Source organism: Oncorhynchus mykiss, chromosome 18 (genome assembly GCF_013265735.2).
Source record: "Oncorhynchus mykiss isolate Arlee chromosome 18, USDA_OmykA_1.1, whole genome shotgun sequence".
NCBI classification, from domain to species: Eukaryota; Metazoa; Chordata; class Actinopteri; order Salmoniformes; family Salmonidae; genus Oncorhynchus; species Oncorhynchus mykiss.
Window position 1 is genome coordinate 22677642 of NC_048582.1, and position 70347 is coordinate 22747988.

Sequence of the window (70347 nt, forward strand, 5' to 3'; positions counted from 1 at the left end):
TAGCCCATAGAAACACATTGAATAACACAAATGGCATTAATGGCAAAAAAGATAGTCAGAAAAAACATCATAAGGAATAAGGTTTTGAAGTGTTTGTCCTACAAATGGAGCTGGCTGAGGCTTAAACTGGTGATCGTCGATGGGTATAGGGATATTGTTATCCATGTCGGTTCCAGCGATGTTAGGACGAAACAGTCAGAGGTCACCAAGCGCAACATAACTCCCGCGTGTAACTTAGCTAGAAAGATGTGCTGGCGACGATAATTGTCTCTGGCCCCCTCCCAGTTAAGGGGGAGTGATGAGCTCTACAGCAGACTCGTACATCTCAATTGCTGGTCGAAAACTGTTTTCTGTCCTCCCAAAAGATAGAATTTGTAAATAACTGGCCCTCTTTCTGGGACTCACCCACAAACAGGGCCAAGCTTGGCCTGCTGAGGAGTGACGGACTCCATCCTAGCTGGAGGGGTGCTCTCATCTTATCTACGAACATAGACAGGGCTCTAACTCCACAATGAAATAGGGTGCAGGCCAGGCAGCAGCCAGTTAGCCAGCCTGCCAGCATAGTGGAGTCTGCCGCTAGCACAGTCAGTGTAGTCAGCTCAGCTATCCCGATTGAGACCGTGTCTGTGACTCGATCTAGGTCGGGAAAAACGAAACATGGCGGTGTTCGCTTTGGCAGTCTCACTGGAATAAAGACCTCCTCCATTCCTGTCATTATTGAAAGAGATTGTGATAATATCTCACATCTCAAAACAGGACTACTTCATGTTAGATCCCTCACTTCCAAGGCAGTCATTATTCAATGAACTAATCACTGATCATAATTCATAACCTTAATGTGATTGCCCTGATTGAAACACGGCTCAAGCCTGACGAATTTACTGTGTTAAATGAGGCCTCTCCTCCAGGTTACACTAGTGACAATATCCCCCGTGCATCCCACAAAGGCGGAGGTGTTGCTAACATTTACAAAAGCACATTTCAATTTACAAAGGGGAAAAAAAACGACTGCGCTTTCATTATTGAGCTTCTAGTCATGAAATCTCTGCAGCCTACTGAATCCCTTTATAAACCTACTGTTTTACAGACCTCCTGGGCTGTATACGGCGTTCCTCACTGAGTTCCCTGAATTCTTATCGGACCTCGTAGTCATGGCAGATAATATTCACATTTTTGGTGACTTTAATATTCACGTGGATAAGTCCACAGAGCCAGTCCAGAAGGCTGTCAAAGCCATCTTCAACTCAGCGGGTTTGGTCCATCATGTCTCCAGACCTACTCATTGCCACAGTCATACCCTGGATCTAGTTTTGTCCTGTGGAATAAATATTGTGGATCTAAATGTTTTTCCTCCTAATCGGACAACCATTTTAGTATGTTTGAAATTGCAACAAATAATCTGCTCAGACTCCAACCAAGGATTATCAAAAGCTGCACTGCAAATTCTCGGACAACCCAAAGATTCCTAGATGCCCTTCCAGACTTCCTCCACCTACCAAAGGACATCGGGGTACAAAAATCAGTTAACTACCTAAACGAGGATCTACATTTTTTTTGCGTAATACCCTAGATGCAGTCGCACCTCTAAAAACATTTGTCTCAAGAAAGTAGCTCCCTGGTATACAGAAAATACCAGAGCCCTGAAGCAAGCTTCCAGAAAATTGGAATGGAAATGGCGCTTCACCAAACTGGAAGTCTTCCAACTAGCTTGGAAAGACCGTACCATGCAATATCAAAGAGCCCTCACTGCTGCTCGATCAGCCTACTTTTCCAACCTGATTGAGGAGAATAAAAATAATCCGACATTTATTTTTTTATGCTGTCGAAAAGCAGCATTCCCCAAGTGAGGATGAACGAATACATGAACTTCTTCACCAAAAAGATCATGTTCATTAGAAAGCAAATTACGGTCTCCTCTTGAATCTGCATATTTTTCCAAAACTCAGTTTTCCTGAGTCTGCACAGAACTGCCAGGATCTTGGGTCAATGGAGACACTAGTGTTTGTTTATCCTGAATCTCTTGACACATTCACGAAAATGGTCATCATGGCCTCTAAACCTTCCATCTGCCTACCGGACCTTATTCCAACTAAACCACTAAAAGAGCTACTTCCTGTGTTTGGCCCTCTTATGTTGAACATAATAAACGACTGACTATCCTCTGGATGTGTTCCAAACTCACTAAAAGTGGCGGTAATAAAGCCTCTCCTGAAAAAGCCAAACCTTGACCCGGCAAATGTAAGAAAAAAACTATTGGCCTAGATCGAATCTCCCATTCCTCTCAATAAAATGTTTTAAAAAGCTTGTGAAGGTGGTACCTTTTAATGATACCTTTTAATGGTGTCAGCCCAAGGTTCTGCATCTGTCCTCGTGCTCCTAAACCTTAGTACCGCTTTTTACACCATCGATCACTATATTCTTTTGGAGAGATTGGAAACCCTATTGGTGTATGCAGACAGGTTCTTGCCTGGTTTAGATCTTATCTGTCGGAAAGATATCAGTTTGTCTATTGATCACTACATTCTTTTGGAGAGATTGGGAACCCTAATTGGTCTACACAGAAAAGTTCTTGCCTGGTTCGATCTCGTCTGTGGATGGTTTTTCCTCTGACAAATTAATGGTAAGTTTCGGTGTTCCTCAAGGTTCCGTTTTAGGACCACTAAATGTTCCTAAAATATGCATGTGTGCATGTGTGTTTTGTGTGTGTGAGTGTATATATGTAGTATGTGAGTGTTTGTGTGTGTGTGTGTGTTTGTGTGTTGGAGTGTCGGTGTGGTATGTGTGAGTGTGTGGGTAGAGTACATTGAGTGTGCATAGAGCCTGAGCAATAATGTCAGTGCAAAAACAAGGGGGGCAAATGCAAATACTCCGGTGCTCAGCCCTCCGTTTCCTGTAGTCCATGCTCAGCTCCTTTGTCTTGCTGACGTTGAGGGAGAGGTTGTCCTGGCACCACACTGCCAGGTCTCTGACCTCCTCCCTGTAAGCTGTCTCATCATCGTCAGTGATCAGGCCTACCACGGTCCGCCGTGTCATCGGCTAACTTAATGATGGTGTTTGAGTCGAACGTGGGCACGCAGACATGGGTGAACAGGGAGTAGAGGAGACTAAGCTGGCGCCCCTGTGTTGAGGTTCAGCACGGCGGATGTGTCAGAATGTCCAGGGTCCAGTTGCAGAGGGAGGTGTTTAGTCCCAGGGTCCTCATCTTAGTGATGAGCTTGGAGGACACTATGGTGTTGAACACTGAGCTGTAGTCAATGAACAGCATTCTCACGTAGGTGTTCCTTTTGTCCAGGTGTGAAAGAGCAGTGTGGAGTGCAATAGAGATTGCTTTAACTGTGGATCTGTGACATACAGGTGTAAATTTGGAATCATTCCTTTATCTATTTTTTTATTTGCCAGAAAGGCCTGTCATTAATTATATAAAACAAGAAGCCGAACTTTAAAGTACATAAAGACTGTTTTAAATGAAAATGTCCTTGGCTGAATTGGCCAGCGTAAATGCAAGACAATGGGCACAGCATCAGTGGTGTGGCAACTGTACAATAGCACATAGCAGCTACAGTAATGATGTATTTTACAGTAAAATATATTATAGGAAATATATCAGTCAATGTATGTTGGTACTGTAATCTGATATTTCCTGCATCAACCTTAGTGCCTCGTAACAAATATAGCACTATTTATTATCTGGTGTAGAGGGTGAATTAGCCTTGCCCACAATATTCAGGTGGTTGAGTCGCGCCGTCACCTTGGCACCAAGTCTATTGGTCTGAGACTTCAGAAACATCTCCAGCTGCTGCTCTCTTGACTCCCTGTGGAAGTTATGAGTCAAAGTTAAAGACATATTAATAATCATACCTGTTGTTCTTGGTTTTGAAATCTTCCATTAAATAAAAAAGAGATCTGTTTTAGATTAGAAAGAATCACAAAGTGTGTGTGTGTGTGTGTGTGTGTGTGTGTGTGTGAGAGAGATAGTAGTTGATGCTAACACCAGATGCTGAGTGGGAGGGAAAGGAACAGTGTTGTGTTCACCTGGAGGTGTTTACTGTACTGACAGGCATCATCTGGGGAGTTTTACAGGGACTCGGGGAACTAGTGGAGGAGAAGCAAAATGAGCTGTTGTTATCTCCACTTTAATCTAACCTTTATCTAACATCCTCTTTTACAATCCCAACCTGGCCACAAGGGGGCAGTAGTACAGCAGCATCATTATAATTCTGTATCTCTTGACTAATTTTGCATCATGCTGATATAACGTCATTATTTTAGCCAAATTAGAAGAGATCATTTGATTATAATATGATTTTTGACAAATCCAATTACTAACAATTAGCATGCCACACCATCAATAGAAGTACAGAGATAACGACAAACCAAACATGAAGGAATAAACAGAAAATGGTGTGCGTGACATAAATGCTAATTTAAGTTATTGATTGATGACAATTGGCAAGGACTCAAGGGAAGACACACTGATTGAGTTGTAGGCTAAATTAAATGCCAGTATTCCTCATAGGGATTAGAGGTTAATTTAGTGGAAACACAGATGCATGATGCTCCTAGTCCTGCAGTGTATGTGTGTGTGTGTATGTGTGTGTGTGTGTGTGTGTGTGTGTGTGTGTGTGTGTGTGTGTGTGAACAGTATACCTGCTGTCATCTTTAAAGCTGTCGTCTTTCAGCTGTCTGGGAGTGGAAGGTACATTCTCTGGCAGGGGAAACTCTGCTCGGATCATCTCGGGTGTGAGAGATACTCCCGTGCTTTCAGACCTGGTAAAACACATCAGTCACACAAACCTCTGAAATGGATTCCTGTTACTTTCAGTCCCCCTGCCTGTCAGTGTGTGTTAGTGCTTACGGTCCATCCAGTAGCTCCTCTGTCATATCTTCTGGAAGGCCATTCAGAGCTGTGGGCGCCATGGTGGGCAGAATGTCACTGTTGAAGGGGTCAGACCTGGTGGAACACACGGTTAGGTGATAGACTCGGAGGTCATTAAAGGACTGGTACATTAACTGACTCAATGACTCAACTCTATTATATCAACTGTATTTATAAAAGGTAACACAATTTCAGCCCATGTTGTACAGCTGAGTATAAACATACAGGCTAACATCCTGTTGATGTTTGCAATATCTTCACGTCAGATGACTAGGCAGCCCTATGGTTTGTTGTAGAGGCCTACTTTAACTGATAGGCAACATTTCACTTGGACTTGTTTGGACACTACTTCAACAAAGCAGAGGATACAGCGCTGGCTCTTAGTAACCCTGGTGCTGGAATGGATTCCAGAAAGGAGTCTGCACCATGGCCATAGATCTTAGACAAGGGAACAGAGTGCCGGTCCCCCCTCACCCTGTAAATATGAAGTAAATCACTGTGTTTCCATTCATAAGTCTGTCTGTGAGACTTGCACTGGTCTGGGCCTGTAGCTAACGTGCTACAGCTTAGCCTTAGCCATTCTGGAGGCAGATCTGGAGGCAGAGAAGAAGCACGCAAGAACATCCTTGGAAGAAGTGGACACGCACAAACACACTGAGCCAGCTGGTGGAAGTTTGTGGATGACAGCGTACTTCCTAAGGAGCAAAAGGGTTTTCCACGTTCGTCAAGTCAAAATGCTCTGAGGAAGGGTAGGAGGTTTTTTAAGTGCAACTTACTGGTTGCGTGCAGGGCCTTCATTGAAGCTCTATGCAATCAATGGAAAATCTGCATATAATAGCAAAACAATCCTAACTAACTATCTCCCACAGGAGACGGCTGAGGGGAGAACGGCTCATTATAATGGCTGGAATGGAGTAAATGGAATGGCATCAAATGCCTGGAAACCATGTGTTTGATGTATTTGATACCATTCCACTCATTCTATTCCTGTAATTCCCACGAGCCCGTCCTCCCCAATTAAGGTGTCACCAACCTCCTGTGCTATCTACCTACCCATAGCATCCCAGTACCATGAAACCTCGGCTGTGGGCTGGTCAAACAAGATGATCAAACAAGATAAGCTCATTAATAAAAAAAGTGTTCAGTTGTGTGTGAAGAACAACAGTCTATACGTTGCACTGTTTGCTCAAGAATACATAGTATAGATGAGTTAGTACATCATGATCCATTAAGACACTGTCACTTTAGCGGTCGCTTTACGCAGCTGTATGTGTGGTGTGAGCCCTGTAAAGCTGTGCTACTGGATCCTTACATGCGCGGGGCCCAGCTACTGGTGAGTGTGGGACTGTTGGACAGAGAGGCCAGGGCAGCCGATGGGAACTTCTTCCAGGTCATCACGCCTCGGATCACATCCTGCAATTTGATCAGGATAAAGAATTGTGTAATTGTTGTAAAAACGACTTTGGCTTTAGTCTCAATTACCACAAATGTCCACATTGTGTGAAAAATCAAGGTATTATATTCTATTCTATTATTTTTTATTCTATTTTAATTCTATAGAAATGCAATGCTAGTACACAAAAATGTGAGAGTTTTTGCTTAATAACTCCTTTTGATATGAGAGACCTACTGTTCGGTCTAAAAATGTATTCTGAGTGCTGGGGGTGTGCATTCCAAACACAGAGGGCTTTGGGATGGTGTACCGGGGCAGTGTACACAGGTGGTACTCCAGATCACACTCTAGGTAGAGGGGGTCTGCTTTGAAGGCATGGAGACCGGGGGGCTGGGTTCTACAGAGCAGAACAAAGTCCAACAAGGAACACGAACAGTATAAATTATCAATGCAAAATTATTCACAATTATCGATATTCTCAGGCCCGGTGAAGGATTCCACTATTGACAAGAGGAACAGCTGTTGTGGGAATCATCAGGACAGAGATTCCAACAAAACATTTCCAACACTATGCATGATAGTAACACCAATCATTACGACTACATATGATATGCATGATGAACACATTTATTTATACAGCAGTGGAGGCTGGTGGGAGGAGCTATAGGAGGACGGGGTTGTTGTGATGGCTGGAATGAAATAGAATAATTGGAACAGAGTCAAATGTGGTTTCCATATGTTTGATGTGTTTCATACCGTTCCATTTATTCAATTTCAGCCATTACAATGGGCCCGTCCTCCTATAGCGCCTCCCACCAGCCTCCAGTGATATACTGTAAATAAATAAATAGATGTGTTCTATCCTATTCTGTGTTATTCCCTTACAAAGATTCTGAGGGGGTGAGCGTAGGGAGGCTTCAGCAGGGCGCTGGGGGCCGTGAAGCTCAGACTGGGACACTCATCCTCCTCGCCCTCTGGCTCGGCCACTGCACACCCCGAGGGAGAACGGATCACCCTGGGCAACAGTTCATCCTGAAAGACAGGGACACAACCACGTAAGCAACCAGTGCATTAGGAGACTGAAACAGGAGAGACGACCTGAACTTGTTCAATACCAAACACACATTTTTGTTTTCCGTTACAAAATGTTTTTCTACAGTGTTCCCTAATGAATATGACCCAGCAGAGAAAAAAATAAAAAAAGATTTATCAGTCTTGTATAACAGCCATGCTGGCAAGATTAGAGATACACCATAAAAATCATATCAATGAGATGGGGCCAATCTATTAGAAACTCTAGTTCTGCAATTGCAAAAATCCTACTTGACGTTGTCCTAAAGTAAGATCAGATCTGACAGTTGTAGGATGTTCCTGTAATAAGTATTGTTGTGGTAAAGAGTTTGCTATGGAGAGCTGCCCGCAAATGAGTAAGTGTTTGTATGATGGGAGCTAAGTGGGGACCATGAGCTCTGGAGAAGGGTGATTAATGGTTGTCTTGTCATGGTCTTGTCAAACATGGGAAACTATAGGAACATTAAAAAAAATAATGGTTTGATTACATAAACAACGAGGTTATTGCTGTATCAGTTTGAGCAAATACACACACGCTATTGGATGTCAGAGGAGCAGAGCAGATCCTAGTCTCTGACAGTGACACCATTAAGTAATCAATCAAACCATTCAGAGTTCTCAGGGTTATTGCTGCTTCACATCATTGTTTATGTTATATCACTTGTACATCGTCTCGTAAAAGGCTTAAAGGATTGACTGTGATTTATTTCCTTTGTATAAATGGATCTGTGTATTACACACCACCTACGTAAGCGTCCCACAGTGTTGGTGGTGAGTCTCTTGGCTCACCTGTGCCCCAGTGCATAGCGTCCTGGGCTGGGATGGGGGGGAATGTAGCTAGCGGCAGCCTCAAAGGCCGAAACAGGCTGGTACCCCATTAACTTGTAGTGCTGGGGAACCTTGAGAAACAACACACGTAATGGGACACAAGTGAGCACGTTACTGTACAATTTCTAAGCAAAATCCCTGTCATCATCAGCAGGTACGTTTACATGAGTGACTGATAGGCAAACATAGCTCGTTGTTAGTGCTACAATGTACAAGCAACATCAACAATTCTTTATTTAGGCAAAGACCTCTTATGTAACCGTACCTTCAGGTTGAAGAATGGTGTGTGTCATTTGACCAGGACCTCAGTAGGCCTAACAGGGACGGCACCCCATGCATTGGGAGCCTGGGCATACAGTACAAGGCCAACACTACGTTATGGTCATTTTCACTAAATCATTTCAATGAATACAAGCTACTGGGCAAATCAAATCAGTGTCCCTTCTTTTCAAGTAGTCCACGCAAGAACAAGATGGCTTTTTATCAAAGTGCACTGCATTTACCAGTTGATCAGACTGGTTAGGAAGAGAGAAGATGTGAAGATGTGAATGATGTGATGTGGATGTGAATGTGAAAGGAATCACGTTGTCTGGTGAGATCTTCGGGGGATGAAGGGGCTCCTCCTCAACTGAAAACAGAAAAATGCATGCATCTTGCTTGCTTCCAACATCAAAATGACTTGGGGGTTCACATCATTTGAAAATAGATTTTTATTTTATTTTGGCACAACAAATGCGTGTGCTGCATCGTTCAGGTATGTATTTTGATCATATGCCTGTGTCAAATAGAGAACACGTTTGCCCTGTGGGGTCTCAACAGTGCAATACCTCTTACTCCTGTGGACAGGCGCTTCAAGCTTTGAGTCAGCTGCCTCAACGAGACCAGTCTGTTGTTCACACGACATTGAATCACCACCTGAAACACATGGTGCACTCACTTAGAGGTCGTGTTGTTTCAAAAGGTTATGCATGTTTGTGAGTAAACCCGCTTCCTGCTGTATGACATCTGTTACGGTACATGTTTCTTGCTCAAATAGAGAATGATATAAATACAAAACCCAAAAATGTTTTCAAGTATGCATTGGGCTAAATTTGATATTAAAGAGAACCAGGACTTGGACATTGTCAGCTTTCCAACTGCCTATGAGATATTGTATAACATACTGGTTTTACAGTTTGTCATTTGGTTGAATGTAGGCTACATCATTAACTATAGCTTACCTTAGGAATTTGCATCCCAGACATATGACAGGGACTACTACATGGCTTAAGATCGTTATCATAGAGAGTATACACACCGCCTCACAGGGCTTGTGGTTTGTGAGTGAAACCGTTGTGTTGAGTGGGCTGGGATGAGGCACTCGATGCCTATAGGGCCTAATCTAAGGCCAATGGAGTGAAAGAGAGAGGGCTAAGTACTGTACCTTGCTTGCTGCTGGAAGAGCCTCAGAGCTCTCTGCCTGATCTCCAGATGACTGCTGGTTTTGATTGTGAAAAAGAAAATGGATGAAAGCAGCTCTCATGCTCAAGGGGGAAAAAGCAATATGCATTCCATTTGAAGCCATTTTAGAGGCAAACAGGTCAGTTTTGACTTCAACATGGTACCTGGCCTGTGTTCCTATGCTTCCTGGCTGATGTTTTGGTAGAGAGCTTAGGTTGGCCTCTAGCAAAGTCCTTCTCCTTCCTCACCTCTCCTTTTCTAACCTGGAATTAAGACGGGCGTTCGTCATGTTCAGAATATGAGCAAGTGTGACTAACAGGGATCAATCCCGGGAGAATGCATTAGCCCACTAAGCCAAAGCCTAGGCGTTTGCTAGGGGAGCCATTGCAACTCTTCAAGTCTCAGGTAAGGTTACTGATCATCACACTAGCATGGTCAGTAAACTACCCCTGTTACACAAACGTATGAAACAGATGAGGACAAGGCATAGGGAAGAGGTGTAAAGGAAGTTTTGGTTCCTGGCATGAGCTCCAGATTCCAGAGAAGACACATGAAAGGAGTTTATCCAATCACCAAGTGGAGTGATTGTTCTCTCTAAAAACAATGGTGGCCTGTAAAGAACAGAGTAAATACAGACAATAAACAGAGAGAGGGGAGAGGAAGTGCTGTTAAGTGTCCTGGGAGAGATCTGTCACCTGTTCCCCTTTAGAAGAAACAGCAATAGCAGTAGCTCTCCCTGACATTACAGCGTCATGTTGCGTATCTAATTTAAAGTCACTATGGTTGGCTTCATACATTTACTGGCCGTTCTCAATCAAACTCAAATACAGTTGCACAGCCTGACTTCAAACCAAATCAAATCAAATTGTATTTGCCACATGATCCGAATACAGCAGTGAAATGCTTACTTACAATCCCTTAACCAGCAATGCAGTTCTAAGAAAAATAACTTAATACACTACACATACAAAAGTATGTGGACACCCCTTCAAATGAGTGGATTTGTCTATTTCAGCCCCACCCGTTGCTGACAGTTGTACAAAATTGAGCACACAGCCATGCAATCTCCATAGCGAAACATTGTCAGTAGAATGGCTTTCCTGAAGACCTGAGTGACTTTCGACGTGGCACCATCATAGGAGGCCACCTTTCCAACAAGTCAGTTCGTCAAATTTCTGGCCTGCTAGAGCTGCCCCAGTCAACTGTAAGTTCTGTTTTTGTGAAGTGGAAACGTCAAGGAGCAACAACAACTCAGCCATGAAGTGGTAGACCACACAGAACGGGACTGCAGGGTGCTGAAGCGCGTAGCGTGGTAAACACTCACTACCGAGTTCCAAACTGCCTGGAAGCAACGTCATCACAATAACTGTTCATTGGGAGCTTCATGAACTGGGTTTCCATGGTCGAGCAGCCGCACACAAGCCGAAGATCAACATGCGCAATGCAAAGAGCCAGCTGGAGTGGTGTAAAGCTTGCCGCCATTGGAGGAGGAGTAATGGTCTGGGGCTGTTTTTCATGGTTCGGGCTAGGCCCCTTAGTTCCAGTGAAAGGAAATGTTAACGCTACAACATACAATGACATTCTAGATGATTCTGTGCTTCAAACTTTGTGGGAACAGTTTGGGGAAGGCCCTTTCCTGATTCAGCATGACAATGCCCCCGCACATAAAGTGAGGTCCATACAGAAATGGTTTGTTGAGATCGGTGTGGAAGAACTTGACTGGTCTGCACAGAGCCCTAACCTCAACGCCATCCAACACCTTTGACTTGAATTGGAATGCCGACTGCAAGCCAGGCCTAATCGCACAACATCAGTGCCCGACCTCACTAATGCTCTTGCGGCTGAATGGAAGCAGGTCCCTGCAGCAATGGAGTGGAGGCTGTTATAGCAGCACAGGGGGGACCAACTCCACATCAATGCCATGATTTTGGAATGAGATGTTCGACGAGCAGGTGTCCACATACTTTTGGTCATGTTGTGTATATGTAACAGTATAACTTTAAACCGTCCCCTCGCCCTGTCTCCATTCATCATCCTTGATTGGAGTCCACCTGTGGTTAATTCAATTGATTGGACATGATTTGGAAAGGCACACACCTGTCTATATAAGGTCTCACAGTTGACAGTGCATGTCAGAGCAAAAACCAAGCCATGAGGTCGAAGGAATTGTCCGTAAAGCTCAGAGACAGGATCGTTGCGAGCCACAGATCTGGGGAAGAGTACCACAAAATGTCTGCACCATTGAAGGTCCCCAAGAACACAGTTGTGTCCATCATTCTTAAATGGAAGAAGTTTGGAACCACCAAGACTCTTCCTAGAGCTGGCCTCCAGGCAATACTGAACAATCATTGAAGAGGGGCCTTGGTCAGGGAGGTGATTGAGGGAATGGAGCAAAGTACAGCGAGACCCTTGATGAAAACCTCAGACATTGGCGAAGGTTCACCTTCCAAGAGGACAACGAGCCTAAGCACACAGCCAAGAAAACGCAGGAGTGGCTTCGGGACAAGTCTCTGAATGTCGATGCGTGGCCCAGCCAGAACCCGGACTTGAACCTGATTGACCATCTCTGGAGAGACCTGAAAATAGCTGTGCAGCAACGTTCCTTATCCAACCTGACATAGCTTGAGAGGATCGGCAGAGAATAATGGGAGAAACTGCCCAAATACAGGTGTGCCACGCTTGTAACGTCATACCCAAGAAAAATCGAGACTGTAATCGCTGCCAAAGATGCTTCAACAAAGTACTGAGTAAAGGGTCTGAATACTTACATAAATGTGATGTTTTTTTATTTTTCTACAATTGCAAAAAAAAATCTCAACCTGTTTTTGCTTTGTCATTATGGGGTATTGTGTGTAGATTGAAGAAGAAAACAAATCTATACATTTTAGAATAAGGCTGTAATGTAACTAAATGTGGAAAAAGTCAAGGGGTCTGAATACCTTACGAATTCACTGTTTATGATTATTAATGTGAGTAAATTATGGTTCCTCACCATCTGAAATAATTGGCTCTCTCCACCTGGATGTCCTGTCGCACCCTGGTCTCAAAGAATGCCTCCTTCATCTGTCTTGTCTGGATGCCCAGCTTAGGTTGGGCCATCATGACTGAATTGTAAAATATATATATATATATACACTGCTCTAAAAAATAAAGGGAACACTTAAACAACACAATGTAACTCCAAGTCAATCACACTTCTGTGAAATCAAACTGTCCACTTAGGAAGCAACACTGATTGACAATAAATTTCACATGCTGTTGTGCAAATGGAATAGACAACAGGTGGAAATTATAGGCAATTAGCAAGACACCCCCAATAAAGGAGTGGTTCTGCAGGTGGTGACCACAGACCACTTCTCAGTTCCTATGCTTCCTGGCTGATGTTTTGGTCACTTTTGAATGCTGGCGGTGCTTTTACTCTAGTGGTAGCATGAGTGAACAACCCACACAAGTGGCTCAGGTAGTGTAGCTCATCCAGGATGGCACATCAATGCGAGCTGTGGCAAGAAGGTTTGCTGTGTCTGTCAGCGTAGTGTCCAGAGCATGGAGGCGCTACCAGGAGACAGGCCAGTACATCAGGAGACGTAGAGGAGGCCGTAGGAGGGCAACAACCCAGCAGCAGGACCGCTACCTCCGCCTTTGTGCAAGGAGGAGCAGGAGGAGCACTGCCAGAGCCCTGCAAAATTACCTCCAGCAGGCCACAAATGTGCATGTGTCTGCTCAAACGGTCAGAAACCGACTCCATGATGGTGGTATGAGGGCCCGACGTCCATAGGTGGGGGTTGTGCTTACAGCCCAACACAGTGCAGGACGTTTGGCATTTGCCAGAGAACACCAAGATTGGCAGATTCGCCACTGTGCTCTTCACAGATGAAAGCAGGTTCACACTGAGCACATGTGACAGACGTGACAGAGTCTGGAGACGCCGTGAAGAACGTTCTGCTGCCTGCAACATCCTCCAGCATGACCGGTTTGGCGGTGGGTCAGTCATGGTGTGGGGTGGCATTTCTTGGGGGGCCGTGCTCGCCAGAGGTAGCCTGACTGCCATTAGGTACCGAGATGAGATCCTCAGACCCCTTGTGAGACCATATGCTGGTGCGGTTGGCCCTGGGTTCCTCCTAATGCAAGACAATGCTAGACCTCATGTGGCTGGAGTGTGTCAGCAGTTCCTGCAAGAGGAAGGCATTGATGCTATGGACTGGCCCGCCCGTTCCCCAGACCTGAATCCAATTGAGCACATCTGGGACATCATGTCTCGCTCCATCCACCAACGCCACGTTGCACCACAGACTGTCCAGGAGCATGCCAAGGCGTTGTAGGGAGGTCATACAGGCACGTGGAGGCCACACACACTACTGAGCCTCATTTTGACTTGTTTTAAGGACATTACATCAAAGTTGGATCAGCCTGTAGTGTGGTTTTCCACTTTAATTTTGAGTGTGACCCCAAATCCAGACCTCCATGGGTTGATAAATTTGATTTCCATTGATCATTTTTGTGTGATGTTGTTGTCAGCACATTCAACTATGTAAAGAAAAAAGTATTTAATAAGAATATTTCATTCATTCAGATCTAGGATGAATTATTTTAGTGTTCCCTTTATTTTTTTTGAGCAGTGTATATACACACAGTTGAAGTTTACATACACCTTAGCCAAATACATTTAAACTATTTTTTTCACAATTCCTGACATTTAATCCCAGGAAAAATTCCTGTTTTAGGTCAGTTAGGATCACCACTTTATTTTAAGAATGTGAAATGTCGGAATAATAGTAGAGAGAATTATTTATTTAAGCTTTTATTTCTTTCATCATATCCCAAGTGGGTCAGAAGTTTACATACACTCAATTAGTATTTGGTAGCATTGCCTTTAAATTGTTTAACTTGGGTCAAATGTTTCAGGTAGCCTTTCACAAGCGTCCCACAATAAGTTGGGTGAATTTTGGCCCATTCCTCCTGACAGAGCTGGCGTAACTGAGTCAGGTTTGTAGGCCTCCTTGCTTGCACACGCTTTTCAGTTCTGCCCACAAATTTTCTATAGGATTGAGGTCAGGGCTTTGTGATGGCCAGTCCAATACCTTGACTTTGTTGTCCTTAAGCCATTTTGACACAACTTTGGAAGTATGCGGGCCATTGTCCATTTGGAAGACCCATTTGCGACCAAGCATTAACTTCTCGACTGATGTCTTGAGATGTTGCTTCAATATATCCACAATTTTCCTCCCTCATGATGCCATCTATTTTGTGAAGTGCACCAGTCCCTCCTGCAGCAAAGCACCCCCACAACATGATGCTGCCACCCCCATGCTTCACGGTTGGGATGGTGTTCTTCAGCTTAAAAGCATCCCCCTTTTTCCTCCAAACATAACGATGGTCATTATGACCAAACAGTTCTATTTTGTTTCATCAGACCAGAGGACATTTCTCCAAAACATACAATCTTTGTCCCATGTGCAGTTGCAAACCGTAGTCTGGTTCTTTTATGGCGGTTTTGGACTAGTGGCTTTTTCCTTGCTGAGCGGCCTTTCAGGTTATGTCGACATAGGACTCGTTTTACTGTGGATATAGATACTTTTGTTCCTGTTTCCTCCAGCATCTTCACAAGGTCATTTGCTGTTGTTCTGGGATTGGTTTGCACTTTTCGCACCAAAGTACATTAATCTCTAGGAGACAGAAAGCGTCTCCTTCCTGAGCGGTATGACAGCTGCGTGGTCCCGTGGTGTTTATACTTGCGTACTATTGTTTGTACAGATGAATGTGGTACCTTCAGACATTTGGAAATTGCTCCCAAGGATGGACCAGACTTGTGGCGGTCTACAATTTATTTTCTGAGGTCTTGGCTGATTTCTTTTGATTTTCCCATGATGTCAAGCAAAGAGGCACTGAGTTTGAAGGTAGGCCTTGAAATACATCCACAGGTACACCTCCAATTGACTCAAATGATGTCAATTAGCCTATCAGAAGCTTCTAAAGCCATGACATCATTTTCTGAAATTTTCCAAGCTGTTTAAAGGCACAGTCAGCTTAGTGTATGTAAACTTCTGAGCCACTGGAATTGTGATACAGTGAATTATAAGTGAAATAATCTGTCTGCAAACAATTGTTGGAAAAATTACTTGTGTCATGCACAAAGTAAATGTCCTAACAGACTTGCCAAAACTATAGTTTGTTAACAAGAAATGTGTGGTATGGTTGAAAAACGAGTTTTAATGACTCCAACCTAAGTGTATGTAAACTTCCGACTTCAACTGTATATCTGTAACTTAGTAACAGCAAATACAGTCTGCAGCAGACCCAAATGGCAATGAATTAAGCATTCCAGACTTTGAATAATCTGAGTTAGCTTTCAGTCATACTAGCAAACAAGTCATCCGACAAACCCGGTTTCTCCCCTCTTTACATTAAGTGAATAGTGAATGACACTCCTTCATCTCTTAGAGAAAATCTCATGTATGTTGATTACTGGTGTGAAAGTTGATTACTGGTGTAAAACTTGTCCAGGTACCTTCCCTCAGGTCTTTAGAGCTCAGTTTATCAGTCCGTTGTATCAGTATCTTGACCACTCCAGCAGGGGCGGACACATCAACTGCTGTCTTCAGGCTCAGCTTCGCATCACTCTCTCTTCTCTCCCTTACAGTCTATTGAAATCATACAATACCAATCACACACCAGATATGTTCCTATTCGTATGATTACCTCATTATCTACGTCATTGTATAGTCTGCTAAATGAACTGGAGTGAGTTTCTGGAAAGCCCTGTCACTAACATTGTCCTTTATTTCTAGGATGACTCTTCTCTCTGTGCAGCTGGGTTTTCAAGATAAATAAGGTGTGATGTCAGCTAGAAGACTTTCTGGAAACGCACCCCTGGTACAGCAGGGGTTAAATGGTTGCAGTACCTTTGACTTTTCAGGTGTCCGCATTGACCTCTGCTTGGTTTGGGTCAGAGGTGTCTCAAGGAGATAGGTGGAGGCCCTCGACTGTCAACAAACAAAACTTATTTTGCATATCCCACGTCTTTCTCCTGTTGACTGGGTCAGAAACAACACCAATAAATGTATGTAGCACATTTCCTGCAGTCAAATGACCAAATTACCCTGTAGTGGCTTCATCTGTGGAATGTTACTCATATATTTTTTTGTAATTTCATAATTAATAAACGTTTTTTTATTTTTTAAATGCTGAAAAGCCGATGTTTCTATGTCAAACGGTTTTGTGATATTTCAGTAATATTGGGACGCAAACTGAAAATGTAATACATTTTAACGCTATATCTGACATGGTGCAGGTGTCTTCTTTTTTTAAGCCCATAACCATGTATGTGAGGTGTAAACTTATGTTTCACAGTCAATTTGTTTAAGAATACCAAGAAACAGTCTGTGTGACCATGATTTAGCCCACTGCAGTAAAATGTCAATAATAGTTTGTTTCCATCACTCTAGGCCAAGGGCCCAAACCTAATGCTAACGGAGTAAAAGAGAGAGGGCTAAGTACTGTACCTTGGGGACTGCCTGCTGGAAGACCTCCAGAGCTCAACATAGCTATAAGTTGACTAACAACTTACCAGGCTTTATCTGCAATTAATAACTGAATTGTGTACTTAGCTAATAATTTGACTTTGATACTGCCATTGGGGCTGTTGGCATTGTATGAGTAGATATATCCTATCAATATTTGCTAAACAAAATAAACAATAATCTTCAAAATAGTATCAGTGTAGATGAAGGGGAGGAGACAGGTTAAAGAAGGATTTTGAAGCCTTGAGACAATTTAGACATGAATTATATATGTGTGCCATTCGGAGGATGAATGGGCAAGACAAAAGATGTAAGTGCCTTTGTATGGTAGTAGGTGCCAGGCGCACGGGTTTGAGGGTGTCAAGAACTACAACGTTACTGGATTTTCTAGCTTGACAGTTTCCTGTGTGTATCAAGAATAGTCCACCACCCAAAGGACATCCAGTCAGCTTCAAATCAAATCAAATTGACATAACTGTGGGAAGCATTGGACTCAACGTGGGCCAGCATCCCTGTGGAACGCTTTTGACACCTTGTAGTCCATGTCCAGATGAATTGAGGCTGTTCTGAGGGCAAAAGAGGGTGCAACTCAACCCGCCAATTCTTCAATTAACTCATTCATATCTTATCTTCGTATCTTTTATTGCGAGTCCAGGGAGAAGTAAACATGGGAATATTTGATCCGAAGCACACACATTGAATGGATTGGATACCGATGCATTTTGATATGACTGCAGTTCCCTTGCTTGATAAATCATTAACTCCTCTTAGTCATAACACAGGGGAGTAAAACTCGTCCACTGTCAGTGATGGAGTGCACCCATTTTCTCATGGGAACTGAATCAAAAATAATATTTTATATACAGACTAGAAACAAGAATAACCTGTTTATCTTTATAAGTGACCGTGCGTGGTTTTGAGTCTGTAGCCCAGGACTTAAACAAAGAAGTTAGCCATGAACAGAAATCAATTAAACAAAAGGATATCATCATAACTAGAATCGTGCAGAAGAACCATATATGTGCATTTTCAAGAAATGTAGATAAACATGATACATCATTATAAAAAAATTGTAAAAAATTTGGGGGGGGGGGGTTTATTCAAGTATCTATCAACTATAAAATCCCTAATGTGTTATATGCACACTTAGAAACAGAGAAACATTTGATTATATGAAAATGGAACAGTATGCACTTGTATGGTTCTTCTCTGCAAGAGTTCATTTTTTATCTCTCTAAATGTTTGTACAATTTCTATTTTCAAAGTTTGCAGACAGAGAGTGTCAGAACAGTACATGTGCTGCACTTATGTGCATAGCACTCGTTCTAGGAAATGTGCGTAAGCATTGTTTACACAAGGATATTGTAACCACTTAACAATCACATATTTTCCATTCTTATCAGTAAAGAAATATATTTGGCTCAGTGCATCAATTGACGGAACTCACAATGACACAAAATAACAAGCAATAACGTGACACAAAGCAAGAAAACAGGAACTTTGCTGACCATATATCAAATATGTACATAATTGTAACTATGACCTGGTAAAAATGGCATAATTCAATATAGTGTTTGATGAACTAACCTTTAACATTTCAAAATGGTTCTGGCATACCTAAGTGTCAGGTGGGGCGAGGAGGACCCGCTGAGGGTGCAGACATAGGGTTTGGGGTTGAACTGGGAGATGACCACCTGTAGAGTGACCTGGGACGTGTCATACTGGAACGGTCTGAATGTGACGGTCACCTCCACCTTCCCATTGGCTGGAATCACTCCTAGAATCAAACACAAACAAACGATTATACCGGTCTTGACAAACTCAGAATTTTGACCAATAATGCATTTTTGAAAGGAAAATATTGCATAGGCCTACCTAAACTCAACACTTCGAACCCCTCAAACCACGGAAAACCTAGAGATAGGCTTTCAGATCTCTCTACCTAGTACTAGGCTATTTGCGTAACCCAGGAAATCCAGCATCACTCATTGTCTGGAAAGCATCACCATCAATGCCAGGGACAAAACAGCACAGTTCCCCCTGTTCTAGATGCACCGAGTCCCTGACTGCTTTATGTCAATGTGGCTGTTGCAGACCATGAGCATCTTTCCACAGTAATTCAGACACAAGACATGATGGTGGTGTTGAGGAATCACAGGTCAGGGCTAGGTAATGAGCTAACAATATTACATAAGTTCATAGAGGTTAGTCTGGCTGTCAGCAACAACAACAAAAAAAACGATTATGTGGTTCAAAGTTGAAACTAATCACCTCAATTAACTAACACCAAAACATAGCCGGAACCTTTTTGTGAACCAGAAATGATCCTACCGTCAAATACTTCTAAATAAATTGATACACATCTGGCAATGAGACTCGTGGGCTTAATACATTAATCACAGAATATATACCAACTGTAGATAGAATAATACAGGTGTTATCCTCACTGTCTGTCTGACTGAGCTGTTAAGATGTTGTTGCTATCTCGTTCTAACATAATGGTGTTATTACCACTTTATTCAGTGGCCTAATGTAAAGTGCTACCAAGTCTGTTGATTGGAGTTACCTGACAGGGGCTGGACAGAGAAGGCCTTGTGTGGCTGGATGATGTACACCTGGAACTCAAAGTCAATGGGACAGCTGCAGCTCAGAGGGATCACATGGTTGACACTGGAAGGTCAAAGACGAGTCAAAGGTCAAAGATAACAAGCATAGATATCGCACTGCCCCAGAAAGGGCAACAGCCTACATGTTCTTTGTGACCTACAATGTAAAGCTAAATCAAATTCAGTCGGCCACTCAGTTCAAAAGACAATCATTTTTATCAAGAGATAAAAAATATCCTACGAAAAAAATCTGTAAAATGTAAACAATTATTATATCTCTAGGGCTCTACAAATGTTTATATTCTGATATTTGTGAAGTATTCTCTTTCCAAGCGTATTGTTTTAACTGAATATTGTTGAATATGCAAGACAAATACTACTGACCCTAGCATATACCCCAGCATATGGCTTATTTAGAGAACTACGATTAGCTATCTACCTGTGCAAATGGACTCTAATATATTGACTGCTCACCGCATCATTAGTGTCAACAGAGATTATTAAAAACAAACGTTTATGATCCGTTACATGACCATAATAACACACTGAGTTTATTCCACAAACAAGCCTTTGTTGCCACTCATCATGTTTATCTGGCAGGCTAATTCAGAAACTGGTGCACTTAGCAAACACTTAGCAGACTAGGCTGTAGCTGTTGCCTATCCCTTACGGAAGAAACACATGAATTTCACATGTAAACACATGCAAGACGAAACCTTCTAGCAGTACCCTGGTCCCAGATCAGTTTGCAATGGAGTGACAATGACCTTAGTTGGCAAGACAGCACAAACAGATCTGGGACCAAGCTTACCTTGCAGCAACTATGGAGAGAAACGTTGACAACAAACAACATCTAATGCATAAACACAGCAAATTCCTATTTTGATTGACAATTGAATAGATTAGAAGTAGAAGTTGAAGACATCACTGTCAGGCATGACAGCAAGCGAACTTGATTAGAAACTAACATAGCACTGGATCCCAACCTTGCAATGAACCCGAATACAGTCATAGAAGTAGCGCCATTCATCAGGACAGAAGTGTACTTTCACTGTGTAGGACAGTCCGGGGATGCTGTACAGAATATCAAAATGGAGGAATTAAGCATCAACGCTAACACTCATACGAATCGAAGATTATAGACGGAATGCATAACATGACATCAAATAGTAATAAACAAATACCTGTTTTAAATATTTTGTTTTGAAATGCTTTGTTTGGGTTGGGATAATGTGAATGTTGATCACTTCAGATGATATGTTGATAAGCTTCTGAGGAAGATTACAACAAAGATGAATTAGATGATGCCTTGTATAAGAATGTACTGGTAGATGAAGTGCATATAACTGCACAATTGTATATAAAAAGTCAGTGCTTTGTCTTTTGTTCTCTTGGAACAGTCAACACATTGCTGAAGCTCATTGCTTCACTCACCAAGCTCCTCTGATAATCCTTCCCCAGTTTAAACCCACTGAAGTGAAGTGCTGAGGGTTCTGCTTGGATTGCACTGTTGCTCTTGAGTTTGGTATAGGTTTCTGGAAGGTATAAGTATAATATAAATGAGATATATGTATTCACCATCTGCTTAGTCCCATGTGGCTCAATTGGTAGAGCATGGTGCTTGCAATGCCAGGGTTGTGGGTTTTATTCCCATGGGGGACCAGTACAAAAAAAAGTATGAAAACGTATGCACTCACTACTGCAAGTCGCTCCGGATAAGAACATCTGCTAAATGACTAAAATGGAAATATAAGAAACCAAAATGCCTGAGGAGCCACACACTGTATAATGTAGGCTATGGTAACTCAGATAGCAGCATGAGCATACTAGCCCAAGCACTCTACTACAATAAACATATTCTTCTTGACTGAATATAGCCTGTCAAACATATGACTGAGATGTATCAAATCGTTCAAGTGTAAGGGTCCTACGGGTCTCTAGTAGGTGATGAGGGACATCAGAGGGACTTCTTTTTCTGTCCTCCACCAATTGGCACAGGGGCCGAGGGTGTCTTCTTCCTTTGACTGTCTGTGAATGTCTCTGATGCAGTGTGTGCCACTTCCATCACTTCCATCACTTCTCCATTTAAAACAGTGCTGAAGAAGATCGCAAACAATATCACACATCACATCACATCAGATATGTAAATGCTTGCATTTCAAAGATGCAATGTTGTCCATATTATAATGAGAAGAACCAAATGACACAAAGCTAGCAAGCCAACGTTGTGCATGTGCAGCTACAGTGGTTGACACTGGAAAGCAAGCAAACTAGCTAGGGACGGGTTAGCAAGAGAGAGTGGAAGCTAGCACAACATAGAGGAGCAGCTAGCAAAGAGGAACAGCTAGCTACTATAACGTTAGATTGTTATCAAACTACATGACACCCGTGCGTCTTTCTGGATATATTAGTCTGTAAACAGTTTTTGTAGGTTCGATTTGGTAGCTCATAAACAACACAAGTTTTTATTCGTTGCATCATGTCGGTGCTTTTCAAGGTTAAAAACGGCCCGTACCTGTTGTTTCACCTACAAAACATCCACCAAACACTCTCGTCGCCATAGTAATGCTTCCGTGGGACGTGGTTAGTACAAGCAAAGAGTTTCTAAACCCAGAGGCGCAACATCGCCAGACTTCTGGGAACGCTTGCAAAACAGACCCAGCATATAAAACCGGGTTTGGGGGTTTGAGAATTGAATGAGAGAAGCGAAAAATTATTCTTTAGTGGTTAATTTATCTAAAGGCACAACCTAGATTCGAGCCAATGTATTAAGCAGTTGAACATGGTATTACTACAACCTCGTGAAAGTGAAAACAACGTCATATTGAAGGAGTGCCTTTGATATGATGGCACGCACATGCGCAGTACAGCGTGAGATGACCGTTAGACCCGATTACGTATTTCTGCGCATGAATTTAGCCAACATCACCATGACTTCGCCTACAAGCGTTTTCGGGGATTTCTGTTGGAGAAGCAGTTTCTGCATATCTTCATACTGTATTGTCTTTGGTAATAGTATATTATAAAAAGGTCAGGTGTAATAACCGCACAAACAAAACACATGCAGTTGGTTTGGACAAAGACAGTGGATGCTGATTGATTACTTGCTGCTTTGAATAGGACGATTATTTCAGACTTTTAGTACCGAAAGTCAGTTTACAGTTTCTTCAAGTCTATAATTTAGTTAAACATTTTTTGGTAAATGATGATTGTGACTGACAAAATGCACATTGGAATTATTGGAATCCTACTGGGCATGTACTTGAAGGTAAGAATGCACACGCGTGTTTGAAAAAGCTGGGCATGTTTGGCAAAGGTACATACATATACACTCCGTGTAAGAAACATTAGGAACACCTTCATAATACTGAGTTGCAGCACCTTTTGCCCTCAGAACAGCCTCAGTTCGTCTGGACATGGACTATAAGGTGTCAAAAGCGTTCCTTAGGGATGCTGGCCCATGTTGAATCCAATGCTTCCCACAATTGTGTCAAGTTAGCTGGATGTCTGTTGGACCACTCTTAATACACACGGGAAACTGTTGAGCGTGGAAAAACCCAGCAGTGTTGCAGTTCTTGACACACTCCAACTACTACCATACCCTGTTCAAAGGCACTTAAATATTTTGTCTTGCCCATTCACATTTGAATTGACACATATCACAATCCATGTCTCAAGGCTTCACAATCATTCTTTAACCTGTCTCCTCACCTTTATCTATACTGAGTTGAAGTGGATTTATCAGGTGACATCATTAATAGATCATAGCTTATACCTGGGCAGTCTACTATGTCAAGGAAAGGGAATCTAGGTTGAAGGTTTAGATTTCGAGAAAATTAGAAACTAAGGAATACTTATTTTTATGTTTTGTGCACTCAGTGCCTTCAGAAAGTATTCACATTTAACCTTTTCCAAATTGTGTTGTTACAAAGTGGCATCATTTAAAACATGTTTTTGTCAAATCTACACAATACTTTAATATAAAAGCAGGGTGAAAAAACTAAAATATTTTTATTTTTATATATTAGGAAGGTGTTCCTAGTGTTTGGTATACTCAGTGTATATTATTTTCACATTTAGTGGAGACTACAGCAGTGAGTCTTATCTGGGTATGTCTCTCTAAGAGTTTTCCACAGCAGGATTGTGAAACATTTGCACATTATTCTTTTCGGGATTCTTCAAACTCTGTCAAATAGGTTGTTGATCATTCCTAGACAACCATTTTCAGATCTTGCCATAAGTTTTAAAGCAGATTTAAATCAAAAACTGTTACTCGGCAACTCAGGAACACTCCAGTGTAGATGTGACCTTATGTTTTCTGTCATTGTCCTGCTGAAAGGCGAATTAATCTCCCAGTGTCTGGTGGAAAGCAGACATAACCATGTTTTCTTCTAGGATTTTGCCTGTGCCCATTCCAATGATTACAAGCATACCCATAACATGATGCAGCCACCACTATGCTTGAAAATATGGAGTGGTACTCTCCACGTGTTGTGTTGAATTCCCCAAAACATAACACTTTGTATTCAGGACAAAAAGTACATTGTTTGCTAAATTTTTTGCAGTATTACTTTAGTGCCTTGTTGCAAACAGGATGCATGTTTTGGAATATTTTTGTTCTGTACAAGCTTCCCTTTTTTCACTCTGTCAATTAAGTTAGTATTGTGGAGTAACTACAATGTTGATCCATCCTCAGTTTTCTCCTATCACAGCCATCAAACTCTGTAACTGTTTTAAAGTCATCATTGGTCTCATGGTGAAATCCCTGAGTGGTTTCCTTCCTCTCCAGCAACTGAGTTAGGAAGGACGCCTGTATATTTGTAGTCACTGGGTGTATTGATACGCCATCCAAAGTGTAATTAATAACTTCGCCATGCTCAAAAGGATATTCAATATCTGCTTTTTAACATTTTTACCCATCTACCAATAGGTGCCCTTCTTTGCGAGGCATTGGAAAACCTCCATGGTCTTTGTGGTTGAATCTGTTTGAAATTGACTGCTCGACTAGGGGACCGATAATTGTATGTGTGGGGTACAGAGATGAGGTAGTCATAAAAAAATAAACATGCAACTTATTATGCGGCTTGTTAACAGATGTTTACTCCTGAACTCATTTAGGCTAGCCATAACAAAGGGGTTGAATACTTATTGACTCAAGACATTTCAGCTTTTTATTCATTTGTAAACGTAAATTCCTCTTAATTCCAGTGACCAAAAAAACTAAATTGAATCCATTCTAAATACAGTCTAACAACAAAATGTGGAAAAAAGTCAAGGGTTGTGAATACCTTCTGAAGGCACTGTAGGCTATGGGGAGATGACACGTGCACACGTTCTTTTTCTTTTCAACTGTGAAAGGTTCAAGCAGACTGTGAGCCGTACATCATTCTTATTAGAGAGGAGGAGCGGTGCCTTCATGAGTTGCGACTGCATAATGTGTCCAAAACTCCCCAACCAGGTGAGATGAGACCGTTTGTAATTCTTCCCCCTTAGAAATTCATACCCAGCATGGTTTGTCATGTTTTCCTACGCTAAACAAATATAGGTTAACATGTTCCTTCTCTATTCCATAATAGTCAATGTTCTTAGAATTTGTTTATTTAATGGCATTATATGATATGCATACCACATAAGAGTAAAATCATTTCCAGTCCCACAGGTATCAAAATCTGAAACAGCACCACACATCAGCACATCACTGGGAACCAGGCCAGTTTGACTGTGGACTAGGTTTCCCTCTAGTGGCAGTATAGAGTAGGTTACATCTCAACATTCATAATTATCGTTGTAGTTACTTCCCCACTGTGAGTTCAACATTACTGTCATGTTGGTGAGAACAGTTAATCAGATTATCAGAGCTGTTTGTCTTGCTCCTCTTGTTATTACTGGACTATGGGCGGCAGGTAGCCTAAGAGCATTGGGCCAGTAACCTGAAAAGTTTCATGGTTCGAATCCCCGAGCCGACTAGGTGAAAAATCTGTTGATCTGCCCTTGAGCAAGGCACTTAACCCCAATTGCTCTTGTAAATCACTCTGGATAACAGAGTTTAAATTACTAAAATGTAAATTATTCACAACGACCAAACAACGATTGCCGTTGTACTGTTTGCCTTATAATTATAACACAAATATTTACACACTTTGATTATAATTTGAGAGATACAAGAAAACAGTACATGATTTGTTTTTCTTATTCAGACTGCAAGGGTATGTGGGACCACTTGAATTGCTGGTCTCCTGCTTTTGTAGGGGAAACTGCATCACAGAACTGTCCCAATTTCTTCAAATCAGAAGGTGAGAAACCCCCATCCCATTCCTGGCTGTTACGATGTGTGTGGTAGACCCCTACCCCACCCCTGGCTGTTACGATGTGTGTGTTATACCCCCCCCCCCCCCCCCCCCAACCCCTGGCTGTTATTTGTTAGACCCCCACCCTACCCCTGTCTGTTATGTGTTAGACCCCCACCCCACCCCTGTCTGTTATGTGTTAGACCCCCACCCCACCCCTGTCTGTTATGTGTTAGACCCCCATCCCACCCCTGTCTGTTATGTGTTAGACCCCCACCCCACCTCTGTCTGTTATGATGTGTTAGACCCCACCCCACCCCTGTCTGTTACGATGTGTTAGACGCCCACCCCACCCCTGTCTGTTATGATGTGTTAGACCCCTCACCCCACCCCTGGCTGTTATGATGTGTTAGACCCCCACCCCTGTCTGTTATGATGTGTTAGACCCCGACCCCACCCCTGGCTGTTATGATGTGTTAGACCCCCACCCCACCCCTGGCTGTTATGTGTTAGACCCCCACCCCAGCCCTGGCTGTTATGATGTGTTTAGACCCCCACCCCTGTCTGTTATGATGTGTTAGAACCCCACCCCACCCCTGGCTGTTATGATGTGTTAGACCCCCACCCCACCCCCTGGCTGTTATGATGTGTTAGACCCCCACCCCACCCCTGGCTGTTATGATGTGTTAGACCCCCACCCCACCCCCTGGCTGTTATGATGTGTTAGACCCCCACCCCACCCCTGTCTGTTATGATGTGTTAGACCCCCACCCCACCCCTGTCTGTTATGATGTGCTAGACCCCCACCCCAGGCTGTTATGAGTGTGTTAGTTAATGATCCACCACCAAGATAATTTGTTTCCATTCAATACAAAAATGTTTGTCTTTCTACCATAAACTGTCGATTGATGCTCATACAGGCGATCGACTAAAAGGACAGAGGAGTGGTATAGAGTTCATAAAAGGTCTGCTTGTGGAAACAGCGGCATCGTGAAGTGATTTATGACAACCTTACATAACACAAATGACGCCTGCAATAACAATTGCCTGCACTAAAATACCTGAGATACTGAAACTGCATAATACCTGAGATACTGAAACTGCATAATACCTGAGATACTGAAACTGCATAATACCTGAGATACTGAAACTATGTAGGTCTTAGAAAATCTTAGGTCTGTTCTATGGTCAAGGTTTTTTACTCTGATGCTGACTATTTTCACGGCCATAATTTATTTATTTGAACAGTACAGCAAGTAAGTATTGATGAGGCTGTATGATTTTCCAGGTAAAGTGGATCGAAACTGCACAGACACGGGCTGGACGGACCCATTCCCTCCTTACGAGCATGCATGTTTCAACGAAACCTTCCACTTACTTGGAGAGGTGGGTACATGTGTACTTTTCGTATGTGCTACATTACTGGTTGTGTCTTTGATTCAGGACAATTACTTCAAAACAAGGGAAAGCCATATCAGTGTTGAGCATTGATGTAAAAATACATGGACAATTTATGTAAAATAATTCTTACCCCGGGCCTCTTTTTCCTCCCAGTCACATGACTCCCACATGTACTTCCCCTATGTGAAGACCATGTACACTGCAGGCTACGCTCTCTCTCTAATCTCTCTCACCATCGCCATCACCATCCTCTGTCTCTTTAGGTGAGAAACAGAGAATCAAGTCCAAGAACTGTTATGATAAAAAATATGCTAATCCATTTGAGTACTCAATAAAATACACTGTAATCAACATGCGTGTCTTAATATTGGGTCTCAGTGGGGGATTAAACATATTACAAAAACATGTTGGTCGAGGAGGACATTTCAAACTGCTTTTACACTTTTCCTGTTGTCTAGGAAACTGCACTGCACCAGAAACTACATCCACATCCAACTCTTCGTTTCCTTCATCCTGCGTGCTACCTTCATCTTCATCAAAGACTCTGTGCTCTTCACCGATGAAGACTTCTACCACTGTGACGACTACCCAGTACGTATCTACTGTACTTTGTAGTGACTGTCAATGCATGTGAGAATGGATGAACACATTGATAGAGAAATGTGTAATTTAGTGTGTGAATAGCTGTGTTTTGATAAAAGTTGTTCATCTTTCAACATGATATGGACATACTAAAATACCCCTCCTATATACACACAAAAGTATGTGGACAACCCTTCAAATGAGTGGATTTGGCTATTTCAGCCACACCCGATGTGTACAGGTGTATAAAATCGAGCACACAGCCATGCAATCTCCATAGACAAACATTAGCGGTAGAATGGCCTTACTGACGAGGTCTGTGACTTTCAACGAGGCACCGTCATAGGATGCCACCTTTCCAACAAGTCAGTTCGTCAAATTTCTGCCCTGCTAGAGCTGCCCCGGTCAACTGTAAAAATTGTCTGTTGAGTTCCAAACTGCCTCGGGAAGCAGCGTCAGCACAACAACTGTTTGTCGGGAGCTTCATGAAATGGGTTTCAATGGCAGAGCAGGCGACTGCTCGGCCATTGACATTGACATGCGCAATGCCAAGCGTCAACCGGAGTGGTGTAAAGACCCCCGCCATTAGGCTCTGGAGCAGTGGAAACGTGTTCTCTGGAATGATAAATCACACTTCACCATCTGGCAGTCCGACGGATGAATCTGGGTTTGGCGGATGCCAGGAGAACGCTACCAACCCCAAAGCATAGTGCAAACTGTAACATTTGATAGAGGAGGAATAATGGTATGGGGCTGTTTTTCATGGTTCGGGCTACGCCCATTAGTTCCAATGAAGGGAATTTTAACACTACAGCATACAATGAATGACATTATAGACGATTCTGTACTTCCAACTTTGTGGCAACAGTTTGGGGAAGGCCCTTTCCTGTTTCAGCTTGACAATGCCCCCATGCACAAGCGAGAGCCATACAGAAATGGTTTGTCGAGATCGGTGTGGAAGAACTTGACTGCCCTGCACAGATCTCTGACCTCAACCCCATCGAACACCTTTGGGATAAATTGGAACGCTGACTGCGAGCCTGGCCTAATCGCCCAACCTCACTAATGCTCTTGTGGCTGAATGGAAGCAAGTCCCCGTAGCAGTGTTCCAATATTTAGTGGAAAGCCTTCCCAGAAGAGTGGAGGATGTTATAACAGCAATGGGGGGTGGGGCGCAACTCCATATTAATGCCCATGATTTTGGAATGAGATGTTTGACTAGCAGGTGTCCACATATTTTTGTTAATGTAGTGTATATGTCTTTTCTCATCATATCCTGTAGGCGGTGTGTAAGTTAGTGGTGATGTTCTCCAACTACTGCATCATGGCTAACTACAGCTGGCTGCTGGTGGAGGGACACTACCTCCACACCCTGGTCAGCCTCTCCTTCTTCTCCAAGAAGAAACACCTTTGGTGGTACATCATCCTGGGCTGGGGTACGGACACCTGTCCACTCTACATTACAACAACACTACTGATACCATGTCATTGTCATCTGGCAATGTCATGTCATTATGATCAGTTAAGAGACAGACTTGATAGTGAACTACTAACTGAAATGAGAGGGATTGGATTTAACTAAACCATTTTTGTTTTCTTTTCCTACATAGGTTTGCCAATGATTGTCATTGTATCCTGGGGTTTGGCAAAATACTTCTATGAGGATGAAGGGTAAGATACAGATTAATGGGATGTCATAGACTATTTTAAACAGATGACAATTGCATCATCATAGTTCACATACATGCATATGTTTCCCTTTCTCGTCAAGCTGCTGGGAGACAAGGGTACACGACTGGGTTTGGTGGATTCTCAGATTACCAGTCCTACTCTTCATAATCGTAAGTGCATGAATCGCTGTTGATAACTAATGATTAGGCCAATGCCTTGTTCAAGATTGTTCAAGACGGAATACCAGGGCGCGTTCTCAGAGCATGCGCAGGCCAGCTGGCAAGTGTCTTCACAGACATTTCCATCCTCTCCTTGTCCCAGATTATAATCCTAACATGTTTCAAACTGACCACCATTGTACCTGTTCCCAGGAACTCCAAGGTAAACTGCCTAAATGACTATCCCCTTGTAGCACATCACATCTGTAATTATGAAGTGCGTTGGAAGGCTGGTCATGTCACACATCAACACCATCATCCCAAACAACCTGGAACCACTCCAATTAGCATACTGCCCCAACAGATCCACAGATTATGCTCTCAATTGCATTTCACACTGCCCTTTCCCACCTGGACAAGAGAGGAAATAACTAAGTGAGATTGCTGTTCATAAACTACAGCTCGGCGTTCAACACCATATTCCCCTCCAAGCTCAGGACCCTTGGACTGAATCTCTGCAACTGGATCGTGGACTTCCTGACAGGCCGGCCTCAGATGGTGAGGGTAGGCAACAACACTTCCACCATGCTGACCTTCAACACGGGGGCCCTACAGGGGTGTGTGCTTAGTCCCCTTCTGTACTCCCTGTTCACCCACAACACCATCAAGTTTGCTGACGACAACAGTGGTAGGCCTGATCACCGATGGTGATGAGACAGCCTACAAGGAGGAGGTAAGAGACTTAGCAGTGTGGTGCCAGGACAACAGCCTCTCCCACAATGTCAGTAAGACCAAGGAGCTGAGTGTGGACTGCAGGAGAGAGGGGAGAGCATATCCCAATCCACAATGACGGAGCTGGAGTGGAGCAGGTTGAGTGTTTCAAGTTCCTTGGCGTCCACATCATTAAGAATTTAACATGGTGTAAACACACATCCACACAGTCGTGAAGAGGGCACAACAATGTCTCTTACGCCTTGGGCTGAAAAGGTCTGGTATGGGCCCTCGGATCGTCAAAAAGTTCTGGGCTCAACCCCCTTCAGCGCCTGCACCCGGGGGCGCCCTGTGCAGCCCACGGCAAGATGCCGCCCTGGGCATCTGCCCATGTCGTCCGTACCTAAATCCGCTACTGATTTGTATTAGTCTATAAATAAATCTATTTGCCAAAATTCGTCATCTCTCCCATGTCTTATTCGACTAGTGTTTTTGAAAGTGTAAGGATAATTCAGCCATAGTTGTTCTGAAATGTTTATTGCTTGCCAACATTTTATTCCCTCTGTTTAATATAACACACATACATTCATTATTCATTTCGGTTGCCTATCCTGACGTGAAGTTTGTTCTATAGAAAGTATTTGACTCTTATGTGTGCCACAGAAAGTATTTGTCTCTAGCCACAAAATTAAGGAAATTAGGGGGAGATTTGTCACAACACCGGCCCCAGGATCTCCATATCAGGCAGTGTCATGGGAAGGCCCGAAAAATTCCTAAAGACTCTCACCAAAGTTCACTGTTCACTCTACTACAGTCCAGCAAGTGGTACTGGAGCATCATCTCTCCGACAGGCTCCGAGACAGCTTCTACCCCAAGCCATAAGACTGCTAAATAGCCATAGATAGTTAATTAAATGGTTACCCGGACTATGTGCATTGACCCTATCTTGCACTGACTCATTCAGTTTCTTTCTTTTTTACTATTTTCTGTATTGTAGAATAATAGTGAAGACATCAAAACTATGAAAACACATGTACTAACCTTTTTTTTTTTTTTTTTTTACAAATCAAAATATATTTGAGATTCTTTAAAGTAGCTACCATTTGCCTTCATGACAGCTTTGCACACTTTTGGCATTCTCTCAACCAGCTTCACCTGGAATGCTTTTCCAACAGTCTAGAAGGAGTTCCCACATATGCTGAGCACTTGTTGGCTGCTTTTTCTTTACTCTGTCGTCCAACTCATCCCAAACCATCTCAATTGGGTTGAGGTTGGGTGATTGTGGAGGCCAGGTCATCTGATGCAGCACTCCATCACTCTCCTTGGTCAAATAGCCCTTACACAGCTTGGAGGTGTGTTGGGTTATTGTCCCGTTGAAAAACAAATGACAGTCCCACTAAGCGCATACCAGATGAGAGGCATATCGCTGCAGAATGCTGTGGTAGCCATGCTGGTTAAGTGTGACTTGAATTCTAAATAAATCACTGACAGTGTCACCAGCAAAGCACCATCACACCACCTCATCCATGCTTCACGGTGGGATCCACCCATGCAGAGATAATCTGTTCACCTACTCTGCGTCTCACAAAGACACAGCAGTTGGAAACAAAAACCTCAAATTTGGACTCATCAGACCAAAGGACAGATTTCCACCGGTCTGATGTCCATTCCTCGTGTTTCTTGACCCAAGCAAGTTTCTTCTTATTGGTGTCCTTTAGTAATGGTTTCTTTGCAGCAATTCAACCATGAATGCCTGATTCATGCAGTCTCCTCTGAACAGTTGATGTTGACATGTGTCTGTTACTTTAACTCTGTGAAGCATTTATTTGGGCTGCAATCTGAGGTGAAGCTAACTCTAACAAACGTATCCTCTGCAGCAGAGGTAACTCTGGGTCTTCCTTTCCAGTGGTGGTCCTCATGAGAGCCAGTTTCATCATAGAGCTTGATGGTTTTCGTGACTGCACTTGAAGAAACTTTCAAAGTTTTAGAAATTTTCCAATTGACTGACCTTAAAGATGTAATTTCTCTTTTCTTATTTGAGTTGTTCTTGCCATAATATGAACTTGGTCTTTTACCAAATAGGGCTATCTTCTGTATACCACCCATAACTTGTCACAACACAACTGATTGGCTCAAACGCATTAAGAAGTAAAGAAATTCCACAAATGAACTTTCAACAAGGCACACCTGTTAATTGAAACGCATTCCAGGTGACTACCTCATGAAGCTGGTTGAGAGAATGCCAAGAGTGTGCAAAGCTGTAATCAAGACAAAGGGTGGCTACTTCGAAGAACCTCAAACATAAAATAGATTTTGATTTGTTTAACACCATTTTGTTTTCTACAGGACTCTTTCTACAGGACTATGTGTTGATGTCTTCACTATTATTCTACAATGTAGAAAATAGTAAAAATAAAGAAAAACCCTTTAAAGAGTAGGTGTCCAAACTTTTGATTGGTACTTTATACACACACCAAGTGTACAAAATATTAGGAACACTTTCCTAATATTGAGTTGAACCCCCCCCCCCTTTTTTTGCCCTCAGAACAGCCTCAATTCATCGGGGCATGGACTACAAGGTGTCAAAAGCATTCCACAGGGATGCTGGCCCACGTTGACTCCAATGCTTCCCACTGTTGTGTCAAGTTGGCTGTCCTTTGAGTGGTGGAGCGTTCTTGATACACAAAGGAAACTGTTGAGCATGAAAAACCCTACAGCTTGCATTTCTTGACACATTCAAACCGGTGCACCTGGCACCTACTACCACTCCCCATTCAAAGGCACCTACATCTTTTGTCTTGCCTATTCGCCCTCTGAATGGCACACATACTCAATCCATTGTCTCCTCCCCGTCATCTACACTGATTGGAGTGGATTTAACAAGTGACATGAATAGGGGATCATAGCTTTCACCTGGTCGGTCTGTCATGGAAAGAGCAGGAGTTCTTAATGTTTTGTACACAAGAAAACACCCTCATATGCTGCTACTCTGTGCATTATTAGACTTTTATTATTATGTATCCTGATGCCTAATCACTTTACCCTGCCTTCATGTACATTTCTACCTCAAATACTGTGCCTCATACCCCTGCACATTGATCTGGTACTCCCTGTTGCAGTGCATTCGGAAATTATTCAGACACCTTGACCCTTTCCACATTACATCCTTATTCTAAAATAGATTAAATACATTTTTCTCATCAATCTACACACAATGAGGTCGAAGGAATTGTCCGTAGAGCTCAGAGACAGGGTTGTGTCGAGGCACAGATCTGGGGAAAGGTACAAACAAGTTTCTGCGGCATTGAAGGTCCCCAAGAACCCAATGGCCTCCATCAGTCTGAAATGGAAGAAGTTTAGAACCGCCAAGACTTTCTAGAGCTGGCAACCGAGCCAAACTGAGCAATCGGAGGAGAAGGGACTTAGGTAGGTGACCAAAAACCCGACGGTCACTCAGAGCTCCAGAGTTCCTCTGTGGAGATGGGAGAATCTTTCAGAAGGACAACCATCTCTGCAGCACTCCACCAATCAGGCCTCTATGGTAGAGTGGCTAGACGGAAGCCACTCTTTAAGTAAAAAGCGCATGACAGCCGGCTTGGAGTTTGCCGAAAGGCACCTAAAGACCCTCAGACCATGGGAAACAAGATTGAACTCTTTGGCCTGAATGCCAAGTGTCACGTCTGGAGGAAACCTGGTTTCATTCCTACGGTGAAGCATGGTGGCAGCATCATGCTGTGGGGATGTTTTCAGCGTCAGCGACTGGGAGACTAGTCAGGATCGAGGGAAAGATGAATGAAGCAAAGTACAGAGAGATCCTTGATGAAAACCTGCTCCAGAGCACTCATTACTTCAGACATTGGCGAAGGTTCACCTTCCAACAGGACAACAACCTTAATTACACAGCCAAGACAACGCAGGAATATCTGCAGAGAAGAATGGGAGAAACTCCCCAAATATACTGTAGGTGTGCCAAGCTTGTAGCGTCATACCCTAGAAGACTGTAATCACTGCCAAAGGTGCTTCAACAAAGTATTGAGTAAAGGGTCCGAATACTTATGTAAATGTGATCAGTTAATTTTTTTTATACATTTGTAAACATTTTTAAAACCTGTTTTTGCTTTGTCATTATAGGGTGTAGATTGATGAGGGGGGGGAAATCTATTTCATAAATTTTAGTAAGGCTGTATCATTAAAAAAAAGTCAAGGGTTCTGAATACTTTCCAAATGCACTGTAGTTCATTCTTGTATTTATTTTTTACTGCATTGTTGGAAGAGGCTCATAAGCAAGCATTTTCACCGTTAGTCTCCACCCATTGTATGTGACATACAATTAGTTTTTTTTTACATAACTGATAATGTAAATATTAGTTTTACTCCGTACGGTATTCATTTGTTGCCATTTCATTGCAGATTAATTTGGTATTTTTTCTGAGTATCATAAGAATTCTGGTGGGGAAACTGCGGATGCCAGACATGCATGGAAATGAATTCAGCCAATACAAGTGAGTTGTCAACAGGACCATACTGTACTAACGCCAAAGGATTTCAAAGATGTTTATTCTGTAGGCTAAAATAATAAATAACTTAATTGCTTACGAGTGTTATAGTACCTGTGCCAACTTTCTGTAAGCGTTGCCCAGTCAAACCTGAAAGACCAGCACAACGGCAAACTAATGGAATCTCTCAAAACGTGTACAGTATTGATTCGTGTCTTTTGTGTATTGTAGAATTGAATATTTTCCTTGGATATTTTCAGGAGACTTACCAAATCGACTTTTCTTTTGGTGACCCTCTTTGGTTTGTACTACATCCTCTTTGCCTTCTTACCCATCAAAGTCAGTGGTTTAACTTACAAAATATGGACCTTTGTTGAGCTGGCTCTTGCATCAACACAGGTAATTTTGACTTTTCATTTATTTATTTTTTTACTTTGATGGAATACTATTTGATGTCTAAATTCCCCTTTCTTCCTTTCCAGGGCTTTGGAGTTGCTGTTCTTTACTGTTTTCTAAATGGGGAGGTAGGTTTTTGTCCCATTTCTCAAAATTATTATGCAAGTTGAAATAAGTGGTGTAAATGTGCTATTGCTAATATTATGCAGCAGCCCTGATTAACTAGTGTCGATGATACACTATCTCCATCCCCTCCAAACCTCCACACACAGGTACAGTACGAGGTACAGAGGAGATGGCGCAGGTGGAGGCTGAAGCAGCATCTACACAGGGAGCCCAGACAGCATGGTTCCATGAGCCAAAGCGTCTCTCCCCTTACCCAGGTCTCCTTGCTTCCCTGTTCCGGACCGGCCAGCCTGGCATGACCTTTGACCCCCCCCAACCCACCAAATCACTGGTGATCTCCTAGACATACCGGTTAAAAACGCTTACACAGATGACTCTCTCAAGACATCAAATTAACTTAAGTTCTGGAACTTTCTTGAACTTGAGGAATGGTCCACAGAATCACTTGGCCACTGGCATGGGAAACAGCACTGTACTGTGATGTTGTGCCATTCCCTCAAGCAACATTTCTAGGACTATGGACAGTGGACTTGGCCTGAAGATCTAAGACATTTGGGTTCAGTGGAAATCCTAAGAAATGGGAACATGTTCAAAAAGCGGAAGTAGGACTCAGATCTTCAACATCAACATGTGAAAGAGAAATCCTGGAAAGAGGTCTGGTTATGACCAGCCTTTTGTCCAGAGAATTTATCAACATGATTGAAAATTCTCACTTTTTATTATACTTTGAAGACAGATCTTTTAAGAAACATAATTTACTGTTCCTTTGCACCAATGTACTGTATAAAATAAAATACATTTTCTGAAATAAATACCAAGATCAAGGGCTGCACTTTTTCAACAGGATAACAACAAATTGCTGGTGAGTGGTCTAAAACTGTGATCTTGATGGTCTCAACACTTTACCCATGTCAATGTCAGATTTGATCCCTCGTCTTCTTGTTCATTGTAACTTATTATAAATTGGGTGGTTCGAGTCCTGAATGCTGATTGACTGACAGACATGGTATATCAGACCTTATACCACGGGAATGTCAAAACATTTCTTTTTACTGTTCTAATTACATTGGTAACCAGTTTATAATAGCAATACGGGACCTCTGGGATTTGTGGTATATGGCCACTATACCACGGCTATCGGCTTTTCTGAGGCACAACGCAAAGTGGAGGCCATATACCACACCCCCTCGGGCCTTATTGCTTAATTATAAAATGGTTCTTCTACAAAAAATGTGCACTAATGTCCTTAAGATAACCTCTACATTGGGTACTTTGCTTTCATTTCTTCCACAAAGGCAATATATTCTTTTATGGCATCTTCTTTGGACTTTCCTATTGGATTGAAAACAGAAACAGGACATATTGAAGATTTGTTACACATTCAAAACAGAGAGAGTGGAAAAGCAGAATAATACATTGTCCAAAATACTTACCTTCCTGTGCTTTCCAACCATCCCATTTAGATTTTCCTTGGAAGTCAAATATTCCCGGACGCTCTGTGGACACAACGGATACATCTTAAAGTTACTCTTACAACAAAAAAATATTGCTTTAACTGGCAGGTATTGGCAGTCTGAAAGCCCATCGGACAAGTCGGGAATCTTTTTTGGTTACCTGAAGATTATGATCCCTTGATTGTTAATGTAAAAAAATAAGCTGCACTGAATAGAAATGTAAAAAGCAACAATTTCTATGAATTTACTGACTTACAGTTCATGTAAGAAAATCATTAAATTGAAAATAAATTCATTAGGCCCTAATCTATGGATTTCACATGACTGGGAATACAGATATGCATCTGTTGGTTACAGATACCTTTTAAAAAAAAATGTTTAAGTAGGGAGGTGGATCAGAAAACCAGTCAGTATCTGGTGTGACCACCATTTGCCTCATGCAGCCCAACACATCGTCCCATAGAGTTGATCAGGCAGTTAATTGTGGAATGTTGTCCGACTTGCCTTCAATGGCTGTGCGAAGTTGCTGTATTATGGCGGGAACTGGAACACGCTGTCGTACTCGTCCATCCAGAGGATCCCAAACATGCTCAACGGGTGACGTGTCTGGTGAGTATGCAGGACATGGAAGAACTGGGACATTTTCAGCTTCCAGGAATTGTATGCAGATCCTTGCGACATAGGGCCTGTGCATTATTATGATGAAACATGAGGTGGTGACAGCGGACAAACGGCACGACAATGGGGCTCAGGATATCGTCACGGTATATCTGCATTCAAATTGCCATCGATAAAATACAATTGTGTTCGTTGTCCGTAGCTTATGCCTGCCCATATCATAACCCCACCGCTACAATGGGGCACTCTATTCACAATGTTGACATCAGCAAATCGCTTTCCCACATGCTGTCTGCCATCTGCCCAGTACAGTTGAAACCGGGATTCATACATGAAGAGCACACTTCTCCAGTCTCCCTCGAAGATGAGCATTTGCCTACTGAAGTCGGTTACGACATCAAACTACAGTCGGGTCAAGACCCTGGTGAGGATGACTGGCACACAGATGAGCTTCCCTGAGATGGTTTCTAACAGTTTGTGCAGAATTATTTGGTTGTGCAAACCCAGTTTCATCAGCTGTCCGGGTGGCTTGTCTCAGACCATCCTGCTTGTGAAGAAGCAAGATGTGGAGGTCCTGGGCTGGCGTGATTACACGCGGTATGCAGTTGTTAGGCCAGTTGGACGTACTGACAAATTCTCTAAAATGACGTTGGAGACGGCTTATGATAGAGAAATGAAGAACCAATTCTCTGGCAACAACTCTGGTGTACATTCCCGCAGTCATCATGCCAATTGCACATTCAGTAAAGACTTGAGGGACAAAACGGCACATTTTAGAGTGGTCTTCTGTCCCCAGCACAAGGTGAACCTATGTAATGATCATGCTGTTTAATCAGATTCTTGATCTGCCACACCTGTCAGGTGGATGTATTATCTTGGCAAAGGAGAAATGCTCACTAACAGGGATGTAAACAAATTTGTGCCCAACATTTGGGAGAAATACGCTTTTTTTGCATATGGAACATTTCCGGGATCTTTTAATTCAGCTCATAAAACCAACACTTTACATGTTGCATATATTTTTTTTCTTCAGTATATTTACATGCAGAAGTGCCATATATTGCTAACCTTCCACATACACGGGAGGAATCTGAAAAATAAGGTTGTTATCAGTAAATACATTCTCGGAGCAGGCTCAACTTGCCCGACTGCCATACAATGTCCGTCTTTCACAAAGATCAGTTTCAGGCTTACTGGAATCCTTTGCAATTTGGTTGTTTTCACTTCTTAAATCACCTGCCCAATGGGGCAACCTCACCATCCTCAACTGGTGCAACTGTTCAGGTCACTTGCCGCAGGAAATAGGGCAACACTTCATGTCAATCCCTGAATGGTTTACTCACAGTCAGAAAAGGCAGCTAAACAATTGATAAGTCAATACATTTCGTAACTCTTGAGAAATGCACATCCGAGACAAAATGATAAGCCTTGTAATAAGACACTATATAAAAGCACTGCTGCAGGTAGGACATCCCAGAAATATTCTGTAATTGTCAATTAGGGGCAGTTTAAGGGAGAGTTAATGAAACCAACCATGGAAGTACTATATGTTGTAGCAAACTTCGGGGGTAGCCCCAACCGAGATTTGAACCTGTGAATGTCAAGCCAACACATTAACCGTTAAGCCAAGAGCGTACAGTTAAGGTGTTGGCTTGACAGTCGCTGGATCCGGGTTCGAGTCCTGGTCGGGGCTACTCCCCGAATTCACTTCAATATACTTTCATGTCTGGTTTCAATGACTCTCCCCTTTAACTGCCCTTAAATTTACTTTTTTTTTTGCTACAACTTCCGAGTCCGTTGGAGAGGAGTACAAATAGTATTCCCTGCCAAATAATAGACTTTGTGCGATTAAGATTCACAGAGCTACGCCTCCTCTGGCTTAAGCGATCACCACGCCAACCAGACATAGATTGATTAAGTGGGAGACAGCTTGTGTCAATTGCAGAACATTTCCTTCCCACAGCAGCACTAGTGGACAATGCTGGAAATATCAGTAAAAGCATAGTGCCTCAAAGTGCTCCAAAACTCCTGGCCATACTTATAAGACGTTGTAAGTACAGTATATTCGGAAAGTATTCAGACCCCTTGACATTTTGTTACATTACAGACATATTCATACGTGGATTCAATTGTTGCTTCTCCTCAATCTACACACAGTACCCCATAATGACAAAGCAAAATCAGGTTTAGAAATTCTTTCAAATGTATATATATATAAAAAAAAAATTAAATATGACATTTACATAAGTACTCAGACCCTTTACTCAGTACTTTGTTGAAGCACCTTTGGCAGTGATGACAGCTTCAAATCTTCTTTGGGTATGACGCTACAAGATAGCACACCTGTACTTGGGGAGTTTCTGCCATTCTTCTCTGCAGATCCTCTCAAGCTCTGTCAGGTTGGAAGGGGAGCATTGCTGCACAGCTATTTTCAGGTCTCTCCAGAGATGTTAGGTTCAAGTCCGGGCTTGGATGGGCCACTCAAGGACATTCAGACACCTTTCCGAAACGACTCCTGCGTTGTCTTGGCTGTGTGCTTAGAGTCTTTGTCCTGTTGGAAGGTGAACCTTCACCCCAGTCTGAGGTCCTGAGCACTCTGGTGAAAGGATCTCTCTGTACTTTGCTCCATTTATCTTTCCCTCGATCGTGACTAGTCTCCCAGTCCTTAACGCTGAAAAACATCCCCACAATATAATGCTGCCACCACCATACTTCACCGTAGAAATGCTGCCAGGTTTCCTCCAGATGTGACGCTTGGAATTCAGGCCAAGGAGTTCAATCTTGGTTTCATCATAACAGAGAATCTTGTTTCTAACGGTCAGAGTCCTTTAGGTGCCTTTTGGCAAACTCCAATTGGGATGTCATGTGCCTTTTACTGAGAAGTGGCTTCTGTCTGGCCACTCTACCATAAAGGCCTGATTGGTGGAGTACTGCAGAGATGGTTGTCCTTCTCCAATCTCCACAGAGGAACTCTGGAGCTCATCCAGAGTGACCATCGAGTTCTTGGTCACCTCCCTGACTAAGGCCCTTCTCCCCCGATTTCTCAGTTTGGCCGGGCGGTCGAACTCTTGGAAGATTTCTGGTGGTTCCAAACTCCTTCCATTTAAGAATGATATAGGCAACTGTGTTCTGGACCTTCAATGCTGCATAGTTTTTTTGGTACCCTTCTCCAGACCTGGCCTTCGTCACCATCCTGTCTCGGAGCGCTACGGACAATTCCTTCAACCTCATGCCTTGGTTTTTGCTCTGACATGCAAGGTCAGCAGTGGGACATTATATAGACAGGTGTGTGCCTTTCAAAATCATGTCCAATCAATTGAATTTACCACAGGTGGACCCCAATCCGGTTGTAGAAAAATCTCAAGGATGATCAATGGAAATAGGATACACCGGAGCTCAATTTCAAGTCTCATGGCAATCAAATGTATTTATAAAGTCCTTTTTTCATCAGCAGATGTCACAAAGTGCTATACAGAAACCCAGCCTAAAACCCCAAACAGCAAGTAATGCAGAAGCACGGTGGCAAGGAAAAACTAGGAAGAAACCTAGGCTCTGAGGGGGGGCCAGTCCTCTTCTGGCTGTGCCGGGTGGAGATTATAAGAGTACACGGCCATTTAAGGCAAGATGTTCATAGATGACCAGCAGGGTCAAATAATAATCACATTGCTTGTAGGTCAGTACCTCATGAGTAAATGTCAGTTGGCTTTTCATTGTCGAGCATTCAGAGGTTGAGACAGCAGGTGCGGTAGAGCGAGTAAGTCGAAAACAGCAGTTCCGGGACAAGGTAGCACGTCCGGTGAACAGGTCAGAGTTCCATAGCCGCAGGCAGAACAGTTGAAACTTGAGCAGCAGCACGACCAGGTGGACTGGGGACAGCCAGGAGTCCTCAGGCCAGGTAGTCCTGAGGTATGATCCTAGGGCTCAGGTCCTCCGGGAAGGGAGAGAGGGTGAGAGAGAGATTTAGAGGGAGCATATTTAAATTCACACAGGACACCAGATAAGACAGGAGAATTACACCAGATATAACAGACTGACCCTAGCCCCCCGGCACAGACTATTCCAGCATAGATAATGGAGACAGGGGTGGGTCGGTGGACACTGGACCCCCGCCCGGCGATACCCCCGGACAGGGTCAACCAGGCAGGGTATAACCCCACTCTCTTTGCTAAAGCAGAGCCCCCACACCACTAGAGGGATATCAACAGACCACCAACTTACTACCCTGAGACAAGGCTGAGTATAGCCCACGAAGATCTCCTCCACCGCACAAGCCCGAGGGGGTGCAAAACCAGACCAGAAGATCACATCTGTGACTCAACCCACTCAAGTGACGCACCCCTCTTAGGGACAGCAATAGGGTCAGAGGCAGAGAATCCCAGTGGAGAAGTGGGAGCCGGCCAGGCAGAGACAGCAAGGGCAGTTTGTCGATCCAATTCCTTGCCGTTCACCTTCGCACCCCTGAGTCAGACTACACTCAATCATAGGACCTACTGAAGAGATGAGTCTTCAGTAAGGACTTAAAGGTCTAGACCAAGAACGCCTATCTCACATGGATAGGCAGATCATTCCATAAAAATGGAGCTCTATAGGAGAAAGCCCTGCCTCCAGCTGTTTGCTTAGAAATTCTAGGGACAATAAGGAGACCTGTGTCTTGTGACCGTAGCGTACGTATGCATGTATGGCAAAACCAAATCGGAGAGATAGGTAGGAGCAAGCCCATGTAATGCTTTGTAGGTTAGCAGTAAAACCTTGAAATCAGCCCTAGCCTTAACAGGAAGCCAATGTAGAGAGGCTAACACTGGAGTAATAGGATCACATTTTTTGTTTCTAATCAGGATTCTAGCAGCCGTGTTTAGCACTAACTGAAGTTTATTTAGTGCTTTATCCAGGTAGCCGGAGAGTAGAGTAGAGTAGAGTATTGCAGAAGTCTGATCTAGAAGTGACAAAAGCATGGATTAGCTTTTCTGCATCAGTTTGACAAAAAGTTTGATTTTTGCAATGTTACGAAGATAGAAAAAAAGCTGTCCTTGATATGTTCGTCAAAAGAGAGATCCAAAGTAATGCCGAGGTCCTTCACAGTTTTATTTGTGACGACTGTACAACCTTCAAGAATAATTGTCAGATCCAACAGCAGATCTGTTTCTTGGGATCTAGAACTAAATATTTTAAAGTAAAAAATATTCCGCCCTCCACTTCCTTATGTCTGAAACAGGCTTCCAGGGTAGGTCATTTTGGGGATCCACCATGTTTCATCAAAATGGACAGCTGTGTGTCGTCCGCATAGCAGTGAAAGTTGGCATTGTGTTTCTGAAAGACATAACCAAGAGGTAGAATATATAGTGAAAACAATAGTGATCCTAAAATTTTACCTTGAGGAACCCTGAAACTTACAATTGATTTGTCAGAGGACAAACCATCCACAGAGACAAAACGATATCTATCCGACAGATAATATCCAAACCAGGCAAGAACTTGTCCGTGTAGACCAATTAGAGTTTATAATCTCTCCAAAAGAATGTGGTGATCAATGGTGTCAAAAGCAGCACTAAAGTCTTGGAGCACGAGAACAGATGCAGAGCTTTGGTCTGATGCCATTAAAAAAGGTAATTTACCACCTTCACGAGTGCAGTCTCAGTGCTATGATGGGGTCTAAAACCAGACTGAAGCAATTCGTATTTCATCATTTTTTCTTCAGGAAGGCAGTGAGTTGCAGAGCAACAGCTTTTTCCCAAACCATTTTTTTTAGGGGAATGGGAGATTCAATATAGGCAGATCGTGACTTACATTTTCTGGGTCAAGGTTAGGCATTTAAGAAAAGCTTGATTTCCATCACTTTTAGTGAGTGTGGTACATCCAGATAATGGGGAGCCATTAATTATGTTCAACATAGGAGGGCCAAGCACAGGAAGTAGCTCTTTCAGTAGTTTAGTTGGAATAGGGTCCTGTAGGCAGCTGGAAGGTTTGGAGGCCATGACTATTGTCTCCATTGATCCTAGGTCCTGGCAGTTCTGTGCAGACTCAGGACAACTGAGCTTTGGAGGAATACGCAGACTCAAAGTGGAGTCCGTCATTTGCTTTCTAATGATCATGATCTTTTCATCGAAGAAGTTCATGAATTTATCACTGCTGAAGTGAAAGCTATCCTCTCTTGTTGAATGTTGCTTTTTAGTTAGCTTTGCAACAGTATCACATTTTTTGGGGGGGATTGTTCTTATTCTCCTCAATTACGTTGGGAAAATAGGATGATCGAGCAGCAGTGAGGGCTATTTGATATTGCATGGTATGGTCTTTCAAAGCTAGTTGGAAGACTTCCAGTTTGGTGGAGCGCCATCTCCATTCCAATTGTACAAAACTAGATCCAGACTGTGGCAATAAGTAGGTCCGGAGACATGTTGGACAAAACCCACTGAGTCAATGATGGCTCCGAAAGCCTTTTGGACTGGGTCTGTGGACTTTTCCAAGTGAATATTAAAGTCACCACAAATTTGAATATTATCTGCCATGACTACAAGGTCCGATAGGAATTCAGGGACCTCAGTGAGGAATGCTGTATACGGCCCGGGAGGCCTGTAAACAGTAGCTATAAAAAGTGATTGAGTAGGCTGCATAGATTTCATGACTAGAAGCTCAAAAGATGAAAACGGCGTCATTTTTGTTGTTATTATAAATTGAAATTTGCTCATAAATGTTAGCAATGCTTCCACCTTTGCGGGATGCGCGGGGGATATGGTCACTTGTGTAACCAGGAGAGGCCTCATTTAACACAGTAAATTAATCAGGCTTGAGCCATGTTTCAGGCCAATGACATCAAGATCATGATCAGTTCATTGACTGACTGCCTTGGAAGTAGGGATCTAAAATGAAGTTGCCCTATTTTGAGATGTGAGATCTCACAATCTCTTTCGATAATGACAGGAATGGAGGTGGTCTTTATTCCAGTGAGATTGCTAAGGCAAACACCACCATGTTTTGTTTTGCTCAACCTAGGTCGAGGCACAGTCTTAATGGTGATAGCTGAGCTTACTATACTGACTGTGCTAGAGGCAGACTCCACTAAGCTGGCTGCCTGCACCCAACTCATTGTGGAGCTAGAGGAGTTAGAGCCCTCTCTAAATTGAAGAATAAGATGAGAGCACCCCTCCAGCTAGGATGGAGTCCGTCATTCCTCAGCAGGCCAGGCTTGGTCCTGTTTGTGGGCGAGTTATCTACAAATTCTATCTTTTGGGAGGGGCAGAAAACAGTTGTCAAACAGCGATTGAGTAGTGAGAGATTTCTGTAGAGCTCATCACTCCCGCTAAATGGGAGGGGGCCAGAGACAATTACTCGATGCCGACACATCTTTCTAGCTGATTTACAAGCTATGTTGCTCTTGGTGACCTGTGACTGTTTCATCCAAACATCATTGGCCCCGACGTGGATAACAAAATCCCTATAAGCTCTACACTCGCCAGTTTTAGCCTTAGCCAGCACCATCTTCACATTAGCCTTTATTTCGGTAGCCCTGCCCCCTGGTAAACAGTGTATGATCGCTAGATGATTATTTTTGTCTAATATTGCAGGTAATGTGGTTGGCAAATGACTAGGGTTTTCAATTTGTCAGCTAATGGTGGGAGGCATCGGCGGCTCAGACCCCGTAATGGGTGGAGAAACGTGAGAAGGCTCGGCCTCAGACTCTTTGCTTAATGGGGACAAGCGGTTGAAAGTTTGAGCGACACCGGTTGAGCATGCCGACAGCATTTCTTTCCAGAAGCCTTGAGAAAATTGTCTGGATGCGGGGACTATGCAGGGGATTTATACTACTATCTGTAGTTAACTGGAGGCACAGATGCTGTTCAATCTTTCCTACACTTAAATTGCCCTTGACTAACGATTGCATGTGAAGCTGTGCTTGCAAGACTGCTATCCTGACCATAAGGCGATAGTTCTCCTGTATATTAGGAGTACAGAGACTGCAATTAGATGGCAATGTTAATTGAACTACTTTGCTTTTTCGGCTGGTGGAGGTCCTGTAGAACCATGTCCAGATAAAGCGTCCGTCCGGGGTGAAAAAGTTGAGCGAGGATAAAAACAAAGAAATTGGTAAATGTACTAAAAGTAAAAACCGAACATTTTGGCAGATAGCAAAGTAGCAACAAACAGCACGGAGACAAGTCCGGAAGATGAGGGCGGAACGATTGATTCTGGTTTGTCCCCACAGAGGATGAAAGGGTCTGAATACTTATGTAAATAACATATTTAAAAATAAAAATAAATACATTTGCAACAATTAAAAAAAAAAAAACTTTTCACTTTGTCGTCATTATGGGGTTGTGTGTGTAGATTGATTTTTTAAAAATGATTTCACCTTTATTTAACCAGGTAGACTAGTTGAGAACAAGTTCTAATTTGGAACTGCGACCTGGCCAAGATAAAGCAAAGCAGTTCGACACATACAACACAGTGTAACACATTAAATAAACAAACATACAATCAATAATACAGTAGAAAAACCTATATACAGCATGTGCAAATGAGGCAGGATAAGAGAGGTAAGGCAATAAATAGGTCATGGTGGCAAAGTAATTACAATATAGCAATTAAACACTGGAATGGTAGGATGTGCAGAAGATGAATGTGCAAGTTGAGATACTGGGGTGCAAAGGAGCAAGATAAATAAATAAATAAATACAGTATGGAGATGAGGTAGATTGGAAGGGCTATTTACATGTACAGGTGCTGTGAGCTGCTCAGACAGCTAGTGCTTAAAGGGAGGTAAGAGTCTCCAGCTTCAGAGATTTTTGCAGTTCGTTCCAGTCATTGGCAGCAGAGAACTGGAAGGAGAGGTGGCCAATGGAAGAATTGGCTTTGGGGGTGACCAGTGATATATACCTGCTGGAGCGCGTGCTACGGGTGGGTGCTGCTATGGTGACCAGTGAGCTGAGATAAGGCGGGGCTTTACCTAGCAAAGACTTATAGATGACCTGGAGCCAGTGGGTTTGGCGACGAGTATGAAGCAAGGGCCAGCCAACGAGAGCATACAGGTCGTAGGTGGGTAGTATATGGGGCTTTGGTGACAAAACAGATGGCACTGTGATAGACTGCATTCATTTTGTTGAGTATTGTTGGAGGCTATTTTGTAAATGACATCGCCGAAGTCACTCTTCAACCAGACACCTAGGATTTTGTAGTTGTCCACATATTCTTAGTCAGAACCGTCCAGAGTAGTGATGCTGGACGGGCGGGCAGGTGCGGGCAGCGATCGGTTGAAGAGCATGCATTTAGTTTTACTTGCATTTAAGAGCACTTGGAGGCCACGGAAGGAGAGTTGTATGGCATTGGAGCTCATCTGGAGGTTAGTTAACAAAGTGTCCAACGAAGGGCCAGAGGTACACAGAATGGTGTCGTCTACGTAGAGGTGGATCAGAGACTCACCAGCAGCAAGAGTGACATCATTGATGTATACAGAGAGGAGAGTCGGCCCGGAAATTGAACCCTGTGGCACCCCCATTGAGACTGCCAGAGGTCCGGACAACAGGCCCTCCGATTTGACAAACTGAACTCTTATCGGAGAAGTAGTTGGTGAACCAAGCGAGGCAATCATTTGAGACGCCAAGGCTGTTGAGTCTGCCAATAAGAATGTTGTGATTGACAGAGTCGAAAGCCTTAGCCAGGTCGATGAATACGGGAAATGTTTTATTTGATCCATTTTAGAATAAGGCTAATGTAACAAAATGTGGAAAAAGTCAAGGGGTCTGAATACTTTCCGAATGCACTATATGCAATTATATATTGATGCTTAAAGTGGTACAAGAAAGATTAGGCAATAATCAGGGATTTGGCTTTGAGGTGCAGCCTGTAGAACAGGTTGAACAGAATGACTCACCCGTGTTGACGTTGCCAAGTGTTGCCTGCTTGTACAAACCATATACTACTGCTAGTTCAGCGTAGCTAGGTTGTACCGTCAGCCTCCTCACCTCATCGGCAGCCTTTTCAAATTCAGCCTTGAGAAAAATAAAACATGTTTTGTATTGCCATCTTTGTGGGGACCAAAGAATTGATTCTCATCCAAAATCCTATTTTCTCTAAATCTAACCATAGCCCTAAAACCAAGCCCTATACCTAACATAGCATTTTTGTTTATTGTGGGGACCGACAAAATGTCCCCACTTGTTCAAATTTTCCTTGTACAATCCTTGTGAGGACTTCTGGTACCCAGAAGGATAGTTCCAAAATATATACAAAAATCTATATATACAGACAGTATGTATAAATAACTTAGCTTATGCCAAAGAAAATACTTGTACACCACATTGTGCCATGTGTTAAAATTATTCGTAACAGATTGAAAATGGGATGAATACCTTAACACACAAAAAACATCTCACTATGACAAAGTCAATCCTGTAGCACCCAGTGAAAATGTATATCTACACTAAGCTACATGCAGTAGCTTCATAACAGATAAACTGCAACAAAAAAAACTTTTTAAATGAAATGCACAGTAGATTCAGGTATTAACACCTGGAAGGTATCAGTAACAATTTGACTTGACTTTGGGTTAGATACTGCACAAATAAAATATAACTACGTTTCTGCTTACCATAGACATGTTGTTCCCCAGAAAAAGACCCAGCTCCTCCTTGCATGTGGAAATGCTCACTTCCGCGATTCTGTCTTACCTTTCACCTTTGAGGAGGTGGTGACATATCAAATTCCATTGGAAATGCGGAAGAAATGGGGAGGTGACAAATGCAATAGCCTATAGCTACCACAAGAGGCCAGCATGTGTCCACAGTCGATCTCCAGGTCAGTAAGGATAGTGAGTGGCAAGTAAATACATTCATGAACTTCTGCATAACAAAGAATGGGTAAATTGTGGAAAATAGTGTGTTTATTCTGCCAATAAGCACTATAAGAATATACATGTCTTTGATTTCCTTTTGTGGATAAACCTATGGAACTTATTGCATTTAACAGAAGAAATGTAACAGTCAGAATATAAAATAGCTCTTACAATTTCACATGTACCATAGAGTCTCCATGACAGCCGGTTAGTTTGATTGTTCAATAAAATTAGTACATTTTATACAATGTCATCATATTTAAATTATACCTATAACAGTGTAACTTCAACACAAAAACAAAACATGAGCCATCCTCGATTGGGTTTGGTGCCAGCAACAATTTGGGACTCGATAGTACATTTTTGCAATCTTCGATAATATATTTTCACAATCTTTGGTACACATTTGATCTTTGAAAGACTCTGACCAGGTAAAGTATAAACATTATAGTGCATTCATTGACGCATCAAAACAATGCAACAATAGCCTAAGGCAAAAAAATATAAAGCTCTATTTTTTTTTTTTTTAACACATCGCCGATGCAGTAAGAAGTGATTACACAGCAGAAGCAGGCATGACACCACCGAACAACCGATGACATTGCTGTGAGGTGCAACATTTTAGCTCTGACTGACCACAGCAGGCAAATCAGACAGCTGAGCCAGATTCAGCCACGAGCAGGGCAGACAGAGCTGAGGCATCTAACAGCACTACAACTACAGTGTTGGATGCCCAGGCTTCCCTCACGTTGAAGTGTAAGCCTGAGACAGTACAAGGTTGTTGTTTTTTTTACCTGATAGCATTGGATGCCCAGTATCTGACTGGCTAAGACACCAGTAGAAAGACAATGACAATGTCTGGTTTCCAGTTTAGTTAAAGGGAGTAGTGGCAGCGAATTAAACGCAGCACTATAATAGTCATCTCCAAAATGCATCACTGTACATGTGTCGGAGGCTTAGTGAGCAATAGAACCATAGTTCATTTCTCTTGATAAAAATACCAAGTTAGATGGTAGTGCTAGAGATGACATGTCTACCAAACAAGAAGCATGTTCACGAGTATAACAAAGGCCAATGAAATCCCTAAATTGCTTTTGATGCATAAGGCTACTGTTGGTGAGATTACATCCCTTAATATGACACAGTCAGTACTTCTCTCCCATCTCCACTTGCCTGCCTCTGTGTGTGTGTGTGTGTGTGTGTGTCTTCCATGCTTCCTTCATTCAATCCTGCATGTAAGACTAAACCAAGCATCTCTCAAACATTACTGATGTCCTCCTGTGATGGCCCATTACGCTCGTCCTCAGGCAGTGTGAACCGGATGGCTCGGCTTTTCTCCCAACCCCTCCTGATACGACTCAGCCGGAGAGCCACGCATGGCAGGGACAGAGCCAGCCTCCCCAGCAGCACAGCCAGCGGCAGGGCCAGCACCAGCAAGAAGGTGGGAGGGAGGTAGAAACGATACTGCTCCGGGTCCAAGCCCCGGTCCCAGCCATAGGTCAGCGTGTGGAGGGTGGCCATCAACAGGGCCATGTAGCCCAGTCTGGACTGGAAGGGAGAAAGAGAGAGGACCATGATAATTAATAACTTTGAGTTGAACTGAATCTGGGTGAAAGCCGGCTTCAGATGTACTCACAACAAATTAATTTGGTTTGAAATCCAGCATTTTCATTCAATACAATGTCAGGTCATGAGATCTGATGGCCAATTTCAAATCAAACTTTGTCACATGCGCCGAATACAACAACTGTAGACCTTACCGTGAAATGGTAAACCCTTAACCAAAAGTGCAGTTCAAGAAATAGAGTTAAGAAAATATTTACCAAATAAAATAAAGTAGAAATAATAAAAAGTAACAATAACGAGGCTATAAACAGGGGTACAGATTATCGAATCAGTGTGCAGGGGTACAGATTTATTTGTACATGTAGGTAGGGGTGAAGTGACTATGCATAGAAAATAAACAGCGAGTAGCAGCAGTGTAAAAAACAAATGGAGGGGGGGATCAATGTAATAGTCTGGTGGCCATTTGATTAATTGTTCAGCTGTCTTATGGCTTGGGGGTAGAAGCTGTTAAGGAGCCTTTTGGTCCTAGACCTGGCGCTCCGGTATCGCTTGAAAATGTCAGTTTAGACACTTTTAGCCCCGCGGCTTCGTGAATGTTGACCTGTTTAAAGGTCTTGCTCACATCGGCTACCGAGAGCGTTATCACACAGTAATCCAGAACAGCTTGTGCTCTTGTGCATGCTTCAGTGTTGCTTGCCTCGAAGCGAGCATAAAAGGCATTTAGCTCGTCTGGAAGGCTCGCGTCACTGGGCAGCTCGCTTCTGGGTTTCCCTTTGTAGTCCCTAATAGTTTTCAAGCACTGCCACATCCGACGAGTGTCAGAGCCGGTGTAGCAGGATTCAATCTTAATCCTGTATTGATAATTTGCTTGTTTGATGGTTCGTCTGAGGGCATAGCGGAATTTCTTATAGGCGTCCGGATTAGTGTCACACTCTTTGAAAGCGGCAGCTCTAACCTATAGCTCGATGCGGAATTTGCCTGTAATCCATGGCTTCTGGTTGGGATATGTACATATGGTCACTGTGGGGATGATGTCTTCGATGCACTTATTGATGAAGCCGATGACTGAGGCGGTATACTCCTCAATGTCATTGGATGAATCCCGGAACAAATTCCAGTCTGTGCTAGCAAAACAGTCCTGTAGCGTAGCATCCGCGTAATCTGAACACTTCCGTATTGAGCGAGTCACTGGTACTTCCTGCTTTAGTTTTTGCTTGTAAGCAGGAATCAGGAGGATAGAATTATGGTCAGATTTTCCAAATGGAGGGCGGGGGAGAGCTTTGTATGCATCTCGGTCTGTGGAGTAAAGGTGGTCTAGAGTTATTTTCTTCTGGTTAAGTTTGCCTGCATTAAAAGTCCCCGGCCACTAGGAGAGCCACTTCTGGGTGAATATTATATTTTATATTAAACGTTAAAATACACTTACAAACTCTTGAAATTATTATAATCCCCCCCCAATACATTGCCAATCAAACCCCTTTATGAAAGACTAAATGCAAATGAAGTTGGCCTACCCAGATGTACAGAACACCTGGGAGATGATTGTTGACCTTTGAACCTTCTACATAACCTTTTAGTAACTCAACATCTTAGTGAGGTGAAAGGAAGTGGTGATTTGAGTGGTATATTATATGTGCAGTATATTAGCTCATCATGGAAGCACGAGTGTAGTAAAGAGGCCCAAGGGAACAGTATGACCTACAAGCTCAACATTTGTCCTTAATGAGCCCCTGTAGTCAGCGTGTGTGTGTGTGTGTGTGTGTCTGTGTCCGTGTGTGTTCCCTCTAATTATTAGCACAGTACAGGGCACTACAGAGAGCAGCTGAATTATAATTACCCTTGACAGGTGGGAAGGTTCAGTCGTGACTCACCCATTTCATCCTCATCCCTAAATATACACGGAACAAAAATATAAACGCAGCATGTAAAGTGTTGGTCCTGAGCTGAAATAAAAATGTCCAGAAAATGTCCATACACTAAAAAAAGTGTATTTCTCTCAAATGTTGTGCACAGATTTGTTTACATTCTGTTTAGTGAGCATTTCTCCTTTGCCAAGATAATCCATCCACCTGACAGGTGTGGCATATCAAGAAGCTGATTAAACAGCTTGATCATTACACAGGTTCACCTTGTGCTAGGGACAATAAAAGGCCACTTTAAAATGAGAAGTTTTGTCACACAACACAATGCCACAGATGTCTCAAGTTGAGGGAGCGTGCAATTGGCATGCTGACTGAAGGAATGTCCACCAGAGCTGTTGCCAGATAATTGAATCTTCATTTCTATACCATAAACTGCCTCCTTAGTCGTTTTAAAGAATTTGGCAGTACGTCCAACCGGCCTCACAACCGCAGACCACGTGTAACCACACCAGCCCAGAACCTCCACACCTGTCTTCTTTACCTGCGGGATCATCTGAGGGGGGTGCATCTGCCTGTAATAAAGCCCTTTTGTGGAGAAAAACTCATTCTGATTGGCTGGGCCTGGCTCCCCAGTGGGTGGGCCTGGCTGCTAAGTGGGTGGGTCTACGCCCTTTAAGGCCCACCCATGTTTGCACTGTTGCCCAGTCATGTGAAATCCATAGATTAGGGCCTAATTTATTTATTTCAATTGACTGATTTCCTTATGAGAACTAACTCAGTAAAATCTTTGAAATTGTTGCATGTTGCGTTTATATTTTTGTACAGTATACATGTGTATTACTTAAAATACTTAATGTATCTAATTTTACCAATAATTATACAAGGCACTGTTAAGAGTCAGTGCGAGTTAACAGTTCCTAATACCAGCCTAACTCACTTAAAGCGATGGCCGTCTGTCGTCAGCACTACGAATCAGCTGGACTGAACTCACTACACTGTCTGGCTGGCTGCAAGCTTAAGGGACTGCAGGACTGTAATCTTGATGGAGAATAATGCTCAAATGTTTTACTGCGGCTTCGGGCTGTAGGCAGACAGGCCATTCTGACAGGCCAAGCAGAACCCAGGCCTTTTATCACACGAACTAGCAGCATGTGACTAATCTGGCGCCGACTGGATCAGCTTAGCATACATATGAAGGGAAAGTTCTAAATGCTCCAAAGGAGGACAAATCCCTGGAAAATGGAACCAGTAAAGTTCCCCCTTTATGAATTCCGCGGCATGCGAGGAGAAGAGTTGACACACACAGCTCAGAGGTTGTCTTTCTACAGTAGGCTACAATGTTAAATTTGTTTTGCCAAATGACTGCTTCATTGAACTAATGCTCATGTACACAGAAAAGGTGTCTGTGCAAATGCGCTGACCTGTACGAAGCTGAACTCCCTCCAGTTGAGCGAGTTGCCCACAGTGGGCAGTGAGGAGATAGCCAGCAGAGAGAGAAGGCCCAGGGCCAGGATGCCTATAGACAGATACAGCTCCATCCTCCACACCTCCTCCTCTACCCACGAGTCTTCCTGGCCTACCTTCACCTGCACAGTAAACACACATTGTTGCTTACTGCGATGTCAAGTGGTTACACTATGAATAAGCCATTACAAATGTTTTACCATATTGAAAACGTTCTAAATGCTGATGTAATGTTTTTAATGCTTTAGAACTATACATTTATAATAGCAATACTAATTCATTAATAGTATGTAGGCTAAACTATTTATAAATAGTTTACTGATGCTTTTCTCACCTGTTTGAAGGCAGCGTTGAGCAGATTGTAGCGAGCAGACCTGCGCATGGGCAAACACAGGCTGTAGACGGCGTGCAGCGCTGCGCAGAGGAAGGCACAGAGGCCCAACTGCTTCCGCTGCTGCAGCCAGCGATCCAACCAGTTGGGGAAACGCCTGTACTTGGTGCCCCACGACAGCTGCAGGAAGGCAGCCACAAGGCCAGGCAGGTAGACCAGAGCCAGGGTCACCAAGGCCACCGAGGGGAGTGTCACGTTTACCATCTCCACCGGAATTTTGTAGAATGTGCTCTTCCCTGCCGTGGCATACGGGTGGACGACGTCACGAAGAAAGTTGTAGGCGTAGAAGAAGAAGAAGAGGCTGAGGGTGGAGAGACATGGGACGCGCCACGAGGGGAAGAGGTACAGGGGGGTGTTCTCTATCTCCTGGGCAGAGGAGAGGCGGCCCATGTCAACAGGGATGAAGCCCAGACTGCGGCAGATCTGGAGTACAGCGCTCTTGGCCTTACTACTGTCACTGCAAATCAGCACCTGGATAGTAAAGAGGTGAGAGTCACAGAAGAGTGTCAGGGAAGGGAATCTTCACCAAGGAGAACCCAACTGAAGAGACACAATACTTTACCAATAGTCTACATCACATAGTTTAGCTACAATAACACCATATGACCAACACCTGTGATAATATGGTTGCAACATGAGAATATGTGAAACATGTAACATTACATAAACTGTGGACATTGTCCGGTTTAGAGCAAAAGACTATAAAACAGTACATCCAAATGTAATTCAGAGTAGTAATGTCTGTCTGTCTTCTCTGGCACTGTTGTGTGTGCAGAGGACTTAGGCTTTACCTGTCTGCTGCCGTCCCTTGGCCCCGTCTGCAGGCTCCAGGCCGAGATCACATTGAAGGCCTTCACCACACTGCTCTCTGGGAAGATATTGGCCAGCTGCTCCGCGTAGGACTGCTTATCCCTGTTGATCTTAGTACCATTACTAACATCCACCAGAGTCTTCCCCACTAGCGGCTCCCTCAGTCCAGCCAGGGTGGAGTAGTGCTCGGGGAAAAGGGCCACGAACACCAGGTCAGCCTGGGTGGCAGCCTGGTGCTGGGTGGTCACCTCAGCCTCCTCGGGAAAGAGGGAGGCACAGCGCTTGGGGTTGCGGCTACCCACTACCACCCGGTACCCAGAGGCTACCAGCCTGGTGGCTAAAGAGCGGGAAAAGTCACCTGTGCCCAGGATGCCAACCAAGGGGGTACCTGGATCAGAAATTGAGGTTTTGAGGTGTCTGGGGCTGGCACCACCAAGTATAAGAGGCTTCTTCATCTCCTCCTGGGGCATCCTGTCCTGAGCTGAAAAAAAAAAAGAAAGGTCGCTAACATTGTTAAATGTCTATCAATAGACAATTGTGTCTGTGCAGCATTCAATGTAAAGATGATTTTGTTATTGACACGGATTAACACTGATGTAACGTTGATTCAACTGGCAAACTAGCTAACGTAAACTCACCCCATTCCGTACAAATGTGCGCAACCGCAACGTTCAAACGAGGCTACAAAGGAAACTAATGGGACTGTAGTGACTTTGTTGACTTCAAAATCAGGGGTGTGAACTACGTTTCTATTCAAGCGTTGATCGACATGGTAATGGCTCTATAGTATTGGAGAAAAGTTGAAAAAAACGGACCCTCCGTTACATCGTGTAATGTACAGCACACATAAAGAAACTAGATCTGTATTACAATCTCTCTCCACCAGGTGTAGCACTTCTCTCATCGTTTAAAAACAAGAAATGGACAGTGACGGGGGTAAGGGGGATGGATACCTAGTCATTTTTTGCATCATTATTCTCAAAGCCGCTGTTTACTTCTAAGATCACCCTAGCACCGCCCTAAAAACCAGATTCAAATTCGACACAAACCTTCAAATAGGTATGTAATGACACATTATATCAACTCTTTGTAGTGTTTTATTTATATCTTATAGTCGATAAGGTGATAAATTGGACAGATCGAGTGAAAAAAAAGCTATTTTCCCACACAACATCTCTCCTTCTCACTATCACGCATTAATTTCGCTTCCCCACCCGCCATTTTTAAAAAGACCCTACGGGCTCATTGCCTGCTTGAATTATGCATAAACGGGCAGCGTTTAGGTCATGTAATTGATTCTGTTGGAAACGGGAGAAATTGTGCTTTACAGTGGTATTGACATTACAGTTGATCTGGAAGTATTATGTTTTGGGGGAGCTAAAATAAGGGCAATTGTACGGACCAAGGCGATGTACGAGTTTACGTGAATTTACGTTAGCTAATGCAACCTGCTTTATAACTGCTATAACTAACTAGCTAGCGAACATGTTACTACTACTACTAGGCCAGCGAAGTTACTAGCTATACATCCTTTATTTGTGCACACCTCAATACTTAGACATTGAGGTATTGAAGCCAGGGCTGCGCATATTGATATTCTAGCTAGCAAACGTTACTCCTACTCAAAGGAGAGCGAACGCTAAGTTACTTAGCTAGCTAACAGTTAGCTAGCTAGCTGTGCAGGCTAACGTTACCTACCTGTTATTGCTTGGTTGAAAGCAATGCTTGCTAGCTAACTTTTTTCTCCAAAATAAAGAACACGGAACTACCAACTCTTTTCGACAAACTTGGCCAACTTCTAAAAATGTCCTATTTATACTTTAACTAGCTAGCTACAGCAAAACAGTGGCCACAAATTATTGTTGAATTCATGTTTTTTGGCTCACCTTTCTCGACGTCTGTGTATTTATGTCTTGCGCTCATAACTTTGTGACTCAGAAATCCGTCCCCGCCCCAACTGCCCCCTCTGTGTGAAGAAGATAAGTTCTTCCCCAAACTGACATGAGAGTTAGCCTACAATAGGCTAGGACTGGCCATTCAGTTAACAGTAGCAACAGTATACGTAATTCCTATCAAGAAGACAGCAGTCAACCCATAATTAACATGGTTCGAAAAGCTCTGACTCGTATGTAAAATTGATTGTAGTGTCTGTGGGTATTTAGGATTTTTCTTTCAAGATGTTCTCTGTGGTGCATTCATTTTACATTGGATGTTTGGCTTGCTGTTATCACAAGTTTATTTTCCATGGGGATCTTAAATGCTGCTGTTTTAAAAGTCAGCCCAGGGATTTACTGTAAATTAAAAACATAGGCCCACTAAAAGTAAAAGGGAGATTTGACTGCAGGTCAGAGGCTGTCAACACTTGTCTGCCTTTGCCAACTGTAGAAGGTTAAATGTATCCTTCAGGCTTACATGGTTTCGTCTGTCTCTCTCTCTACTCACATAACCTACATTTGTCCATTTTCTATCCATTTGTAAATTATGGATATATATGACTATGACCTATGATGGAGATATTGTAGTCTAATTTTGGAAAGTCATGTGGCATTGATTGCGCAGTATGTTTTGACATGAGTAGGCTACATCTAAATGTTATGTGACTCCATTGCCATGCCTCTCCTATGTCAGACATCGCCATATATTGCTGCAGCATTTAAGGCCACTTTAAACTCTGACTTTACACTCCGAGATCCGTTATGGCATCAGTGTTTGTGGTTAACTTTCATCTCAGCCGACAGCTCTATCTGGGCTCATGTTGGATGCCAGGCATGTCCGAACCATTTCCCCGCCTGCCTTGCGCCCAAGCCCTGGCTGCTCCGCTGCATTACTGTAACCTTCCCGGCTCCATCGGTCAAGAGGAGCGCGTAAAGCTGGGATTTCTGTGGAAAGCCTCAGCCTTGATCACAGAATCACACAAATATATGACCATCGGCATCCTTTAACTCGTCCGTGACTGATTTGGAGTATAATATCACACTAATCCCTCTTGTAATCTAGAAATCACAGAGCATTTAATGTGATTTATTGGAAATAAATGACACAGGACCAACGTTTTTTCATGAAGATTGTATACATATTTCATATACATGAACCTGTGTTTCAGTCTATTTTAACATGTAATATTTCCCTTTGTGCCACCAACTGTAAGAATGCATTTGCCTATCAGCAGCAGAGAACCATTGCCACATTCAGTTTACTTACAGTGAGGGGCTAAGTTATTTCTCTTCTACAACATGTTTTAAGTGTATAATGTAAAGACTTGATTTGTAACAGAACAAGGGACTACTCACTCTGTGACTTCTAGGGTCAAAGGTCAACAGAGATCCAGCCAAGTCTAAAAACCTTTGTCCACATTATCCACTGGCACCACGTCATCCACTGCCCAAATCTTTCTCCCAGACTGAGGATATGTTGTCATTATGAGCTGGGCAGTGGGCGCTAATGCAGCCCAGCAGACCTTGACTCTGTGAGTCAGTCTCACGGCATCAGATAACGCAGACTGGGCTGGAGAACTGGGTCAGACTAGAGTTGGAGCCTGGGAGCAGACATGTATAGCCAGCAGTAGCAACTTATGGTCAGCGTATTGACAATGGAACACTTTGGTGCTTCAAAATTTGGACACATACACAGACAGCGGCGCAGATCAACGTAAAATTCTGTGTTTACCTGGGATTTTGCTGATGATATTTCAATGGGCATTGCTCAATGTGCTCACATGATTTCAAAAAAATCTATTGCATTGTACCCTATGTCAGTCTGCATGTTCCTAACTAAGGTTGGATATACTGTACTGGGCTATGTGACATTTGATTGAGTCCTCTACCTCCATTGGCCTCTGAAAAAATATCATCCTCCTAACGAGATATGTGATTAGGGAAATTGTACCCTATGAATCTACCACAGGGCAGCGGTCAGTTCATTGCAATGACCTCCATAGCATGGATAGTGGTGCGCCCTTGCCTCCCTCTTTCCATGGGTGTATTGTTCAAATCCCTGGTAAAGGTCACATCAGCAGCCATGTGAGTAATGAGGCAGTAAGTATTTATCCTTTGTTGATGGAAACAAATGTGTTTATACTGAACTGGGTGGAGCACCGAGATAATTCGGTTTCACTTGTGCTATATGAAACAGGTCCAACTTAATATAAAATTGATCCTCAAATTCGTTTTTTTTCTTCTAGATCTACACAATCAGATAAAAGCTCATAGATTTAACTTGTATACTTTTGTGAGTGGTGTATTTCTTTGATTGGTTGACATGTAAGCTATATATAGAAAAGAGGGGAGTTTTGAAATCCATTATAAACATTGTGGATCGTATAAGAACCAGTGTAGCGGAGTTTCCTTTTCTTTGGCCACTAAGAAACATAGTTATGTAGTTCCACAGATGTGTGTAAACCATGTCCTGTTGGCCTTCTCTTTGAGGAACTGTTTCATCTTGACTTGAAATGACTAATACAAACCTACATACTTCGATCACCACTAATCTCTTTGTGTATGTTTTCAGTGACCTGTTACTATATCATTTTGGATGATCGAGATATTCACACAGCTAAAGTGATAACATGAGATTGAATCTGTCTTGGAGATACCCAGGCCTGTTGATGATGAAATTATAGCTCAAATCCACCCACATCAGAAAAACAGTTTTCTGCCCCTCCCAAAAGATAGAATTTGTAGATAATTGGCCCTCTTTCTGGGACCAAGCCTGGCCTGTTGAGGAGTGTCGGACTCCATCCAAGCTGGAGGGGTGCTCTCATCTTATCTACGAACATAGACAGGGCTCTAACTCCACTAGCTCCACAATGAAATAGGGTGCAGGCCAGGCAACAGGCAGTTAGCCAGCCTGCCAGCTTAGTGGAGTCTGCCATTAGCACAGTCAGTGTAGTCAGCTCAGCTATCCCCATTGAGACCGTGTCTGTGCCTCGACTTAAGTTGGGCAAAACTAAACATGGCGGTGTTCGCCTTAGCAATCTCACTGGAATAAAGACCTCCTCCATTTCTGCCATTATTGAAAGAGATTGTGATGCCTCACATCTCAAAATAGGGATAATTAATGTTAGATACCTCACTTCCAAGGCAGTTACGGTCAATGAACTAATCACTGATCATAATCTTGATGTCATTGGCCTGACTGAAACATGGCTTAAGCCTGACAAATTTTCTGTGTTAAATAAATGAGGCCTCACCTCCTGGTTACACTAGTGACCATATCCCCTGCGCATCCCGCAAAGGCGGAGGTGTTGCTAACATTTATGATAGCAAATTTCAATTTCAATTCAAAAAATATATAATAATATGTTTGTCTTTTGAGCTTCCAGTCATGAAATCTATGCAGCCTACTCAATCACTTTTTATAGCTACTGTTTACAGGCCTCCTGGGCCATATTCAGCGTTCCTCACAGAGTTCCCTGAATTCCTATCGGACCTTGTAGACATGGAAGATAATATTCACATTTTTGGTGACTTTAATATTTACATGGAAAAGTCCACAGACACACTCCAAAAGGCTTCCGGAGCCATCATCGACTCAGTGGGTTTTATCCAACATGTCTCCGGACCTACTCACTGCCACGTCAAACCCTGGACCTAGTTTTGTCCTGTGGACTAAATGTTGTGGATCTAAATGTTTTTCCTCATAATCCTGGACTAATCGGACCACCATTGTATTGCGTTTGAGATCTCAACAAATAATCTTCTCAGACCCAAGCCAAGGGTCATCAAAAGTCGTGCTATAAATTCTCAGACATCCCAAAGATTCCTAGATGCCCTTACAGACTCCCTCCGCCTACCCAAGGACGTCAAAGTACAAAAATCAGTTAACCACCTAACTGAGGAACTCAATTTAACCTTGCGCAATACCCTAGATGCAGTCGCACCCCTATAAACAAAACATTTGTCATAAGAAAGTAGCTCCCTGGTATACAGAAAATACCCGAACTCTGAAGCAAGCTTCCAGAAAATTGGAACGGAAATGGCGCAACACCAAACTGGAAGTATCCCTATTAGGTTGGAAAGACAGTACCGTGCAGTATCGAAGAGCCCTCACTGCTGCTCGATCATCCTATTTTTCCAACTTAATTGAGGAAAATAAGAACAATCCAAAATGTATTTTTGATACTGTCGCAAAGCTAACTAAAAAGCAGCATTCCCCAAGAGAGGATGGCTTTCACTTCAGCAGTGATAAATTCATGAACTTCTTTGAGGAAATCATCATGATCATTAGAAAGCAAATTACAGACTCCTCTTAAATCTGCGTATTCCTCCAAAGCTCAGTTGTCCTGAGTCTGCACAACTCTGCCAGGACCTAGGATCAAGGGAGACACTCAAGTGTTTTAGTACTATATCTCTTGACACAATGATGAAAATAATCATGGCCTCTAAACCGTCAAGCTGCATACTGGACCCTATTCCAACTAAACTACTGAGTTATTTCCTGTGCTTGGCCCTCCTATGTTGAACATAATAAACAGGTCTCTATCCACCGGATGTGTACCAAACTCACTAAAAGTGGCAGTAATAAAGCCTCTCTTGAAAAAGCCAAACCTTGACCCAGAAAATATAAAGAACTATCGGCCTATATCGAATCTCCCATTCCTCTAAAAAAAAAATGAAAAAGCTTTCCATCTACATAACATTGCAAAAATCCGAAAATTTCTGTCCAAAAATGCAGAAAAATGAATTCATGCTTTTGTCACTTCTAGGTTAGACTACTGCAATGCTCTAGTTTCCGGCTACCTGGATAAAGCACTAAATAAACTTCAGTTAGTGCTAAACACGGCTGCTAGAATCTTCACTAGAACCCCCAAAATTTGATCATATTACTCCAGTGCTAGCCTCTCTACACTGGCTTCCTGTTAAGGCAAGGGCTGATTTCAAAGTTTTACTGCTAACCTACAAAGCATTACATGGGCTTGCTCTTACCCATTTTTCCGATTTGGTCCTGCCGTACATACCTACACGTATGCTACGGTCACAAGATGCAGGCCTCCTTACTGTCCCTAGAATGTCTAAACAAACAGCTGGAGGCAGGGCTTTCTCCTATAGAGCTCCATTTTTATGGAATGGTCTGCCTACCCATGAGAGATGAAGACTTGGTCTCAACCTTTAAGTCTTTATTGAAGGCTCATCTCTTCAGTAGGTCCTATGATTGAGTGTAGTCTGGCCCAGGAGTGGGAAGGTGAAAAGGAAAGGCTCTGGAGCAACGAACCGCCCTTGCTGTCTCTGCCTGGCCAGTTCCCATTTCTCCACTGGGATTCTCTGCCTCTAACCCTATTACAGGGGCTGAGTCACTGGCTTACTGGTGCTCTTCCATGCCGTCCCTGGGAGGGGTGCGTCACTTGAGTGGGTTGAGTCATTGACATCATTTTCCTGTGTGGGTTGGCGCCCCCCCCTTGGGTTGTGCCGTGGCGGAGATCTTTGTGGGCTGTACTCGGCGTTGTCTCAGGATGGCAAGTTGGTAGTTGAAGATATCCCTCTAGTGGTGTGGGGGCTGTGCTTTGGCAAAGTGGGTGGGGTTATATTCTGCCTGTTTGGCCCTGTCCGGGGGTATCGTCGGATGGGGCCACAGTGTCTCCCGACCACTCCTGTCTCAGCCTCCAGTATTTATGCTGCAGTAGTTTGTGTCGGGGATCTAGTGCCAGTCTGTTATATCTGGAGAATTTCGCCTGTCTTATCCGGTGTCCTGTGTGAATTTATGTATGCTCTCTCTAACTCTCTCTCTTTTTCTCGCTCTCGGAGGACCTGAGCCCTAGGACCATGCTTCAGGACTACCTGGCATGATGACTACTTGCTGTCCCCAGTGCTGCTGCTCCAGTTTCAACTGTTCTGCCTGCGGATATGGAATTCTGAGCTGTTCACCGGACGTGCAACCTGTCCCAGACCTGCTGTTTTCAACTCTCTAGAGACAGCAGGAGATGTAGAGATACTCTGATGGATCGGCTACTGAAAAGCCAACTGACATTTACTCCTGAGGTGCTGACCTGTTGCACCCTCGACATCCATTTTGACCCTGCTGGTTACCTATGAACATTTGAACATCTCCACCCGGCACAGCCAGAAGAGGACTGGCCACCCCTCATAGCCTGGTTCCTCTCTAGGTTTCTTCCCAGGTTCTGGCTTTTCTAGGGAGTTTTTCCTAGCCAACATGCTTCTATACCTGCATTGCTTGCTGTTTGGGGTTTTAGGCTGGGTTTCTGTACAGCACTTTGAGATTTCAGCTGATGTAAGAAGGGCTTAAATAAATACATTTGATTTGAAATTTGATATGTCTGGATCTGACAGTGTGCCAGCAGCAGCTCATGTCCTCCACGTGTTAGTTTATCAACAATGGGACTCTGATAGTGTTGGGTTGAATCACCCTTTTCGTGTCTGAGATAGAGACATTTTTTCCCTTGCAATGGTGGGAAAAGCAACACATCAAAAGCAGGACATCAACTATGTCCATCACCTTATTTGTGTGGGTTTATTCCTCTTAGAAAAACCTACCAATGTCACAGCAATACAAACTGTCACGATCGTCATCAAGGAAATGACCGGACCAAGGTGCAGCGTGGTAAGCGTATTTTTTTTTATTTTAAATGTTGCCAACAAAACAATAAACAGAACGAACGAGAAGCTCCGTAAGGCTATACATGCCACTAACAAAGACAACAACCCACAAATAAGAAAAGGAAAAAAGGCTGCCTAAGTATGATTCCCAATCAGAGACAACGATAGACAGCTGTCCCTGATTGAGAATCATCCCTGACCAAAAGCAACAAACCAGAAAGCATAGACTTTCCCACCTGAGTCACATCCTGACCAAACAGACAGAGAACACAAACATCTAAACTGGCTACTGTTTCACACATCATTTTGGTATCCAACGGACTGATCGTGTGGGATTGCTAGGTTAGAATCTACTGTAGTTAAAATGAATAAATAACAGGCACAAGCAAATTTGTTCTCATTGGATTTTATTATGTAATATAAAACCAATCAGGGTATGCTTGAGTTTATTTATTTTAAAAAAAATATGCTATGCTCCACTGCGTCCTTTTTTTCCGGCAAAATAGCTTATGGGAGAAAGAAAAAAGTTTGACATCCCTTACCACAAACATACTTTAATGTTGAAAAGGTGGACTTACAGTATATCAACCACTGTAATTACATTTACTGAAATAGATTCATTTGGATTGTTGTGTCAAAAAAGGTGAGCTGGATTAAGTCATGTAGTACCTTAAAGGGCTTAAAAGGTCCAGTGGAAGAGTCAACCCATGTAGAAGGGAGTCCCAGGGTGATCCCCAGCAGAGTCCCATCCACCATCATCTGAACACAATTCAAGAGAGCCTTAATCAATTGTTACACCAAATGTAAACCATGTGCTACCAATTAGGATTTAGAATAGTCAATGGTGGACATTATTTTGTTCACCAGCCCAACAAGGCTTGTTACGAGAGTAGAGAGGATATTTACTGTTCAAAAGGGCACTTACCTTCTGGCACGCGCATCGGTGAGAGAGGTCTGAGCATGTGAACCAGGGAAGCGTCTGATATTCCAGACCCAGCTTTGGTAGTTGTACATGGATAACCTGGGTATTTGCCCATTGGAGCACCTGTTACTAATGGAAATCAGTGTTATATAAGGTAAATGACTAGCTGAAATCTCTCGCTCTCTCTCTGTGAAATGTGAGCTAGCTAAAGCACAATCACCTGCTCTCATTGAATATGGGTTAACTCCATTTTGGGCCGTTTGGCAATCCTGTGGTGGAGGTGAATTGAGGAAATTCTGTGCCCACTGACATCCCTGTGGTGGAGGGAAAAAATTCAATTGGCAGGGAGGAAGTAGAGTAGTTCTGGCCTTTGGAACTGAAGTGACTTTTTGTCTTTTTTTATGTCGCTGTGTCAGACCATTCAGCAGTTCATTTTTCTCCGGTGGTGGGACAAACTGGGAAAGGACATAAACACGAGAATTGCTGATTGCAGTTAAAATAGGACTTTGATTTACATATAAAAAAAGGGACAGTTTGGAGTGAGTAGCCTACCTCAAATCCATGAAGAGACTCAACTGCTACTGGACAAATGGGCAGCTCCAACATGGCGTGCTTCACTGGTGGAGAAATGGGCAGTTCAACCACGATGGGCTCCAGTGGAGGTGGAGGGAAGAAATGTGATAGGGCGGGAGGAGGCTGAGTTGTTCTGGCCTGTGGAACTGAAGTTTCCATGTCTGTCTGTCTTTTTCTGTGTCGCTGTGTCAGACCCTTCAGTGGATTATTTTTCCGCGGTGGTGGGAAAAACTGGGATAGGACATAAACAAATCAAATTGTATTCGTTACATACGCTGAATACAACAAGTGTAGACCTTACCGTGAAATGCTTACTCACAAGCCCTTAACCAACAATGAAGTTAAGAAATTAATAGTTAAGAAAAGATTGACTAAATAAGTCAAATAAAAAAGCCTACATAAATGTGTGAATTTCTTATTGGAGTTTAACTAGGACCATGATTTACATATTAAAAGAGATAGTTTGGAGTGAGTAGCCTACCTCAAATCTCTGAAGCGACTCAGCTTCCACTGGAGCGATAGGCAGCTCAAACATGACGTGCTTCACCGGTGGAGAGATGGAACGCTCAAACGTGATGTGCTTCACTGGTGGAGAGATGGGACGCTCGACCACGATGGGGTTCACTGAAGGAAAGATGGGCTATATATAGTGGTTTAGAAACAGAAGGTTAGTCCAGAAACAACACAAATAAATTAAACACAAATAAAAACCAATAAAAACAAACAGATATATGCCACCATGTGGCTGGATTGTTTACTTCAGAAGGAAACAACACTTTTTAAGATCTTCTGTTGAGATTTATTAAATGGCCTAAAACATACCTGTTTGCTTACTTATGAAAATGCAAACCATAATAATCATCCCCTCCCTCATCATCCATCTTAACTCCTGCGGTCTCATCCAATGAAGAAACGTACCTGTGCCCTACTCTGTGTGCACAACAGGGTAACACAACACCACATGACGAACTTAGATTGGTACTCCTGACACTTCTGCCATGCAATCTCAATCATCTCCTTAAGAGTCCCAACACTACAGGAGAGGAAACACACCAGGTTGTTTAGAATGGGTGGAAGGAGGCTTCACACCGTGGATATGAAACTGTCTTTCAATTTCAGATCTGAACTCAATCTAGGTACTCTGGGTAATCGAGGTCATCTGAAACTCCATTACATTGGTCCAAAATCTCAACGTAAAGGCAGTGTAATCATAGCACTCCAAATCCCAACATGAATGTACTGGAAGACAGTGTAGCTGTGCAGATGTCATTGCTGTGTTAATGAACAAAGTACTTACTTTGCAAGAAGCCCAGAGGATGCTGTGAGGACTCCAGGCTGTTCCTGTGGGCTCTGCTGAGGGAGATCAGAGGAAGTAGGGAGGGGGAGGGGGAGATAGGCAGGAGCATCGACAATCTGAGAAGAACCAGCCTCTATTCCCCAGTTGGCCCATTGATCAGGTTGATGCTGGTGGTTCACAGGTGGAGAGATGGGAAGCTCCACCACAATGAACTTCACTGGTGGAACGATGGGAAGCTCAAACGTGATGTGCTTCACTGGTGGACAGATGGGCCGATAAACAACGATGGGCTTCACTGGTGGAAAGACAGGAAGCTCAACCACGATGGGCTCCACTGGTAGAGAGATGGGCAGATCAACCATGATGGGCTTCACTGCTGGAGAGATGGGCAGCTCAACCATGATGGGCTTCACTGGTGGAGAGATGGGCAGCTTAACCATGATGGGCTTCACTGGTGGAGAGTCGGGCAGCTCAGCTACAATAGGCTCCACTGGAAGTGGAGGGAAGAAATCCTGGGCCCTTTGGCATCTCTTTGGTGGAGGTGGAGGGAAATAATCCGATAGGGCGGGAGGAGGCTGAGTAGTTATGGCCTGTGGAACTGAAATTTCCATGTCTTTCTGTCTTTTTTTATGTCGCTGTGTCAGGCCCGTCAGTGGCTTATTTGTCCACGGTGGTGGAGCAAAGTGGGAAAGGACCTCAACAAATCCAATCAAATTGCATTTGTTACATGCACTGAATACAACAAGTGTAGACCTTACCGTGAAATGCTTACTCAAAATGAAGTTAAGAAAAGATTTACTAAAATAGGACCATGATTTACAAATTGAAAGGGACAGTTTGTAGTGAGTAGCCTACCTCAAATCTCTGAAGCGACTCAGCCTCCACTGGAGCGATAAGCTGCTCAACCACAATGCTTTTCAGTGGTGGAGAGATGGGCAGCTCAACCACGATGGGTTTCACTGGTGATGAGATCGGCAGCTCCAACACGGTGAGCTTCACTGGTGGAATGATGCGCAGCTCAACAAGGTTGGGCTTCACTGGTGGAGAGATGGGATGCTCGACCACGTTGGGCTTCGCTGGTGGAGAGATGGGATGCTCGACCACGTTGGGCTTCACTGGTGGAGAGATGGGTAGCTCAGCTACAATGGGCTCCACTGGAGGTGGAGGGAAGAAATCCTCAGCCCTTTGGCATCTCTTTGGTGGAGGGAAATAATCCGATTGGGCGGGAGGAGGCTGAGTAGTTCTGTCCTGTGGAACTGAAGTTTCCATGTCTTCTTCTCTTTTTCTATGTCGCTGTGTCAGACCCTTCAGTTGCTTATTTTTCCACGGTGGTGGAGCAAAGTGGGAAAGGACATCAAGAAATCAATTTTGCATTTGTCACATGCACCGAACACAACAAGTGTAGACCTTACCGTAAAATGCTTACTCACAATGAAGTTAAGAAAATATTTACTAAATGAGCTAAAGTAAAAACAAAAAGACCATATTCAGAGGGGTTGGGTTAAATGAGGAAGTCACATTTCAGTTGAATGCATTCACATGTACAACTGACTAGGTATACAACTTTCCCTTTCCATATAAATGTGAGAATTGCTGATTGCAGTTAAAATAGGACCATGATTTACAAATTGAAAGGGATAGTTTGGAGTGAGTAGCCTACCTCAAATCTCTGAAGCGACTCAGCTTCCACTGGAGCGATAAGCAGCTCAACCACAATGGGCTTCACTGGTGGAGAGATGGGCAGCTCAACCACGATGGGCTCCACTGGTGGAGAGATGGGCAGCTCAACCACGATGGGCTCCACTGGTGGAGAGATGGGACATTCGACCACGATGGGCTTCATTGGTGGAGAGATGGGCAGCTCAACCACAATGGGCTCCACTGGTGGAGAGACGGGCAGCTCAATCACAATGGGCTCCACTGGTGGAGAGATGGGCAGCTCAACCACAATGGGCTCCACTGGTGGAGAGATGGGCAGCTCAACCACAATGGGCTCCACTGGTGGAGAGATGGGCAGCTCAACCACAATGGGCTCCACTGGTGGAGAGATGGGCAGTTCAACCACAATGGGCTCCACTGGTGGAAAGATCGGCGGCTCAACCACGAAGGGCTTCACTGGTGGAGAGATTTGCCATTCAACCACGACGGGCTTCACTGGTGGAGAAATGGGCAGCTCAACCACGACGGGCTTCACTGGTGGAGAAATGGGAAGCTCGACCATGATGGGCTTCACTGGTGGAGAAATGGGCAGCTCGACCACAATGGGCTTCACTGGTGGAGAAATGGGCAGCTCAACAATTATGGGCTTCACTGGTGGAGAGATGGGCAGCTGAACCACAATGGGCTTCACTGGTGGAGAGATGGGTAGCTCAACGACAATGGGCTTCACTGGTGGAGAGATGGGCAGCTCAACCACAATGGGCTTCACTGGTGGAGAAATGGGCAGCTCAACCATGATGGGCTTCACTGGTGGAGAGATGGGCAGCTCCACCATGATGGGCTTCACTGGTGGAGAGTCGGGCAGCTTAACCACAATGGGCTCCACTGGAGGTGGAGGGAAGAAATCCTCAGCCCTTTGGCATCTCTTTGGTGGAGGGAAATAATCCGATTGGGCGGGAGGAGGCTGAGTAGTTCTGTCCTGTGGAACTGAAGTTTCCATGTCTTCTTCTCTTTTTCTATGTCGCTGTGTCAGACCCTTCAGTTGCTTATTTTTCCACGGTGGTGGAGCAAAGTGGGAAAGGACATCAAGAAATCAATTTTGCATTTGTCACATGCACCGAACACAACAAGTGTAGACCTTACCGTAAAATGCTTACTCACAATGAAGTTAAGAAAATATTTACTAAATGAGCTAAAGTAAAAACAAAAAGACCATATTCAGAGGGGTTGGGTTAAATGAGGAAGTCACATTTCAGTTGAATGCATTCACATGTACAACTGACTAGGTATACAACTTTCCCTTTCCATATAAATGTGAGAATTGCTGATTGCAGTTAAAATAGGACCATGATTTACAAATTGAAAGGGATAGTTTGGAGTGAGTAGCCTACCTCAAATCTCTGAAGCGACTCAGCTTCCACTGGAGCGATAAGCAGCTCAACCACAATGGGCTTCACTGGTGGAGAGATGGGCAGCTCAACCACGATGGGCTCCACTGGTGGAGAGATGGGACACTCGACCACGATGGGCTTCATTGGTGGAGAGATGGGCAGCTCAACCACCAAGGGCTTCATTGATGGAGAGATGGGCAGCTCAACCACAATGGGCTTCACTGGTGGAGAGATGGGCAGCTCAACCACGATGGGCTCCACTGGTGGAGAGATCGGCAGCTCCAATACGGTGAGCTTCACTGGTGGAGAGATGGGCAGCTCAACCACAATGGGCTTCATTGGTGGAGAGATGGGCAGCTCAACCATGATGGGTTTCACTGGTGGAGAGATGGGACGCTCGACCACGATGGGCTTCACAGAAGGAACGATGGGCTATATATAGTGGTTTAGAAACATAAAGTTAGTCCAGACACAACACAAATAAATTACCATGTAATTGACACATGGCCTAAAACACACCTGTTTGCTTACTTATGAAAATGCAATCCATAACAATCATCCCCTCCCTCATCCATCCTAACTCATGCTGTCTCATCCAATGAAGAAACGTACCTGTGCCCTACTCTGTGTGCACAACAGGGTAACACAATACCACATGACGAACTTAGATTGGTACTCCTGACATTTCTGCCATGCAATCTCAATCATCTCCTTAAGAGTCCCACCACTACAGGAGAGGAAACACACCAGGTTGTTTAGAATGGGTGGAAGGAGGCTTCACACCGTGGATATGAAACTGTCTTTCAATTTCAGATCTGAACTCAATCTAGGTACTCTGGGTAATCGGAAACTCCATTTCATTGATCCAATATCTCAATCAACTTAACTGTAAAGGCAGTGTAATCATAGCACTCCAAATCCCAACATTAATGTACTGGAAGACAGTGTAGCTGTGCAGATGTCGTTGCTGTGTTAACGAACAAAGTACTTACTTTGCAAGAAGCCCAGAGGATGCTGTGAGGACTCCAGGCTGTTCCTGTGGGCTCTGCTGAGGGAGATCAGAGGAAGTAGGGAGGGGGAGATGGGCAGGAGCATCGACAATCTGAGAAGAACCAGCTTCCATTTCCCAGTTGGCCCCTTGACCACGTTGATGCTGGTGGTTGTAATAGTCCTTCCCGTTCTCATACTTGTACGCATACTCATACTTGTACTCGTTGTTGTTTAGGGTCCACCTCTCTGTAAAAAAGAATTAGAGCAGAAGCTTTATCCTCTCATATCCATAAAGGAATGTTAATAAAATGATACAACCAAGACCCAACTGAGGTGTGAAATACTTACCCCATTGGCCATGTTTTTCATTCCAGTGGAAATATCCATAATCGTCGCCCTTGTAAAACCCGTCCACATCAG

General features: G+C 43.4%; 5 protein-coding genes and 1 long non-coding RNA gene across 10 annotated transcripts; 1 reads left to right on the forward strand and 5 right to left on the reverse strand.

The window, feature by feature from the left end:
• Positions 1-3015: 3015 nt before the first annotated feature.
• On the reverse strand, positions 3016-12707 carry LOC110497099. Its single transcript, XM_036951424.1, has 9 exons — positions 12627-12707; positions 9773-9871; positions 9003-9083; positions 7155-7301; positions 6189-6289; positions 4856-4951; positions 4648-4767; positions 4033-4092; positions 3016-3812 (listed from the first exon to the last, which is right to left on the reverse strand). The coding sequence occupies exons 1-9, from the start codon at positions 12705-12707 to the stop codon at positions 3677-3679; spliced, it is 921 nt and encodes a 306-aa protein (XP_036807319.1). The 3' UTR covers positions 3016-3676.
• Positions 12708-17660: 4953 nt separating this feature from the next.
• On the reverse strand, positions 17661-22479 carry LOC110495828. The gene is made up of 7 exons (XR_002469478.2): positions 22247-22479; positions 21663-21827; positions 21166-21266; positions 20916-21002; positions 20718-20805; positions 19692-19795; positions 17661-18902 (listed from the first exon to the last, which is right to left on the reverse strand). It is a non-coding gene; the product is annotated as an uncharacterized LOC110495828 (long non-coding RNA).
• A 221-nt stretch (positions 22480-22700) lies between these two features.
• Positions 22701-35893, forward strand: LOC110495829 (secretin receptor). The gene is made up of 13 exons (XM_036952273.1): positions 22701-22999; positions 25090-25189; positions 25929-26024; positions 27307-27404; positions 27573-27682; positions 27878-28010; positions 29284-29437; positions 29612-29672; positions 29773-29842; positions 34952-35043; positions 35298-35436; positions 35520-35561; positions 35706-35893. Exons 1-13 carry the CDS (start codon positions 22934-22936, stop codon positions 35856-35858), a joined length of 1314 nt encoding a protein of 437 aa, XP_036808168.1. The 5' UTR covers positions 22701-22933; the 3' UTR covers positions 35859-35893.
• Positions 35894-36258: 365 nt separating this feature from the next.
• LOC110495830 (acyl-CoA-binding protein) lies at positions 36259-48322 on the reverse strand. The gene is made up of 4 exons (XM_021571295.2): positions 48211-48322; positions 47494-47611; positions 36993-37055; positions 36259-36891 (listed from the first exon to the last, which is right to left on the reverse strand). Exons 1-4 carry the CDS (start codon positions 48217-48219, stop codon positions 36818-36820), a joined length of 264 nt encoding a protein of 87 aa, XP_021426970.1. The 5' UTR covers positions 48220-48322; the 3' UTR covers positions 36259-36817.
• Positions 48323-48479: 157 nt separating this feature from the next.
• On the reverse strand, positions 48480-56540 carry LOC110495831 (metalloreductase STEAP3). Of its 3 annotated transcripts, XM_021571298.2 has the most exons (6): positions 56433-56540; positions 54528-55027; positions 53680-54207; positions 53303-53467; positions 51857-51907; positions 48480-50001 (listed from the first exon to the last, which is right to left on the reverse strand). In XM_021571298.2, exons 1-5 carry the CDS (start codon positions 56467-56469, stop codon positions 51902-51904), a joined length of 1236 nt encoding a protein of 411 aa, XP_021426973.1. In that variant the 5' UTR covers positions 56470-56540; the 3' UTR covers positions 48480-50001; positions 51857-51901. The 3 variants fall into 3 exon arrangements, with proteins under 3 accessions (XP_021426973.1, XP_021426971.1, XP_021426972.1); XM_021571296.2 differs by lacking the exon at positions 51857-51907; XM_021571297.2 differs by lacking the exons at positions 51857-51907; positions 56433-56540 and adding an exon at positions 56245-56425.
• A 7013-nt stretch (positions 56541-63553) lies between these two features.
• LOC110495832 (proline-rich extensin-like protein EPR1) lies at positions 63554-69288 on the reverse strand. Of its 3 annotated transcripts, none has more exons than XM_036952276.1 (11): positions 68938-69288; positions 67548-68591; positions 66743-67201; positions 65888-66582; positions 65509-65623; positions 65072-65230; positions 64570-64821; positions 64238-64472; positions 64021-64116; positions 63765-63854; positions 63554-63601 (listed from the first exon to the last, which is right to left on the reverse strand). In XM_036952276.1, the coding sequence occupies exons 1-10, from the start codon at positions 69274-69276 to the stop codon at positions 63796-63798; spliced, it is 3453 nt and encodes a 1150-aa protein (XP_036808171.1). In that variant the 5' UTR covers positions 69277-69288; the 3' UTR covers positions 63554-63601; positions 63765-63795. The 3 variants fall into 3 exon arrangements, with proteins under 3 accessions (XP_036808171.1, XP_036808170.1, XP_036808169.1); XM_036952275.1 differs by having other exon boundaries at positions 64021-64140; XM_036952274.1 differs by having other exon boundaries at positions 64021-64146.
• Positions 69289-70347: the final 1059 nt, after the last annotated feature.

What these genes read in the sequence shown, in the direction of transcription:
- LOC110495830 (XM_021571295.2), bottom strand. An exon ending in ACTTGGCAACGTCAACACGG is followed by an intron (nt 37,056 to 47,493) that starts GTGAGTCATTCT and finishes TTGTGTCCACAG; the next exon opens with AGCGTCCGGGAATATTTGAC. An exon ending in TGGTTGGAAAGCACAGGAAG is followed by an intron (nt 36,892 to 36,992) that starts GTAAGTATTTTG and finishes TCAATCCAATAG; the next exon opens with GAAAGTCCAAAGAAGATGCC.
- LOC110495832 (XM_036952274.1), bottom strand. Translation starts at nt 69,276, where the DNA reads ATGAAGCCCATTGTGGTTGAGCTGCCCATCTCTCCACCAGTGAAGCTC. An exon ending in AGTCGCTTCAGAGATTTGAG is followed by an intron (nt 68,592 to 68,937) that starts GTAGGCTACTCA and finishes TGGAAAAATAAG; the next exon opens with CAACTGAAGGGTCTGACACA. An exon ending in CCCATATTCAATGAGAGCAG is followed by an intron (nt 64,147 to 64,237) that starts GTGATTGTGCTT and finishes GATTTCCATTAG; the next exon opens with TAACAGGTGCTCCAATGGGC.
- LOC110495831 (XM_021571296.2), bottom strand. Translation starts at nt 56,469, where the DNA reads ATGAGCGCAAGACATAAATACACAGACGTCGAGAAAG. An exon ending in CAAGGGACGGCAGCAGACAG is followed by an intron (nt 54,208 to 54,527) that starts GTAAAGCCTAAG and finishes TTTACTATCCAG; the next exon opens with GTGCTGATTTGCAGTGACAG. An exon ending in TCAACGCTGCCTTCAAACAG is followed by an intron (nt 53,468 to 53,679) that starts GTGAGAAAAGCA and finishes TTTACTGTGCAG; the next exon opens with GTGAAGGTAGGCCAGGAAGA.
- LOC110495829 (XM_036952273.1), top strand. Translation starts at nt 22,934, where the DNA reads ATGATGATTGTGACTGACAAAATGCACATTGGAATTATTGGAATCCTA. An exon ending in CAATTTCTTCAAATCAGAAG is followed by an intron (nt 26,025 to 27,306) that starts GTGAGAAACCCC and finishes ATGATTTTCCAG; the next exon opens with GTAAAGTGGATCGAAACTGC. An exon ending in TGGCTCTTGCATCAACACAG is followed by an intron (nt 35,437 to 35,519) that starts GTAATTTTGACT and finishes CTTCCTTTCCAG; the next exon opens with GGCTTTGGAGTTGCTGTTCT.
- LOC110497099 (XM_036951424.1), bottom strand. Translation starts at nt 12,707, where the DNA reads ATGGCCCAACCTAAGCTGGGCATCCAGACAAGACAGATGAAGGAGGCA. An exon ending in GGGTGCGACAGGACATCCAG is followed by an intron (nt 9,872 to 12,626) that starts GTGGAGAGAGCC and finishes TCTTAATTCCAG; the next exon opens with GTTAGAAAAGGAGAGGTGAG. An exon ending in GAGGAGCTACTGGATGGACC is followed by an intron (nt 4,768 to 4,855) that starts GTAAGCACTAAC and finishes GTGTTTTACCAG; the next exon opens with GTCTGAAAGCACGGGAGTAT.